This window comes from Lissotriton vulgaris, chromosome 6 (genome assembly GCF_964263255.1).
Source record: "Lissotriton vulgaris chromosome 6, aLisVul1.2, whole genome shotgun sequence".
NCBI classification, from domain to species: domain Eukaryota; kingdom Metazoa; phylum Chordata; class Amphibia; order Caudata; family Salamandridae; genus Lissotriton; species Lissotriton vulgaris.
In genome coordinates, this window is record NC_141694.1 from 1892038005 (window position 1) to 1892110093 (window position 72089).

The 72089-nt window shown below is 46.9% G+C and overlaps 1 protein-coding gene across 1 annotated transcript; it reads left to right on the forward strand.

Moving 5' to 3' along the window:
* Window positions 1-28178: 28178 nt before the first annotated feature.
* LOC147709795 (uncharacterized) lies at window positions 28179-38601 on the forward strand. Its single transcript, XM_086928234.1, has 3 exons — window positions 28179-28251; window positions 34699-34725; window positions 35270-38601. The coding sequence occupies exon 3, from the start codon at window positions 35685-35687 to the stop codon at window positions 37767-37769; it is 2085 nt and encodes a 694-aa protein (XP_086784360.1). The 5' UTR covers window positions 28179-28251; window positions 34699-34725; window positions 35270-35684; the 3' UTR covers window positions 37770-38601.
* Window positions 38602-72089: the final 33488 nt, after the last annotated feature.

Here is a 72089-nt window from a genome sequence, read left to right on the forward strand (position 1 = left end):
CTAGTCTAACTGGGATCCTGCTAATCAGGACCCCAGTTACTGTGCTTCCTCCCTAAATTTGATTATGGCAATTACTTTGGTACCTTCCCAATTGGCTACTGGTGTACCCTTGTAAGTCCCTAGTATATGGTACTAAGGTACCCAGGCCATAGGTACACCAGGGGTCTGACATGTAAATGTAAATGTGTTGTATTTGTATAGCGCGAACAGTAACCCGTAAGCATCCCGGCGCTTGTACTCCTACCACAAGTGAACCCCTCCTGGCTTTTCCTTGTGAGGTGTCCACTCCTGGGCATCCCATGGTGAAACCAGGCATCCCTTGTGTATCGGGGGCCGTTGTGGAGACTAAGCAAGCTATTGCCCAGAGTTGCAGCGTGGGGCCCATGCTTAGATTCGGCACTGAGGCGAGAAAATCCTGTCAGAGGAATTTAAGCCCGATCCCGCCGAGGCGGGAATCGAACCCTGGTCCCTGGCCAGCGCTCTGCATCAAGGTCTGCCGCTCTAACAATTGAGCCACACTTCTCCACATGGGCTGCAGCGCATATTAAGCCACCCATTTGAGACCACTTAACCTGTGACTACAGGCCTGCCATTGCAGCCTCTGAGCTGGTGCTAGCACCACTTATGACAGGTATGTTATCTTATATCAGAGGTCACTACACTTAAAACCCATATATCACCCTTATAGTAGGCTCTTCAGTTCTGAGGCCAGGCTGTTTGATTATAAGTGTGAGGGTGTCACTGCATAAGCAGGACACCCCTGCAAACCACAGAGTCGATTCTCCAGGCTTTGTAAGTGCGGTGAGCCATTTTGAAACATATAGGGGACATCAGTCATTACCAGATGTCTCACTATATAGTGGCTGCACCTGGTCATGTGGTAAATATACCCCGACACCCGATTCCGGTGTTGGAAATATGATCCCATGTACTAGAGTGCTCCCTTGGGGGTATTCTCTCCCCCCACCCCCTGTACTACCGGTTACAGCCTTTCAGAGTCTGACAATAAGCTAGTGCTGCTGCAAACCATAGACTCGATTCTGTCCTCCAGCTGTTGAGCCAAGCTTGAGCACAGGGAGGCAGGACAATAGGTTTGTGTCACTGGAGTTGTGACCACCTCCCAGACAGGACTTGGTGTATTGGGCTGTGGTGGGGGCCACCAGGCTGCTTTGAAGGGCACATTTGGGTCCCTCTTTGCATACTCCAGTTTGAGCCAGTTCAGGCAGCCCTTGGCTCCTGCTCTTATGCAAAACTGGACAAAGGATGTGGGAGTATTCTCCTCTCTGTCCAGCCCCTTCTCTGGGACGGACCCCTGAATTAGTCATGGGACAGGATTCAGATCCAAAACCACTTTAACTTCAACCGCCTGGGCACCTTCGCTGGATTTTGCCTGAAACTGAGACTGCACCTAGGAAGACTCCTGCTGCTCCTGGTCTCGCTGTTCTGCAAGCTTCTTAGTCATCTGGGCCTTTGCCTCTTCCAGAATCCTCTCCAGGCCTTTTGGCATTAAGGACACCCAAAGTAATCTCCCTTTGGAGTGAAGGAGTCCCTCCCCCGTATCTGCATTCCCCGCAACAAAGCTGACCAGTCTGCTGCTTCTGATGTCCTACGGACTCCAAAAGTCCCGCTACACAGGTGGTAGTTCTGCAACTCTTTTTAGGCCTGCCCTGTCCTCTCAGCCAGTTTGAGGCCAGCATTCCTAGTCAGAACTGCTGGAACCGAACCCCTGAGCACTGTGTCGACTTGCCCGTTGTCAAGGCTTGTTGGCATTTACTCCAGAGATCTTCGGGACACAAGAAACTTCTGCCTCCAGCATGTCTTCCTGTCAAGAACTTTGTTCTTGCTGCATCCTTTGCACCATGGCCCTAGATCTATAGTGAGTTGCTTGAGGTCCTCTTGCGACTCCAGTGCCTTCGGCCTGTAGGTCCTCTTGAGCGTCTTATTTGCCTTCAATGGACTCCCTGCTTACTCGGGGGCCTGCTCTCACTCCTGCAGTTGGTGAGTCCGTTGCACCTTGCTGGTCACAACGTTACTCCTTGTTTCCTTTCCACATAGTAGCTTTTTTCAGTCCAATGGTGTGCAGTTTTCGAATTATCTGCTGCATTTGTGCATGTTTTGCAGTGATGCAAATTTACTCGTTCACTTAACCTGAAGCCCAACCCTGGGCACTGTACCTGAGAGCAGTAAGACTCGAATAAGGAACTATGTGTAAAGCATTTCAACAGCACCAAACAATGAAATAAGAAATCAACATATGAAAGAAGGTACCAATTTATAAAAATAGATTATATTTTAATTTATTTTTAGAGACCATGATGTATGAAATGCCCCGGATGGTTCAGGAGATACAGATTTAAGATGATATCATCCATTGTAGACACACCTGCAAACAAGCGTTCGCCAACAAAAATTTTGAAGACTTCTGAACAGTTTGAAACTGTTAGTTTGGCTACTCCAGCCTGGGTTTGGTGACCAGTTCCAGCTGGGCAGAGGTGAAGGGAGCTAGAATGGACCCTCTGCACAGTTACCTGGTCCCAGGAGCATTATTTAATCAAAATCTAAACTGTACAGGACAACCATCCTAGACCTCAGTGGAGTGGTCTGAATGCTGAGGGATCCCCGAAGGATGCTCCGGTTATGGTTTGGTTGACAGGGATGTCTTTGTGGGTGCTCCTTGGTCCACTGGTGGGGTGGGACAAACTTGGTCACAGAGATCTGGGTCCCTCGAAGACCTCTATGTTGCAGACCAGCAGATGCTGGGGTACTGGTCAGTCTGCACCACAGGTGGGGTGAAATCCTTTGGGTGTTAGCGTCACTCAAGATTGCATCCTTCGTGGCAGTGTGAGACTCTGCCACCTCTTCCTCAAGTCTCAGTAATCTCACTCTCTCTCTCTCTCTCTCTCTCTCTCTCTCTCTCTCTCTCACTCTCTCACTCTCTCACTCTCTCACTCTCTCTCTCACCCACCCTCTCTCACTCTCTCTCTCTCTCTCTCTCTCTCTCTCTCTCTCTCTCTCTCTCTCTCTCTCACTCTCTCATATATATCAAGGCCAACTCCCCCCTACATATTTGGTCACAATTCTCTTAGGCTGCCTGGGGTCATAGGCACCCTCTGCAGTTTCCACCATGTCTATGTGGTTTGACCCCCAGCTTGACCCTGTTCTCCTCCAGGGCTAATCTTCTCACCTCCTGGGCCAGCTTTGTCTCCTAAATCCCCAAGAGGTTAAGCTGAACCTCTAGGTTTCTTGGCCTCCTCACCACTGTGGAGCTCCTTTCACTCCCAGGCAGAGAGTTGTTTCTTGATACTAAACACATACATTCAAGCAGGTCTCCACTGGTGGTCATTCCCTTGAACATATTAAAAAGAGATTTTGGAATAGGAGTAAGAGTGGCTCAGCCCTCCGGATCAAATTGCCAACATGTTTCACCTTCATCTAAAGTTCATTCGAGTCAGAGCCCTTCATCAGGGCTAAATGCACCCCTGCCTGTAACTGATTCATACTGTGCATGACAATGAATCCAAAGGCACTCACCTAATGCAAGTCTCTTCTTGGGTGGATCCCTATAGTGAAGTTAAGATACAGATGGAGACATCGTGAGAAAACAATATGACCACATATAATTGTTATTCAATAATATTTTATAGATTAATCAAAAAATGTCATCCACCCTTAAATAGCATCTCTATCTTAGTCTCAACATCCAACAATAAATAAAATAAAATGTTTGAATGTGGGAGACTCATTTGTGACACTGCAAACTTATACTGCATGTATGGGCATGCTTGCGTGTGAGTATTCATGCAAGATATCCATTCATATGCGTATCCATACTTAGGGATAATCCAGAAGTCATGCAAGTCAATCGGGGAGGCATACCACTGGAGTCACATACTTTACACAAGATAGAGGAATGCAGCTACCTTGAGTGACCTGTGCATACAGCTATTAGTGATGTATGGGAGAGAGCATTGAATTATATTATAGCCATTGGTATTAGGGCAAGGAAATATGGTGACATTAAGTGGAAGAGTGCACTCTGCATAGCTTCGCAATTGGCCGATATTGATGTGCTGGTTACAATATCAAGGGCCAATGTAAATTAAGAGACCGTTGCTTTAAAGTGGTGTAAGTGAGCCAGCCCTTCCCCACCACGTCTTCACGTACTTCATCAAGGCGGTCGTGCCTTCAAACCCGAATGTTCCCTCACGTACCCACAGCAATACAGTTCGTGTTCATGCGTTTAGGTTTTTTTAAATGGGGACAATGCAGCATGTGAAATCTTGTCATAACTTCATGACACAGAACAGAGTAGCCATTGCATACATTGCACACTTGGCTCATGGCAGTTGTAGTCTTCCCGGGCATGCTTCATGTAGTCCACTTATTGAATCTGGCAATTAGCTGATATTTGTAGACGTGTGTCATCATATGTTGTGTGCGCATTTCTAGAATAGTATTGTGCCTTGGAATTTGGTTCATTTGGACTCCTTGTTCAAACAGGGCCCCCAGTGATAATCATTCTTTGTCCCCACATCCTTGTGCGGATAATTAAATTTTTTTTGGGCGGCTTGTGGGGAATTGAGATTTATGGTTAGACGGGTCGCACTTGTAATGTAATGTCTCGTTGATACTACTGTGTAATTTTGAGATCCATCCCATAATGTGTCAGCACCCACTCAATTAGTGTACTATACATCAGAACGTATGGAATGATAATTTGTCAGTCAAAGTCCATGTGAAGTCATTTTCGGAGTGTCTCATTTCAACATAGCAATGCATTAGTTTCATGACTGTTTTTTTTTTACACCTGTAGGTGCTTTTGTGCTCATTGATTCGGGTACGATCTTCCTTGTTGTCATGCCAACATACCTCAACCCACAAGGCCAGAGCAGCATGTAGACTACATTCGTTGAGTCAAAATTGGTACGTTGCTTCAGTCTCCAGGGTGTTTTTAGTGTTCAATCAAAGCCTTTTGCCTGCTAAATGAGTGGGCAGATGTTGAAAAGGCCACACAAATAATGTCCCAAAACTGGGAGCAGATTCCATATATACTTTGTGTTTTTTTGGTTGGTTATGGTTGTAGTCTTGTGTGCATAAGTGAATATCTTAATGATCCACCAGGGTAAAAGAAAACATTGGTTTCTGCCAATTAAGGGGACCCCACGTGAGGATTCTCCAGTGCTTATCATTTTTTTTAATTTAGTTGGAGTGTGTGTCGTATGTGGAGATACAAATGAGGCGTTCATTTTTTGGCTTCTCAAAAGGTTTGCAGAAGAGATTGTCTGGCGTTGTTACCTGCTCTTTTAAAGACCTTCTTTATAAGGCTCACAGGATAGGTTTGTTTCCTCTAATTTGCTGGTCAATAATCATGCATGCTGGTCATAGCATTCTTCTTGGTGCAGCTCCTCCTTAATCTTAGGAACTGGCCTACTGGTAAATGATCCCTCAGTGATTATCCCAAGCGACCCTCGACCCCACCAGGTAGGTCGCTCCCCCTCCACACAGCACTGCCTGTGTGTCCCTGCCCCAGCTGCCGCTGCTGAGGAAATTCGAGGCCCTCCTCCACCTGCAGGCTACCACCTGCGCCTCATCCCTGGTAGCCAGTGGTAGGCCTTAGGTTTGTTTGTCATTTGTCATTCCGTTGTATTGCACTCTCTTGATGTACGTGACTGCTGTTGTCTGTCTCCCCTTCGTTGCCCCCATGATTGTGTGCCTTTTTTTCTCCTTCTGTCCCCTTCAATGCCCCTGTGATTCTGTGCCTTTTTTCTCCTGTCCCCTTCGCTGCCTCCGTGATTTTGTGCATTTTTTCTCTTTCTGTCCCCTTTGCTGCCCCCATGATTCTGTGCCTTTTTTCTCCTTCTGTCCCCTTTGCTCCCCTTCGCTCCCCCGTGATTCTGTGCCTTTTTTCTCCTTCTGTCCCCTTCGCTGCCCCCGTGATTCTGTGCCTTTTTTCTCTTTCTGTCTCCTTCATTGCCCCCATGATTCTGTGCATTTTTTTCTCTTGCTGTCCCCTCCGTTGCCCCCGTGATTCTGTGCCTTTTTTCTCCTTCTGTCTCCCCTTCGTTGCCCCCGTGATTCCGTGCCTTTTTTCTCTCCTGTCCCCTTTGCTGCCCCCGTGATTCTGTGCCTTTTTTCTCTTCTGTTTCTCTCACTGCCCCGTGATTCTGTGCATTTTTTTTCTCTTTCTGCCCCCTTCGCTTAACCCGTGATTCTATGCCTTTTTAGGTCTCGTCCTATTAATCGCGCAAGCGATAATAGGATGAGAGTATACAGGCTAAACCAAGGTCTGAAACCATAGCGGATTTCGTAGAGTGCATGTGCTCATGCATGCGCTTGCCATTTGCTCCCGCCTGCCTCCGAGAGCTTCACTTCAAAGGGATCCGCTCCCCGCCCCCTGCTTCTCACTTTTCACGGCCGCCAGGCCGTGTCTCGCATTTCTCCTCCCCCCCCTAATTATGTACTCGCTGCAGCGCCATAGAGCCCACCAGGATCTTTAATCTACCTGTTTTCAGTCGAGGCTGGCTAGCATTAAAGATATGTTTATTTTTTTCTTTTTAACAATGCTCTTCGGTATCAGACAAAGCACTGACAAAGCCAAACAGCGCTTGCCTGTCTCTCTTACCTAATAAGGCGTCCTAAGAAGGCGCACCTCCCCCAGTGCAGGCTTCAAAGGCCCGGAGGCGCCATGCGCCACACACTCCAGGTAGAAGGTGGGCCTCTCATTACCAGAATGTGCAGCGCTCTCGGAGTGCTCGAACATTGGAACAGCACAGTTGGTACCACTGCCACAAACTAATTGAAGCTGCTTTGAGAGAGGATAGCTTATGAATGTTTTTTCAACTACCCCTCACGCTTTTCAACTACTGCTTGTGCTATACAACTACCGCTCACGCTTTTCACAAAACCCTTGCGCTTTACAACTAACCCTCAGCTTTACAATTACCCCTCGTGCTTTTCAACTACCCCTCGTGCTCCTTTACTCTTCAACAACGCACCCCTCGTGCTTTTCAACTACCCCTCATGCTCCTTCACTCTTCAACAACACCGAGCACCCCGCGCTCTCGAATACCAAAAAACCAAACCTGTCTGTGATTGTTGAAACACCTCTGAGAGTTGGACGCCAAAGCCACTTTTAAAGGAATCCCTTTTCACAGCTGTGGTTCCACGCGTGAGGAAGGCCCGGATTGGGGGGCGCTCCTTCAGCCTCAAGGCCTCCCAGCTGTGGAACTCGCTTCCACTGGAACTTCGCAGCACTCCCAATCTGCTTCAATTCAGAAGGAATTTGAAGACTTGGCTTTTTAATCTTTCTGTTTAGGTGGATTTTCTTCTTTGTTTTCCCTTGGGCTTTTGTTTTTCTTGTTATGTTGTTATACACTGTAGCTTTATGTGGAAAGCGCCGGGACACTCTTTTAGAGTAGCCGAGCGCTATATAAACACATTTTAACATAACATAACATAACATTAAAGTGACGACGAGTATGTGTTAGGCTTAGGGCATATCTTCCAAAAGCTTTAGGGAGCGTTTAAGCAAGTTTACAAAACTGCACACAATCACAGCTTCTATATATGTCTTTAATCTGTGATGAACCGGTAAAAAGTGTCCCCCGTTGGTGTGGCTATTTGAGGTGTATCCATTTATTTGCTATCTTTTCTGCACCACTTCTTGCCTACTTTGCAGGGTGACACAGTGCCCCGCCTCGGTGGCCGCCTCTTCTGAGACGTCAGGGCAGCAGGTCCTGATAACAGATAAGGCGTCCTAAGAAGGCGCACCTCCCCCAGTGCAGGCTTCAAAGGCCCGGAAGCACCATGCGCCACACGCTCCAGGTAGAAGACTGGCCTCTCATTACCAGAATGGGCAGCGCTATCGGAGTGCTCGAACACTGGAACAGTCAGCGTGTTTTCAACATGCCTTCATCTCCAACTTTCTGTTCTAAATAATGATAGTTTTCGCAGGGTTAATGCCCATTTTTAACCTAATCCCGATAAGAGACGTTTTTGCCAGACACTTCTTTCATAAATTATCCCGGTGACAGACACTACTCTTGCCTACGAGGCAGGAGATGCCACCACACCTCCTTGCAATTTCCGGTTTGAGAAATCACAAGATGTCAGACCTTACTGGCACACCACTTACTGAGCAATGTACAGGCTTGGAGAGTTTACTCACACTCCATCCCCCACAGGCCCTCGGGGAAAAATAGTGCTCAATTTGTATACAACAGGAAGAGGCTGCGTAGAGAGCAGCGGAAAGAAATTACCAATTTTCCCATGCAAGGAATTTCTTAAAGAACTCTTGTGGAACTGCCAAGAATATTTGTGTGAAAATTGTAAACTCTTTCTCTTTTACAGACACCTCACATGACTGCTTTATTTATTGACTGCAGCCAAAATGGGTGCTGCTGCAAAGAATTCGAAGTCTCTGTTTCTTTTTCCATTTCGCTCAAGATTTTGTTTTTGTTTGGTGAACCGGACACCCTGAGCTGTGTTCTTTAAATATGGTGGCCCCACTTTGCTTTGTTCACACTGCCACTGATAGCGAGTGGAATGCCCTTAATTGGGAGGCCAGCAGTGTCCTCCCTGTGTCCGCTGCCCATGCGTTTCGGGTCATTATGAGAGGGGTAACAAGTTTCGTTCAAAGCACCATTTCGCTATTTGTCATCAAACTCAACTCATTTAGCAAACAGCGCAGTCCACCGTTGCTTTGAATCCTACTGTGCATCTCCCTGGCACGCACTTTATCTTTACCTTTATATATTGCATGGCGGCTACAGCTGCCCCTCACCCCTCTCTGACCCTTCCTCTTATTCCCTCTCTTTAAGTCCCCTTCTCACTTACTGAAAACAAACACTTTAGCTTCTCCTGCTCTGTCTCTATCAGCGCTCCCTCCCCCTCCCCCGCTCCTTGATACTCCTATTCCCTCTCCTGCCTCTGTCTTGGTCCTCCTCTGTGATCTTAAAGTACATAGATTGGTTCAAGATAGGGGTAATAAACTGCACCATTGCCGGAGGTACTATATTATAAGTGGTGCAGCCTCGGAACAGACACAAAAAAGGGTGAAAATACCAAAGGCTGCCATATTAATTGTATTCACAACCACATTCTTTCGGGCCGCTTTACAGGTTTTTCCTGTGGAGCGCTACTTTCGTTTTATCGTGTTTGTTTAAACAACAATGTGCACTTCCGCTTCCCGCTAGCAGCTGCCCCCTCACCCTCTCTCTTTCTTCCAGTTATTCCTCTCCTATTTTGGTGACTCACAACCACACACATTAGCGCCACTTTACAGAGGTTGCAAGTAAAGCGCTACTTTAGTTTTTTCCTCTTTCTTAAAACAACATTGTTTTCCACGGACGAAGAAGTGCACCATTTCTAAAGGTACTGCAATACCTGGTGCAGCTTGGGCCGAGAGAAAAAAAAATTCAAAAAGAGAGGCAGCAGCCGGGATCCTTCTCAGCTTTATTTGGCATACATATTGACAATAATGGGGGATTTGTCAAATACTGCTAATTAAGCTAGGCTAATAGGATTCTCTCCAAGCCCCCTCTCTCTTCAGTTTATCTCTCGTCCATCCAGGCACAATTCTTGTTTTATATCCCAATCTCAGCTCAAACACTACCTCTTTAATCCCCATCTGCATCCACCACTCTCCCCCTCCCTCACAAGTATTTCCTTGCTGTCCCCATATCCCTCCTTCACATCGCACACCATTTGGCTTCGAGGCTGCCCACATGCCTAATTTAGCACCCTGTGTTTTTATTGCCTTTCTTTGTAATGCGATCCGAACACATTACGCTTTGTTTCATTTGCAACATGCACTGGCAAGCCATGGGCATGCTGCAGCTCCCAATTTATGTAACTGCTGCTTTCAAGCTTGTGAACAGAAGCTGCTCGGTTGCAAATTAAATGATAATTCAACCCCCTCCCCCACACACACAACCCCACACACACACAACCCCACTCACACAACTCCACACACACAACTCCACACACACACACAACCCCAAACACACACAAACCCCCACACAGACACACCCCACACACACACCCCACACGCTCAAACCCCCCACACACACACCCCGCACACACACCACACACACACACACCCCTCACACACACACACACACACAACCCCACACACACACAGACCCCCACACACAACCCCCACCCACACACAACCCCCCACACACACAACCACACACACACACAACCACACACACACACACACAACCACACACACACAACCACATACACACACAACCCACACACACAACCCCCCACACACAACCCACACAGATACAACCCCCCACACACACAACCCCCCACACACACAACTACACACACACAACCACACACACCAACCACAACCACACACACACACAACCACACACACACACGACTACACGCACACGACCACACGCACACGACCACAAGCAGACACACAAGCACACACACCACACGCACACAACCACACACACACAACCGCAAGCACACAACCACACGCACACACACAACCACACACAACCACACACAACCACACACAACCACATTCAACCACACTGAACCACACAACCACACACAACCCCAAACACAACACACAACCACACACACAACCCCAAACACAACACACACAACCACACACACAACCCCGCACACACAACCCCGCACACACACAACCCGACACACACAACCCCACACACCCACAACCCCACACACACACAACCACACATACAACCCCACAACCACACACAACCACCTATCGCACTCACTCTATCTATATCTATCTATCTATCTATCTATCTATCTATCTATCTATCTATCTATCTATCTATCTATCTATCTATCGCACTCACTGTATCTATTGCCCTTACTCTATCTATCTATCTCTCTATCCATGTATCTATCTATCGCCCTCACGCTATCGCCCTCACTCTATCTATCTATCTATCGCCCTCTCTATATATCTCTCTACCTATCTATCTATCTATCCATCCATCCATCGCCCCTCACTCTATCAATCTATCTATCTATCACCCTCACTCTATCTATCTATCGCCCTCACTCTATCTATCTATCTATCTATCTATCTATCTATCTATCTATCTATCTATCTATCTATCTATCTATCTATCTATCTACCTATCTATCGCCTTCACTCTACCTATCTATCGCCCTCACTCTACCTATCTATCGCACTCACTCTATCTATCTATCGCACTTACTCTATCTATCGCATCACCACAGCATCACACAGGGGCACCACAACATCACTATGTGCTACCACAGCATCACTCAGCGCCACCACAACATCACTCAGCGCCACCACAGCATCAATCTGTGCAACCATTCAACAACAACTGGTTCAAATATGTTCTCTCAGTGTTTCAAGCTTTATTACAAATGTCACAAAAAGATGTTAATATTTTACTTCTGTTCTTGGATTTTCGTCACAATAAAATACACTGAATATAATCTTCACAAAAGTTATTTACAAAAGTTTAAGCTATTGCCAATACAAATTACAATAACTTTTACTTAAGTATTAATGATTAAAAAAAATTAAAAGCCATTGTTATGTGTAATAGCAATACATCTAAGTCACGTAAATACAACACATATTGCATTACAAATGCTATAGGAGTGACATTTGTGAAAGTTATAACTATTGTCATTGGTAATGACAAAGCTATTTGTTAGACGGACCGGGAGGGTCGGCCGAGATTACGGGGAGAGGTCTCCAGGGAGAGCCGTCTCCAACGACTGTACAGATAAGTAACTTCCCCCCCACAGACGGACACCACACAAGATTGAAGGTTAACGAGACTTTATATGCACTTCTTAGGTTACGTTGATATAATACAAGGAGGTCTGGACTCAGGGGTCCCCTCGGTTCTGATCTCTGGTTGAGGAAAAGGGTAGCGGGACAGTCTTAGTTACCAATGAGTTCAATAGCTCTCAATCCTCGAGCTCGGCGTGGTTGCTGATCGGGCCGTGGAGGAGCCAAGCAGGTCCCGAGATGGATGAAGGGTGGTCGGCGGGCCGTGGAGAAGCCAAGCAGGTCCCGATATGGATGAAGGATGGTCGACGGGCCGTGGAGAAGCCAAGCAGGTCCCGATGCAGATGACAGTTACAACGGTCCGCGGCCTCGCCAGCAGATCCGGACGACGGTGAAGGATGAAGGTTACGACGGCTGTGGCAGCGCCAACAGGCAGGATGATGGTGCACAGGACAGAGCTACGGCAGCGCCAGTAGTTCGTCCAGGATGAGTTCTTCTTTCGTCTCTCGACTCCAAGATACAACTGCCTTCCTGTTCTGGAGCTGCCCCAGTTATAGGGCTGGCGTGCTTTGATGTCCGGACCCTCGCACTTGGAGGTCGGGAGGTCCGGGATGAGGGAGTCCAGACACCCAGCAGGGGGGTGGAGCCAGCGCCCGGGGAGGCGATGGGCGAGCGGCACTGGCCGGGGGAGAACCATCGACACCTCTTTCTCCCATTGACTGGCCAAGTAGCTCGCTCGCCTCCTGGGTGGAGGGTGGTGCCGGAATGTCTGAGGCCGGGCTAGGCCCAGGGTTGAGGTCGATCGGGGGCCAGGCGGCCTCGTGGCGAAGTGTCCAAGATGGCGGCCCGGGCTGGGCGCGTGGGTCGGCCGTGGATCGGACCCACGAGGTTATCATGCTCGAGGGCAGGTGTCCCTGAGGGGACGTAGGACGTGCAATGGTGGTGTGTGGTGCTTGTATGACTGGCTCGGGCTTGGTCGAGCCGGGGGAGAGCGGCCCGTCATGTGGCCTGTCCAACATGCGTCCCCCCCAGCTGAAGGCGGGGAGAGTTACCCATCCTCTTGGGGACTCTCTTCGTCGAGGCGGAAAAACCGGGACAGGCCATCCGCGTTGGCGTGGTCAGACCCAGGCCGGTGTTCAACGGTAAAGTCCATACCTTGCAAGGAGATGGACCAGCGTAGCAGTTTTGGGTTTTCCCCCCGCATATGCATCAGCCACTGCAGGGGTCGGTGGTCAGTCTGCACCCGGAAGTGGGTGCCAAAAAGGTAGGGTCGGAGCTTCTTGAGGGCCCATACCACAGCGAAGGCTTCCCTCTCTATGGTGCTCCAGCGTTGCTCCCGTGGTAGGAGTCTCCGGCTGATGAAGGCCACCGGTTGATCAAGGCCTTCGGTGTTCACCTGGGACAGGACCGCCCCAATGCCCTGGTCGGAGGCATCCGTCTGGACGACGAACTCCCGGCTGTAGTCTGGGGCCTGGAGTACAGGAGCGGAACACATGGCGGCCTTTAGCTGTTCGAAGGCCGCTTGACACTCTGGGGTCCAGTTCACCTTCTTGGGCTGATTTTTCGACGTGAGTTCGGTGAGAGGCCCCACGATGGTACCATAGTCTTTCACGAACCTTCGGTAGTAGCCCGTGAGGCCCAGGAAGGCTCGCACCTCAGTTTGAGTGTTAGGGGGTTGCCAGTTCTGGATGGCGGCAATTTTCAGTTGAAGAGGGGCCACTAGACCGCTTCCCACTTGGTGTCCGAGGTAGGTCACTGACCCTTGTCCAATTTGACATTTGCTGGCCTTGATCGTGAGGCCAGCTCGCTGAAGGGCTTGCAACACTGCTTGGAGGTGGTGGAGGTGCTCGGTCCAGTGGTGGCTGTACACAGCGATGTCGTCCAGGTAGGCGGCGCTGAACTCTTCGAGCCCCGCCAGGACCTGATTGACGAGCCGTTGGAACGTCGCTGGGGCATTTTTCATGCCGAAGGGCATGACCGTGAAGTGATAGTGGCCATCGGGGGTGGAGAAGGCAGAACGTTCTTGTGCTCGGGGTGTGAGGCCGATCTGCCAATATCCTGCCGTTAGATCGAAGATGCTGAGGTAGCGGGCAGCGCCCATTCGGTCGACCAGTTCATCTGCCCGGGGGATGGGGTGTGCGTCCGTTCTGGTGACTTCATTCAGGCCCCGGTAGTCGACACAGAACCGGAGTTCGGGTGTGGTTCCGGGGGCGGCTGCTTTGGGGACCAGTACGACCGGGCTGGCCCATGGACTGTCGGAGGGCTCGATGACCCCGAGCGTGAGCATCTTAGTTACTTCCGCCTGGATGCAGGCCCGTACCCGATCAGGTACGCGGTAGGCCCGGTGGCGGATAGGAGGGCTGTCTCCGGTGTCCACATCGTGCACACACCAGGAAGTGACACCTGGGGTGAGGGAGAACAGGCTGGCAAACCGTGATAGGAGGGCTTGGCACTCTTGGCGTTGTTCTTGGGAGAGGGTCTCCGAGAGTCGGACCCCCTCCACGGAGCCGTCTTGCTCCTGGGTCCGCAAGAGGTCAGGGAGAGGCTCGGAGTCGTCCTCAACCCCGTTGTCTGTGGCCATCAAGAGGCTGAGTTCTGTTCGTGCAAAGTGGGGTTTCAGTCTGTTGGTGTGGAGGACTCGGAGCGGATTCCGGGCGGACTCCATATCGATCAGATAGGTGGCGGGTCCCTTGCGCTCGATTACTTTGAAGGGTCCCGTCCATTTGTCTTGGAGAGCGCACGGTTCTGTGGGGGACATTACCCAGACCTGTTGCCCCGGCTCGAATTCAATAGATGAGGCGTTCTGGTCATACCATCTCTTCATGTCCTCTTGACTGGCCTCTAGGTTGGCTTTCGCTAGGTCTCTGAACCGCTGGGACTGGTTGCGGAGGGTGAGGAGGTACCGGAAGACATCTGGAGGACTCTTGGCCGGAGGCAACTCCCAGCCTTCTTTGATCAGGCTGAGTGGCCCCCGTACTGGGTGCCCATAGAGCAGCTCGAATGGGCTGAAGCCTAGGGACTTCTGTGGGACCTCCCGGTAGGCGAAGAGGAGGCACGGCAGCAGCACGTCCCACTGGCGACGGAGGGGTTCTTCCAATCCCCCGATCATCCCTTTTAGAGTGCGATTGAACCGCTCAACAAGTCCGTTTCCTTGGGGGTGATAGGGGGTCGTGAAGCGGTAGGTGACCCCACACTGTTGCCAGAGGGACTTCATGTATTTGGAAATAAAGTTCGTGCCTCTGTCACTGACGACTTCTCGGGGGAACCCCACACGGGAGAAGATCCCCATCAGGGCCCTGCCGACCACTGGGGCTGTGACGGTCCGGAGAGGAATAGCCTCAGGGTAGCGGGTGGCGTGGTCCACTAGTACTAGGATGAAGCGATGGCCTTGTCTTGTACGTGGGTCTAGGGGTCCCACAATGTCTATTCCGACCCTCTCAAATGGGGTCGTGACTACGGGAAAGGGTTGCAGGGGGGCCTTTAATTTGCGGCCGCTCTTCCCACTGGCTTGGCACGTGGGGCAAGATCGGCAATGCTGGTGCACATCGTTTCTCATTTTTGGCCAGAAGAAGTGGGTCACTAGGCGGCTGTAGGTTTTATCTTGTCCCAGGTGCCCTGCCAGGGGGACATCGTGGGCCAGATTTAGCAGGAAGTCTCTAAAGCGGAGTGGCACCACTAGTACTCGGTTGGCCCCCAGCTCGGCGATTCGTTGCTCGCTGTACAGTAGGTCATTGTCCCAGTAGACCCAATGAGTTCCGGAGGTATCCCCTGCGCTTTGGGCGAGCGCTTGTTGTCGGAGTCCCTCAAGGGAGGGACAGGTCTTCTGCTCCTGACGAAATTGTTCTTGTGTGGGCCCCCCTTCTTGAGCCCACTGGTCGAGATTAGCAAGGTCGGAAGGTTGAGCAGGTTCGAGGGGGATGCCCTGGTCGGGGGTCTCGGCGGGGGCGACCGGAGGCGGAGGCGCCGGCCATTCTGGTTCTTCCGGGTGATGGTTGGCACGGGCGGCCATAGACCGGGTGGTGACGCACGCCCAGTCTGGGACGCCCAACATCCCCAAGTGTTCTTTTCGCTCCACGGCTGCCCACGGGGAGCTTTCCAGGTCATTTCCGAGGAGGCAGTCCACGGGGGCGTCGTCTCGGACCGTTACTTTCAACATGCCGGAGACCCCTCCCCACTCAAAGGGGACGCAGGCCATCCGACACAGACTCTCCGAGTTGTCGGCTGATCGTACAGGGCAGAGAATGTTCGGTAGATATTGTTCTGGGGTCACCAGATGACAGCGGACGGCTGTCACACTGGCCCCGGTGTCTCGAAGGGCTTCGGCCCGTTGTCCATTGATGCTCACCCATTGGCTGTACTTCTGGGTGTTAGCGGGTAGGGGGACCCGCGGGACCATGTCTCTTCCCCCTAAGCACGCGAGAGTCATGGCGGCTGGCTCCCACCCTTGATACTCTTGCTCGTCTGTTTCTGGTTCCTCGGAGATCTGTTCTTCCCCTAGTGCCGCGGCGGCCACCTGGCGGGGTCTTGGGCTCGGATACTGCGGGCAGCTTGGGTCATTTGCATAGTGGCCTACTCGTTGGCATCGGTGACATGTAACATTGGCTCTGTATCCCGGTCGCGCCGGGGTGCTGCCCCGGTTGGCCGGGGGGGTGGTGCTGGTAGTGGGGGCGGCCGGAGTGTTGTCTCTTCCTCGTCCTTGGCCCCCTCCTCCTCCTCTGGATCGGTGGTGACCATTGTTGTTCCTGTTCTGCTCGTAGGACCCATTCCGGCCCACTCGGGTGATCTCCCACCGGTCAGCTTCGGCTGCGAGCTGCCGGGGATCGGTTAACTTGCTGTCGAGGAGGTGTTGGCGTAGTTCAATGAAGCAGTTGTTGGACAGATGCTCCCATACCATCAGATTGAACAACTGCTCGTAGGTCGTGACGTTGTTCCCTCTGATCCAGCCTTCGAAGGCTCGGCTGAAGTACGTTACATAGTCCACCCAAGTTGTACCTGGAATGCGTGTGCAGTCTCGGAACCTCTGACGGTACATCTCGGGCGTGAGGCCATAGCGAGTGAGGAGGGCCGCTTTCATATGGTCGTAGGAGGTCATCTGGTGGTCTGGGAGCTGTAACAGAGTATCGCGGCCCTCATTGAGGAATTTGCCCCATAGGCCGGCTCCCCAGTCGGCTCTATCGATCCGGTGCGCAGTCATCGCGATTTCATATGCCTTAAACCATTGCTGGATGTCGTCTTCTCGAAAATATTCTCGGACCACATCCTTGGGGATGTGCACTTTTTTGTCCGTGGTCCCGGGGGTGGACGGTCTGTCGGGCACCCCTAATTCTTTATTCTGTTTGCGCAGGTTGATCTCGGCTAGGTTCCGCTCGTGCTCGTACGTTAGTCTTTTTTCCTCGAGCTCCCTTTGCCTCTGTTTCTCCTCTCTTTCTTCTCGGAGGCGAAGGTGCTCTAAGTTTATTTTTTGCTCGGCCAATTTGAGTTCTATGTCCATCTTGAGTCGGGCCATTTCAAGTTCGTGTAGTCGGGCTTTTTCTCTTTCTTGGATCTCGTCTTGCGAGAGACCCGTTCTTTGCTCTTCAGGGGCCGTGTTGGTCTTTTTCGCGGTGCTTTGCTCCGGGGCTTCGACATCCCCGGTCTCTGCCCAAGATTCTAGGGCATGCTTAAAATCGTCCTTGGTACTTAGTCCGGTGGTAGCGATACCTAGTTCGATGCAGAACTGCTTTAGTTCACGATGGCTGTATTCCTCTAGCTTTTCCATTTGGAACTTCTCAGTTGATCCGCTCTCTTTAGTCGACATTGTTGTTCGTTGTGGGGTGAGCTACTCTCTGTACGTTATGCGGTGATTCGGATCGCGCCGCTGGCCACCAATGTTAGACGGACCGGGAGGGTCGGCCGAGATTACGGGGAGAGGTCTCCAGGGAGAGCCGTCTCCAACGACTGTACAGATAAGTAACTTCCCCCCCACAGACGGACACCACACAAGATTGAAGGTTAACGAGACTTTATATGCACTTCTTAGGTTACGTTGATATAATACAAGGAGGTCTGGACTCAGGGGTCCCCTCGGTTCTGATCTCTGGTTGAGGAAAAGGGTAGCGGGACAGTCTTAGTTACCAATGAGTTCAATAGCTCTCAATCCTCGAGCTCGGCGTGGTTGCTGATCGGGCCGTGGAGGAGCCAAGCAGGTCCCGAGATGGATGAAGGGTGGTCGGCGGGCCGTGGAGAAGCCAAGCAGGTCCCGATATGGATGAAGGATGGTCGACGGGCCGTGGAGAAGCCAAGCAGGTCCCGATGCAGATGACAGTTACAACGGTCCGCGGCCTCGCCAGCAGATCCGGACGACGGTGAAGGATGAAGGTTACGACGGCTGTGGCAGCGCCAACAGGCAGGATGATGGTGCACAGGACAGAGCTACGGCAGCGCCAGTAGTTCGTCCAGGATGAGTTCTTCTTTCGTCTCTCGACTCCAAGATACAACTGCCTTCCTGTTCTGGAGCTGCCCCAGTTATAGGGCTGGCGTGCTTTGATGTCCGGACCCTCGCACTTGGAGGTCGGGAGGTCCGGGATGAGGGAGTCCAGACACCCAGCAGGGGGGTGGAGCCAGCGCCCGGGGAGGCGATGGGCGAGCGGCACTGGCCGGGGGAGAACCATCGACACCTCTTTCTCCCATTGACTGGCCAAGTAGCTCGCTCGCCTCCTGGGTGGAGGGTGGTGCCGGAATGTCTGAGGCCGGGCTAGGCCCAGGGTTGAGGTCGATCGGGGGCCAGGCGGCCTCGTGGCGAAGTGTCCAAGATGGCGGCCCGGGCTGGGCGCGAGGGTCGGCCGTGGATCGGACCCACGAGGTTATCATGCTCGAGGGCAGGTGTCCCTGAGGGGACGTAGGACGTGCAATGGTGGTGTGTGGTGCTTGTATGACTGGCTCGGGCTTGGTCGAGCCGGGGGAGAGCGGCCCGTCATGTGGCCTGTCCAACACTATTAATTTCGCTATTTTCAAAACCAACACATAAATAAAAAAATTGTAATTTACAATACCAATAGCTCCAACTTTCCTAATGCGAGACCTATTGCATTGCAAATGCTTGTTTCTCCTTCTGTCTCCCCTTCGCTGTCCCCGTGATTCTGTGCTTTTTAGGTTTCGCCTGTCGAAAGCTGCGCAAGCAGCGTTTCGCGCAGGTAAAATCTTTTGTTTTGCAGTATGTGGGCTTTGTCCCGCCTCGGTCTTCCATTGGCTAGCTCCATAAATGGAGGCTAGCCATTGGAAGAGAGAGGCGTCCGTCATTCTGCGAGGCGACTCGTGGGCATTCCGGAGATTTTTTCTCATCCAGCCCCTTTTAGCACGTCAGTGCGGCGGTGGGCGGGGTTTATTTTTTTGGTTGTCCATGTTTCTTTTGGTCATTCCGCGGCCGACCGCCGCCGGAGGAAGTCCAGGTCCAGGTGAGTGCTTTTGATTGTGGCCGTTCCCGCCGCCCCCCTTCTGCTGTCCGTGTGCCCGTTCCCGCACCCCCCTCCCGCTGTCCGTGCCTTTCCCGCCCCCCTTCCGCTGTCCGTGCCTTTCCCGCCCCCCTCCCGCTGTCCGTGCCTTTCCTGCCCTCCCTCCCGCTGTCCGTGCCTTTCCTTGTTCTGTTTCCAACCCACTGTGATATAGCACTTTAATCCAATTGCTTTACTTTGGATGAAGCAGGATTAGGAATACCAGAATGGAAAGAGTTGGTAAATGAAAGGCCTGGGCCGATATATAGTGTCCTAATGGCATAGAGTTGTTTGGAAAAAGTAGTTCGGCGTTATGAACACATGCGTGTATTAGTCAAAAAGCCTGTTAAGCATCAGTCGGGGCACTTAACAGGCCAAAATACCAAACATCTGTTGTACTCGTCCATTAGTATTAGGAAAGGAGCCCTCAAAAATACCGTGTGCCCGTTCCCGCACCCCCCTCCCGCTGTCCGTGCCTTTCCCACCCCCCTCCCGCTGTCCGTGCCTTTTCGGCCCTCCCTCCCGCTGTCCGTGCCTTTTTCGGCCCCCCTCCCGCTGTCCATGCCTTTCCCGCCCCCTCCCGCTGTCCTTGCCTTTCCTGCCCTCCCTCCCGCTGTCCGTGCCTTTCCTTGTTCTGTTTCCATAGCACTTTAATCCAATTACTTTACTTTAGATGAAGCAGGACTAGGAATACCAGAATGGAAAGAGTTGGTAAATGAAAGGCCTAGGCCGATATATAGTGTCCTAATGGCATGGAGTTGTTTGGAAAAAGTAGTTCGGCGTTATGAACACATGCATGTATTAGTCAAAAAGCCTGTTAAGCATCAGTCGGGGCACTTAAGACGCCAAAATACCAAACATCTGTTGTACTCGTCCATTAGTATTAGGAAAGGGGCCCTCAAAAATACTGTGTGCCCGTTCCCGCACCCCCCTCCCGCTGTCCGTGCCTTTCCCGCCCCCCTCCCGCTGTCCATGCCTTTCCTGCCCCCCTCCCGCTGTTGTGCCTTTCCTGCCCTCCCTCCCGCTGTCCGTGCCTTTCCTTGTTCTGTTTCCAGCCCACTGTGATATAGCACTTTAATCCAATTGCTTTACTTTAGATGAAGCAGGACTTGGAATACCAGAATGAAAAGAGTTGGTAAATGAAAGGCCTGGGCCGAAATATAGTGTCCTAATGACATGGAGTTGTTTGGAAAAAGTAGTTCGGCGTTATGAACACATGCGTGTATTAGTCAAAAAGCCTGTTAAGCATCAGTCGGGGCACTTAACAGGCCAAAATACCAAACATCTGTTGTACTCGTCCATTAGTATTAGGAAGGGGGCCCTCAAAAATATGGAAATCATTTCCGCCCCAATATCGCTATGCTTGAGAACAGGACAATCAAGATGCAACAAGCTGTTTTCCCTACTTACTCAAGTCTGGCTTACTTAACTAGACATTTACCCATTTCAGCCAAATGAGCCACACAGAGTTTTGATGTTTGTTTAAAGGGATGGGGTGAGGGGGTACTTTCTTTCTATGCTGATGCAAATTTAAAGATTGCGGATGGTCTACGCCAAACCAGAAAATCACATCTTTAATCTAATATCTCTACCTTTAAAGGAGTAAGGAGCATATCTATGCAAGACCATCACCTTACAGAAGTGAGGGAATGCCTGTTGTGAGGAAGAAGGTTGCTTGTAATAAATTCTGGATTCCACGCCCGTGGCATGCGTTTGGGTGGGAGTTCTTTAAACCTCAACTGTGGCTGCATGGGAACCATCAAGAAAAGGAATACCATGCCATGTAATGTAAATGGAGACACAGGCTACTTGGGTCGGGGTAAATGAGGGTGTGAGGACGTTTTTCGTATCTTTTAAGATGAACAACGGCCCAAAAGTTTTCCAAATAATAATTTGTAAAACCCATGATAAAAACAAAAGAAGCACTGTCAAAGCCTAAGGTGACCCTGCTCAAATGGTAACAGTCCAACCCGAAATGCTAGGCCTGAATTGGAATATAATCAACCCATGACCAGTTTAGCACCAATTAGGGCTCCTCCGCCAGGTATAGCTTGATTCCAGTGAGACACAAGGCACGGAACTAATGTCTGGGCACACCCATCAACTTACGGCGACACAGCGATGAATACTTGAAATAATCTCAGCCACTGTAAATTACTCAGGCCGAATCCATTATTTTTGCACACTATGCCACCTCCGTTTTGACTCAGCCATATGTAAATTAGTCTTGGTCATGCTCCAATGGGAGCAGTCCAGCCCGAACTGCCAGGCAAGGTCCTCCCTGAACCAGTTACAAGCAAGCTAGGGATTTTTTTTAATACTTTAAAGCCTAAAGGTTGTCCGCCAACACCAGACTTTTTGGCTTGTCCAATGTTTATTAAAAGTGGTATGCAGTATGTTTTTATTTTTATATAAACATTGCAGACTAGACTCATGGATGAAGCCTGGTGTGATTATCCGATGGAAATATCTGCAGCCAAATATTTTAAAGAACCGGATACTGACAATTCAAGGATTCGAATGGTCAAGTCTTCTGCAGCAGCTTTTCAGAATCAGTTTGAGGAAGTGAAGGATTTTTTCTTGGATTGTGCCTGGTGCTATCTGGTCAACAACATGACTTGGCATACCTAATTTTCCTATTAGTCTGGTTGATCTTTCCGTACTTAATTTTAATTCAGCTTTCATTGCAGCTGCATGAAGCTGTGGTACTACTTTGTTTGTTCAATTTCTGGAATACCGATGTGTTGTATTCTATTTTTCCTGTTAGTACATTATAGAGGGCAGATATTACTTCCTTATACCTAACAGGAATACCAACCAAGGTCACCTCTAAATTGCATAGTTTGAAATGATGTTTGATCTTACTAGTATACCGAAGTTCTTGGAGCAATAGAACTAGAAGGGGCTGGTCTAGTTGTTGCTTTGTTTGTCAGTTTTTGCTTTCTTTGACCCTCTTCTGTCCCTGCTTGCCACAGGTTCATTGCCAAGTCTCCAATTGGTTGCCTTGTCCTTGTTTGCTTTCTCTGACCTTCCCCTGACGTTGCTTGTTACTCTTTACGTTCCCATTTTACTCTCCCATATCCTCAGTGCACCTTCTGTGTCTGTTCTCTAAACCCCCTCCACCGCTTCATCCGTGTCCCTCGCACTATCATTCACCTATTTCCAATACCGCTTTCACTGCCTTCTGTTCCCCCCCCACTGCTTTACTACTACTCCTGTTCTTTCAACTTCCTCTGAGCTCTGCCTTTCACTTCTTTCTTAGCTCGTTTCATCTCCTCTTCCCTTCTTTTCTACTTCCCCTGCTCCTCCTATTTTCTTGCCATCGCTGTTTGCACTCTCTCCTCTGTGCTGCTAGTAATACTCGATGCCTGCTGTCCCTGCCCCGTCCCTTTACCTCCCACCTTGACTGCTGTGGTTCATGCTCCCAGTTCCATCTGCCCATGCTACGTCACCACTTCCCCCATTGCTGCAGGCGATGCACCCCGCTTGCATTTTGCTCTAGTTAATGGCCCAGGGCACCCAGTTGTGCCCCCTCCTCCATTGCTACAGGTAATATCTCCCGCCTCTTTGCTCCATTTGCCCCTCCCCATTGCTGTCTGCGCTCTGATGCTAGGATGCATGCAATTTAGTCTCTCCAGTGATGGGTGCATTAGTGCGCAGAGTATGTAAATTTGTGGGCTGGAAATCTTGCTGTTTCTGTCTGGTTGTCCAGTGTGAGGTCACATGGAGTGCTAATGCTGCTCCTTGCCTTCTGTGTTGCTTGCTATTCTTCCCTTCATCCTGAACCCCAGCCTGGGCTCCTTTCTTCCACCCCTGACAACTTTCATTCCCACTCTGCAGATCCCACCCATTCCTTAAAACCCACTCAGCCTTTTTACCTCATAGCCTGTTGCCAGACCTCTTCATGTGCCACACAACTTTTCAATCTCCACTACTCATATTCCTGTACCTCCTTTATATTACCCAGTTACTTTTTATCTTCTTTGCAGCCTTGGCTGGCTCTGTGTGTGTGTGTGCGGCTGGCTCTGTGTGTGTGTGTGTGTGTGTGTGTGTGCGGCTGGCTCTGTGTGTGTGTGTGCGGCTGGCTCTGTGTGTGTGTGTGCGGCTGGCTCTGTGTGTGTGTGTGTGTGTGTGTGCGGATGGCTCTGTGTGTGTGTGGCTGGCTCTGTGTGTGTGTGGCTGGCTCTGTGTGTGTGTGTGTGCGGCTGGCTCTGTGTGTGCGGCTGGCTCTGTGTGTGTGCCTTTGTGTGTGTGTGTGGCTCTGTGTGTATGTGTGGGTACAAATGCAATAGGTCTCACATTTGCGAGAGATTTAGCTAATGGCAATGTAAATGACAATGCCATTTATTTATCTGTTTTCAAAACCAACACATAAATACAAATTTTGTCATTTACAATGCCAATAGCTCTAACTTTTCCAAAGGCGAAACCATTGCATTGTAAATGCTTGTTTCTCTTTTTGTCCCCTTCGTTGCCCTGTGATTCTGTGCATTTTTTCCCTTTCTGTCCCCTTTGCTGCCCCCGTGATTCTGCACCTTTCTCCTTCTGTCTCCTTTGCTGCCCCGATGATTCTGTTAGTTTCTCCTTCTGTCCCCTTCGCTGCCCTCGTGACTCCACTTCCGACACTGTTACGGACGGGTAGGTCTTACGGCAGCAGGAGCACTGGACACTCTTTCCAGCCTCCTCTGAACAGCTGTCGCGCGAGGCCCTCATTGAATATTAAGGGGTTGGGGATGAGTACCAAGAACAAAGGTACCCATCAACGCTCAGCCGCGCCACACCTTGAAGAATAAGGTATTGAAGGTCCATGGGCCTCTTGCCCAGTACCTACTATTCTATTTATTTATTAATCACCCCTTTAGTAATACTCACCCTTATTTCTGGTCCTGATGAAGCGCCTATGGATCCGTTAGGGACCACCAGGGAGCGCGAAACATGTTGACCGAAGAGAATTATTTACACTTTTTCACCAGATCAATTGTCCTGTGAATAGTGGCTAGTTGTACAGCCACTCCTCTTATTTGTTTATAAAGGATTTATCAAGGACCCACCCCTTTTTAATTGATCATACGGACCCAAGAATAAACTGATTCCGGGTACTGTAAGACCATTTTAACTCGCCACATTTTTCCCAGGACCCCACACCCACAAGCACAACTGCGGCATCTCCTTTAAAAAAACTCCATCAAAGAGCCCCCTCATGGGGACCGTGAGGGACTGCAGTGCCACCCACACGAGGAGCAACGCCCTATGATGATATTTGACCCTCGCAAGGGTTTCTGAGGGCACTCGAGACAACAGGAGAAATTCTCTCACTACACCATATCCCAACCACCCATAAGAACGACAAACAAACCATTCTTTGTATCTATCTATCTATTTACATTATTCTTTTCTATGGTATACCATAAATTCTGGGTTTACCTATCTTTGCTCAAGAGGAACTTTAGCCACCTTAGTGCAGACACATCCCCTTCATTGCCCCCGTGATTCTGTGCCTTTTTTCTCTTCTGTCCCCTTCGCTGCCCCCGTGATTCTGTGCCTTTTTTCTCTTCTGTCCCTCTCACTGCCCCCGTGATTCTGTGCATTTTTTTGTTTCTGTCCCCTTCGTTTCCCTGTGATTCTTTGCCTTTTTTCTCCTTCCGTCTCTCCTTCGCTGCCCCCGTGATTCTGTGCTTTTTTTCTCTTTTTGTCCACTTCGTTGCCCCCGTGATTCTGTGCATTTTTTCCCTTTCTGTCCGCATCGGTGCCCCCGGGATTCTGCACCTTTCTCCTTCTGTCCCCTTCGCTGCCCCGTGATTCTGTGCGTTTCTCCTTCTGTCCCCTTCGCTGCCCTACTGTCTCTGTGCCTTTTTCTCCATCTGTCCCCTTCATTACCACCGTGATTCTGTGCCTTTTTTCTCCTTCTGTCCCCTTTGCTGCCCCCGTGATTCTGTGCCCTTGTCTCCTTCTGTCCCCTCCGTTGCCCCCGGGATTCTGTGCCCTTGCTTCTGTCCTGCCGATGCATCCCCCACGGCCCCACCCCCCTGACAGCCCATTCGCTGCCTCCACGTCCCGCCTCCCAGCTTTTCCTCCCTCCCACCTACCCATGTATGGGGGCTGCTGCGAGCCTGTCCGTGCCTGGACCACGCCTAGCACCAGAACCCCTGGACCCAGCGCCCGCCAAGACGACCGCTGCCGCTGCGATGCCAGCACACTGCACGCCCCCAACCCCAGACGGACCCACACCTGCAACAAGGCTGCACCGAAACGCACACATGGTCCCTTCACCTGTCGGAACTGCAGCTACACAAGCCTCAGAGCCGCTGAACCACCCGCCAAGAAAGACCTCAACCCCCTCCGATGCTTCCTACTGAACACCCGCTCCGCACGCAAGCACGCCGTTGAGCTCTGGGACCTGCTAGACACATCATCCCCGGACTTCGCCTTCCTGACAGAGACCTGGATGAACGACTCCTCCGCACCTGACATCTCCATAGCCATCCCAGACAGCTACAAGATCACCCTCAGAGACCGCACCAACGGCGTCGGAGGAGGAACGACAGCAACTTCACCACCCTAATCGCCAACCTCGCCAACCTCTGACTGAGGCATCTCGTCACAACGCCTACTCATTCCGCCGGCCACACGCTCGACCCAGTCTTCTCCTCAAGCTCCCACGTCTCCTTCAACCACACCACCGAACTCATCTGGACCGACCACCGCTGCATCCACTTCACCTTCCAGAAACCCACCACACACCACCGCACCCAACAGATTCCCCGCCGCTGCTGGAGCAAAATCACGGAAGACCAACTACACGCAAACCTCGCTCTCAGCCCACCCACCGACACCTCCAACATAGACGATGCCAGCTGCAACCTCAGATGCTGGATCAACGACTGCGCCAACACCCTCACCCCGCTGAAGAAACCCACCCACAGAGACACCAGCAAGAGAGCTAGCTGGTTCACCCCAGAACTTCTAGCCTCCAAGCGAACCTGCCGGAAACTAGAGAAGAAACAGCACAATGAAAAGACACCAGACAGCCTCGCAGCCCACAAAGACGCCATCCGCAAACACCATCACCTCATCAGCTCTGCTAAGAGGACCTCCTTCAAAGACCGCCTCAACAACAACACACACAACAGCAAGGAGCTCTTCAACATCATAAAGGAACTCCGCAACCCCAACACTAACGACATCCTGCTGTCGCAAGCCCTGTGCGACTCCCTCGCCTCCTTCCTCCATCGCAAGATCGCTGACATCCACGACAGCTTCAACGCCCAGATTTCCCCAACAGACATCGACACTCCAGACACCCCGCACACCACCGACTATGACCCCCTGCCAGCCTGGGCCAACGTGAACATAGATGGCACCATCAAGACCATGAGCACAATCCACTCCGGCTCCCCGCCAGACCCACTCCCGCACCACATCTTCAACAAAGCCAACAGCTCCATCGCACCCCAACTGCACAACGTCATCAATCTCTCCTTCGAGACCACGACCTTCCCAGAGAACTGGAAACACACAGAGATCAACGCCCTACTCAAAAAACCCAAGGCGGACCCGAGAGACCTCAAGAACTTCCGGCCCATCTCCCTGCTTCCGTTCCCAGCCAAGGTCATTGAGAAGATCGTCAACAGACAGTTAACCCGATACCTCGAAGGGAACAGCATCCTAGACCCACCCCAGTCAGGGTTCCACAGCAACCACAGTACCTTTACCACTGAACAGCAATGGGCAGAAGCGCAGAGACACTAAAGCAGCAAAAACAGCATCAAACCCTGGAGGCCAGAAAGCAAAAAGACTGGGGAAACACGCCAAAAGATGCCAGGCCTAACAACCCCCCCCTATCCCAAACACCAAGGGTTTCTCTTCCAGGGCATGGGGTTCCATATATGTGTGTGTATGTGTATTGTTTTTTTCTATTTTCTTTTTCATTGTCACTCCCAACCAGGCTACACAGGGAGGCCATATTTTTGTTGTTAATATAAATGCTGCAGTTCAAGCCAGCAGATCTGGTGTTGGGTGCCAGCTTTTTGACTTTGGCAATTCTTGATTTGTTCTGTCTTAATTTTGCAAAACATTATAGTTGTGGGGCTGCCAGTCCTTTTCCAATCTACAAAAGGTTGAGTAAAGGAAAAAATACTAAAATGTGAATGACGCAACAGACTTATGGATGACGTCTGACTGAAAACCATTAGACTGAAAACCATTAGAAGTGTTTTACACAAATTTGGTAAGCTCAAACTAATACCCAACCTAAAAAACACAATAGATCAGGTAGTGGCTGCCAACCTTTTGCCTTTGCTAATGCTTTTTTGTAATGTTTTTGTCGGTCTTTATTACAAACGGTACAGATGGCTGAAAGGTTAGCGAAATAGAGAGGCTTGCAAAACAAATAATCTTACATACATTGATAGAATGATAATTTACAAAGATAGATAGAATTCAAAAAGATTGTTTAATTTGCAAAGCTAAGTCGCATGGATAGAATGACAGTAAATAGGTTGATCGACCAGTAGCTAGATACATAGGACAGGAAGATAGACGAGTTGATGGACACACAGAGATAGATAGGGTTGCAAAGACAGACCACACAGCACAGATTCAACTAGTAAAGTAATAAATAAATACCTATAAAAGCACAGCAAACAAGAGCACTGAAAATAGATGTAAAAGATCTACGAGCAGGACATACATGCTAAGTTGCTTTACAAGCATAGCTGTAGACCTCAATTAAAATACATTCAGGAGTTCAACTATAAATGCATTTTATTGCATGCTGTTACTTAACGGGCAAATAACCACAGATACTAAGGAAGTTAAGTGAGGGGTTTTATTTATGAGTTCACTATATAAGCCAGTTGACTACTTAGTCTGGATGACTTAAGTTCAGTTTGATTATACAAAGTCAAAAAAGCAAAAACGGTCTTTAACGGATTGTCTATTTTTCTTTTCTAGTTTCTGGCAGAGTCCTCGGCCTGTTTTCTTGAAGCCCTAACAAAAGAAAAGATTGCCAGGGTAAGTCTCCCTTCTTCCTAATGCTAGGTATAAGAGAGGATAGGCTGGTTCCCAGAGAGCAAAACACCCATGCTCCTGATTAAGCCAACAAAAAAGGTGGACGAGAAGTCTTTGTCTTTAGTTTGTGCAACTTAAGAAAAGGAATGGAAGATTGAAAGAAACAAATTTCACGTATTGCGTCAATTGACTATTTATACAAGGTTTATAGACATTTAGTATTTTAAGCCCCAAGAATGAACAAGCATTTACAATGCAATGGTCTCGGCATTATCAAAGGTAGAGCTATTGGCATTGTTCATGACATTTTTTATTTTTAAATTGTCATTTACATTGCCAATAGCTTAATCGTTAAATACATGGCATTGTCATGTACAATGCCAATAGGTTAATTGCTCGCAAATGCATGACCTATTGCATTTACACCCACACAGAGCCACACACACACACAAAGCCACCCACACACACAAAGTCACCCACACACACAGAGCCCCCCCCACACACGCACAGAGCCCCCCCACACACACAGAGCCCCCCCACACACAGAGCCCCCCCACACACACAGAGCCCCCCCACACACACACAGAGCCCCCCCCACACACACAGAGCCACACACACACACACACACAGAGCCCCCCCACACAAACAGAGCCCCCACACACGCACAGAGCCCCCCCACACACAGAGCCCCCCCACACACACAGAGCCCCCCCCACACACACAGAGCCACACACACACACACACACAGAGCCCCCCCCACACACACAGAGCCCCCCCCCACACACTCACAGAGCCCCCCCACACACTCACAGAGCCCCCCCACACACACACAGAGTCCCCCACACACACACAAACAGAGCCCCACACACACACAGAGCCCCACACACATGCACAGAGTCCCCACACACAGAGGCCCCCCCACACACACAGAGCCACACACACAGAGCCCCCCCCCCCCCCACACACACACACACAGCCCCCCCCCCCCACACACACACACAGCCCCCCCCCCCCACACACACACAGCCCCACACACTCACAGAGCCCCACACACACAGAGCCCCACACATCCCAGTCTTGGTAAACCCAATAGGCCTGGCTTTAATGTGCCAAATATGTGTTCTTGCAATTCGTGAAAAGCTCAATTCCACATTCTTGTATTTGCATAGATTAGCACATTAACACCAGATTACCGTTGGCAATGCTTTTTTTTTATATATCTCACAGCACTGTATGTTGAGATTTTAGAACACATACTTGAAATAATGAAAAATAAACTAGAACTCCGGAATACAACATGCAATTGTCTAAAACTCCAGGACTGGCTCAAGTAGTCACTACGCCACTCTGCAGCTTAGCTCGCATGCTCACCACACAAACATTTGTTGTTCCTATGCATAGCACAAGCTCTCTCCTCACACATGCAATACACTCCTAATCTACATAACAAACAGATTCACACCTTTGGTTACGCCCCCCTCTTGCAGCGCGCAGTTCTTCGCACGCTATTGCCACAGGCACATTTGCTCCCACATAGACAGCACATGGTGCTCCCGACATTGCACACAGAGCACACGCATGAAAACACACACAGATCACAGGGGGCCCATTGCCATGTGATGTGAGACACTTCCAAGTGCTGATGGTATAATCCACTTTATATGCTGGCGCTCCTTTTATGCTCGTCCTAAACATAAAACTGCAAGTCCCGGCATGTAACCCACCGCTCGCTGCAAATCCTATAAAGAGAAAGATGGAGCACGTGACAAGAGGTCACATGGCGGGTATGCACACAAAAACAATGTCCCTCAAAAACAGACTCTCATACCCCAACCCCCCGCCCCCCACACACAAAGGACGCAACTACCTGGCAACACAGTAAACATCTGGTCGCTGCTGCCGAGGCAGTATGTCTGAACGTAGTTACTGTAGATGTAACTTGCTGTACCCTTGTAGTATGCTACTGTTCGAAAGCGCCCCGATGCCTTCGAGCCATGTCCGCTCTATATAAAATAACAAGAAATAAACGAAACGCCCAATGCACGCATTACAACACCGCATGCGGGACACTCACCCAGAAGATGATGTTGAAAGCGAAGAGGGAGTACTTGACGCAGCAGCTCACTCCGGCCCCCCTGTATGGCTGCTGCTTGCTTGACATAGTACAGGGTGAGATGCGGGTGGCAGGGGGAGGTGGGAGGGCACAGGGGGCAACCAGAGGGCACATACAATGACCAGTGAAGAGATCGGGGCACACGGTAATGTGGGCAGCAGCAAAGCTCCGCGGAGACTGCAGGGCCCTGGGTGGAGTGCCAGGCTCTGAGGGAAATAGCTGGGCTACAGGAGGAGTGAGAGTGTGCCAAACTATTGAAGCTAAGAGTGTTAAACTGCAGGAGGGGAGATTGCCGGGCAATAGAGGAGGAGGGTGTCAGGCATAGAATTTTAGATTGCGAGAGACGTCAGTGTCAGGCTTCAGGGGTGAGTGTCATTTTCTTGCTGGGATGTGAGGCTTGAGGCGAGAGAGTCGGCCTCTAGAATAGAGCCTTCTTCCAAACGGGGAATGCATCAGGGAGTAAGAGAAGGCTTGCCTATAGTAGAGTGGTCCAGGCTTGGAGAGAAGTAATGTGAAACTCAAGAGGAGTTGGAGAGGGGAGGACTAATGCGAAAAGAGCACCGGATGCGAGGGAGAGAGTGTTGGGTTCGAGGAGTATGGGATGTCAGTCTCTGTGAGCACCTCGTGACAGACTATAAAGGCAGGGGTTGGCAGTTCTTAAATAAAAGTGCATTGTCGTCTCTCCGATGCGCCACATGCTCAGTCTCGAGTAAGGGGCAGTTTTATGTTGCGTTTTTTTGTGGAGAGAGCACTGGCCTCAGCAGTCACAGATGTTCATGAGAGCAATAGTGTGAGCTTGGGCAAGTGCAAAACACAGGGCGTGGAGGGGAGAGGGCTCCGCAGGCAGCAAGCCGTTTCTGGGAGTGAGGGTCCTGCAGGCAGCAGGCTCTGAGCGTGAAGGCTTCTCAGGTTCCGGGCTTGGGGGTCCCGCAGGCAGCAGGCTCTAGAAGAGGGACAGATGCAGGAGGTTTGTTCAGACGAGAACAGTCACAATCCGAGCTAAGCAGGCGACAGTCACCGTGGGGTTGTCAGAGCCAGGAAACACTTACACAGGGAGCACGCTATGAGAGGGAAGAGGAGCACACACAAGCAGGGAATGGGCACAGGCGTTCAGGGAACAATCATAAGAAACAGCCACTGCCTGATAAGGAACAGTCACTAACAGCCTGGGAGTACTTAGGGGCACAGGGAGGGTTCGCAGTCAGAGCAGTAACAGGGTAGGAGCGTTACAGACAAACAGCGGCTAGGGGGCAGACTCTCGCAAGTAGGGAGGCAGTCACAACTAGGGAGCAGTTTCTAGCAGGATGTCACCGCGGGAAGGTAGCAGGCACATGGAAGAACCACAGATAAGATGCAGTCGCATGTATGGCCCTGGCACACTCATGTAGGATCCCATTAAGGGCACTCTCTTGGGTGGGGACCAGGCCCAGACAAGAAACAGTCGGACAGGAAGCAATCGCAGGAGCAGGCTCATATGTGCAGCAGTTACAGAGCGCACACACACAGCTGGAGACCAGTTACAGTCAACGAACAATCGCAGGCAGGAGCAGTCACAGACTGGAAGCAGTCACAGGCGGAGACAAACAGAGAAACGATGCAGTCACAGACATGGAGCAGGGCATGGCACAGGGCACCCCAACGGGCACCAACAAGGGCTGCGGGGAGCAGAGGAAGCTGATGGAAGTGGTGTCCTGCCTGAAGGGGCACACGCGCTTCTGCCGCTGGCGGGACTGTGAGTGTGCTAACTGCCTGCTGGTGGTGGAGCGGCAGTGGGTCAAGGCGGCGCAGGTTGCGATCCGGGTACAGCAGGAGGGGGGCGGGATACAAAGACACGGACAGCGGGAGGGGGGCGGGATGCAATGGGAACAAAGACACGGACAGCGGGAGGGGCGGGAAAAAAGACGGCGGGAACGAGGAAAGTGATTCAAAGGAGTGGGTAACCCAATAAACCCTTGCGGGATCGGGCAGACAATGTATTTAGGGAAAGGTTCCAGCAAGGGATTTTTAAAAAAAAATTATTTTAAAAAAACAATATGGTATAGTCTATATTATTTAAGACTATTGGACCGAAGCAAACAGCCACTGTTATGACAATTTTGACTTAAGACCTTGCACAAGGCTACCACACTAGCCTAGACAATTTCACCGACTGTATTGGTAGGTCTATTCAACAAATGAGGTTAAAGAAAAAGAAGAAGAAAAAGCAACACAATTAATTATTTGTAAGAAACTTATTTATCTATTCAAATCAGATTCAAATTATAAAAGGGTACATATTTGAGGAAAAATGCACATAACTCTTAGGTATAGGGAACAGTAAAATCAATCCATCAATACATAAGAGAAAGTCTAGTCTATAAATGAACAAACAAAAAACTCCTTTTAGAGATAAACAGAAAGTTTGATGTAGATGTAGACATAGACTTTTGGTGTCGACGTTTCGGTCTCACACGTTAGATCCAGAAACCATCATCAGGACGGTAAACTTTTAAATGCAGTATGAATGACCCTCAGAAAATAAATGGAGAAAGCGCAGAGAATATTTTTGGAAGTACAGAATCACTTGTATCCTTGGGGATTCCACAGATTATCCCTTCGTTTATGCTCCACGTGCTAGTCCAAATATGCAAGTCGATTTTTGGTTAAAGGTCCAATTGTGAGAGTAATGCTCCGGCTCGTCGGAAATCGGGTCAAAAGGCGAACGCAGTGTGCAGTGGTGGAGCGGCAGTGGGTCAAGGCGGCGCAGGTGGCGATCCGGGTACAGCAGGAGGGGGGCGGGATACAAAAACACGGACAGCGGGAGGGGGGCGGGATGCAATGGGAACAAAGACACGGACAGCGGGAGGGGGCGGGAAAAAAGACGACGGGAACGAGGAAAGCGAGAGCAGCCTACCTCAACCTTACCAGCAGCAAAATGGCGGCCTCAAGCTTCCGTAATTTTTTGGATTCGGGGGCATGTTTTGCTGTCCTGAGTGACGGACGACGTCACGAGCTAAAGAACAGCAAAACCTACACCCCCAAATCCGAAAACGACGGGCCTAAATCGGAGTGACGCATCTCTCCTCCAATGGCTGGCCTCCGTTTAGGAAGCCAGCCAATGGAGGAGAGACGGGGCAGGGAGGCGGGTTCCAAAGCGCTACTAAGGAACATTAATTCTGCGACCCCAGACTGCGCAAGCGCAGCCTTTAGGTCAGAGACCTAAAAAGGGAACAAAGAAAGAGGGAAATACAAAACATAAGAACACAACCCGATAGATTGCCGCTCTGCTTTTTACACCTACGGTTTCAGCCGTCTCCCCAAGAACCTGACCCTTACGTGGCTTAGCCACGTTTCTCCTGATACGTGGTGGGTGTTGTGCCGAGTCCGGGACTCAGCCGTGCTCTGCAATTGCGAGTTTGTTGCCAGTAATGAAAGAATTCTGGAATGTGGCAGCAGGGAATTCGGTTACTGCTTCTCCTCCGGTCCTTTCACCAGGAAGAGTGGAGGTCCAAGCAGCTGGGATGATGGGGTTATTAAACCCTCACTGGTTTTCTCGTTTCCAGCCTCTGGCGAAGAAGCAGCTTGGGTTTGGCTCTAAAAAATCGTCACAGGTGTAGCTCTTACTGGCATCTGCACCAGTGCTGTTTTTCCCTTCGGTGTTTTCTGGTAAGCCACCTTCTTCCGTATTCTGGGGTTTAAAAGGTCCTCCCCACTCTCTGATTTGTTCTGTGGTGACCTCGTGCTCGGCAACATCCGGTACCTCTGAGGTTGTGGTTTCCTTTTCTGTCTGATCCTCGTGATGACTATCGGGCTGCAGAGGAAGAGAAGAGTGTTCAGGTAAGCAGAGAACATACCAGGGAATGGTATGCTCTTCTGATTCATGTTCCTTTTCCATTTTACAAATGCATTCTAAAAAGTGAATTACTTTATAAAGAAACTATTCAAATGGACACAATCTGCTATACTCTAATAAAGCAGAAATCGTGTAAACAAAGGCAGCTCCAGATGGAATTTACAACATGATTAGCAGGAGGCAGGAACTGATAAACTGCAGTCACTGAGGTTAGCCAGTAGCAGAAGTAGGCAGGCCCACTGCCCCATGCTATATTCTGTAGTGGTCGGAATCAAAACGTGAACGGCACAGCAAACGGCCAATGGATGGAGAGCTAAAACCCTTAGGTTTATCATATATGTAATTTTTGTAAAATACACGTTTTTGGCTAACACTAGACTAAACGAAAAATGGTGCATGTGTAATTCTGTAGGTGTGCATGTTTGTGGAGGAAAAATGTGCATGCCTACAGAGTGATGCAACAGACTGCAACCTCATTGCACTTTTTTTTTCTGATGTTTTGCAGCTTTGGGAATGCCTTTACGTCTAAAAGGTGAGACATATTGATGTTGTCATTATGTGTTTAAAATGTTTGTAAACCCCTTTTCCTTGTGTAGATCTGGTTAGAAACTATGATCTCTGGAGTTACACTATGTGGAAGAAGCTCATAGTACCAGTCTGGATCCTGTCCCAGGGTCTGATAGTATAAATGACTTCCTTGCAGCAATTGCTTATGTTTCTTGCTGTTATTGGAATGCTTTGTGTTGCATGTTTCATCTTGTATTATTTGTTAGGTTGTGTGATAATTGGAGCATTCCCTGGATATGAATAGGGGCATCTTGTCACTATGGATTTAACATTGTATTCTGTCATGGGGAGATGGTCTGTCTCATTAAATAAGGAACCTTCACTGGTGTCTTGGTTACTCCTTCAGTCCACACTCCTTTATAGAAGGGGATCATGGAAGGATTGTATGCCCTTTAACTACCTACGGTATCTTTACATTGAAAGTGTAATCTAGAATTTTTTTCAGCGCACTTCTCTGTATGGGCTCTGTATTTAAGGTTATTCAGTGTTTCTTTTTCTTAATCTAACAGGTGAAACAAATGCAGTAATACATTAACATGGTAAAGGCATTAACTATGGCTGGAGTGGGCAGTGATGCAAAAACAGTATACTACTAAATCTCTTCCATTGGGGGCTAATGCCTTGCCAAATCTTCCTACAGCAAAAAACCCAAACTGCTCAACAAGGTCTGTACTCGGCTCTTAGGCATCAGCTGATATACATAGAAGACATAACACACTGACATTCTAAAGCAAGTCCGATGATATACTCATTACGAAGAAAGAGCTACCATGGTATCAGAAAGAACACGCAGAAGAGAAACCGTATGAATATCTAGAATGTGGCAAACATTTATTGGGCAGAGAAAGAGCAAGTGCAACATCATAAATTCCTACTGGAGAAAAACCATATTGATGCATTGAGTGTGGTAAAGTGTTATTTGCAATGAAAGACCTAATGCAGCGTCAGAGTGACCACGTAGAGGAGAACCCATATAAATGTACAGAATGTAATAAAGTGTTCCATAGGAATCAAAATCTAAGGCGGCATTACAAAATTCACAATGGTGAGCAACCTTATAAATGTGCAGAATGTAACAAGGGATTTATTGGAAAGGCACAACTAATGTTACATCAGAAGGTCCACACTGGTAAGAAACAGTATGAATGTACAGACTGTGACAAGGCATTTAGAAGAAATGATGAGCTAAAGGAACATCAGAAAATCCATAATGGGGAAAGACCATATAAATGTACTGAATGTGATAAAGTATTCAGATGGAAGAATACTCTAAAGCGACATCAGAAAGACCACAATGGAGAGAAACCATATCAATGTACAGATGGGGAAATACCATATAAATGTACTGAATGTGATAAAGTATTCAGATGGAAGAATACTCTAAAGCGACATCAGAAAGACCACACTGGGGAGAAAACGTATGAATGTGCAGAATGTTCCAAAGCATTTAGAACAAAGGGAGAGCTAACGCACCATCAGAAAATCCACACTGGGGAGAAACCATATCAATGTGCAGAATGTAACAAGGCATATATTATACAGCAAAGTTTAAAAAGACATCAGCAAGTTCACACAGGAGAGAAACCATATCAATGTACGCAATGTGACAAGGCATTTAGAACAAATGGAGAGCTAAAGCAACATCGAAAGGTCCACACTGGGGAGAAACGATATCGATGTACAGAATGTGACAAGGCATTTAGAACAAATGGAGATCTAAAACGACATCAGAACATCCACAATGGGGAAAGACCATATAAATGTACTGAATGTGATAAAGCATTCAGATGGAAGAATAATCTAAAGCGACATCAGAAAGACCACACTGGGGAAAAAACGTATGAATGTTCAGAATGTTCCAAGGCATTTAGAACAAATGGGGAGCTAAAGCACCACCAGCAACTCCACGCTGGGGAGAAGCCATATCAATGTGCAGAATGTAACATGGGATTTATTGCAAAGCGAAGTTTAAAAATACATCTGCAAGTTCACAGAGGAGAGAAACCATATCAATGTACGGAATGTGACAAAGCATTTAGAAAAAATAGAGAGCTTAAGCATCATCAAAAGGTCCACACTGGGGAGAAACCATATCAATGTACAGAATGTGACAAGGCATTTATAACAAATGGAGAGCTAAAGCAACATCTGAAAATCCACACTGGGGAGAAACCATATCAATGTACAGAATGTCAAAAAGTGTTCAGAAGGGGGACGCTTCTAAAGCAGCATCTAAAAGTCCACACTGGGGAGAAACCATATGAATGTACAGAATGTGACAAAGCATTTATAACAAATGGAGTGCTAAAAGAACATCAGAAAATCCACACTGGAGAGAGACCATATCAATGTACAGAATGTGACAAAGCATTTATAACAAATGGAGACCTGAAGGAACATCTAAATGTCCACATTGGAGTGAGATCATTCAACTGCACTGAATGTGAGAAGGCATTTTTTACTAAGCGCATCCTAAAGCGGCATCAACAGATCCACTGTGGGGAGAAACCGCATGAATGTACAGAATGTGACAAGGCATTTATTAATAAGTCAAAACTAATGCGACATCAGAAGGTCCACACCGGGGAGAAACCCTATGAATGCACTGAATGTGATAAGGCATTTATTAGTAAGTCCCATCTAATTCGACATCAGAAAGTCCACACCGGGGAGAGACCCTATAAATGCACTGAATGTGATAAGGCATTTATTAGAAAGTCACATCTAATGCAACATCAGAAAGTCCACACCGGGGAGAGACCCTATGAATGCACTGAATGTGACAAAGCATTTATAACAATTACAGAGCTAAAGCAACATCAGAAAATCCACACTGGGGAGAAACCATTTCAATGCACAGAATGTGACAAAGCATTTATAACAAATAGACAGCTAAAGCAACATCAGAAAGTCCACACTGGGGAGAGACCCTATGAATGTACTGAATGTGATGAAGTATTCAGATGGAAGAATACTCTAAAGCAACATCAGAAAATCCACACTGGGTAGGAACCATCTAAATGTCCTGAATGTAATAAAGTGTTCAAATGGAAGAAGAATCTAAGGCAACATCAGATATTCCACACTGCAGAGAAAACCATATGAATGTACAGGATGTAATAAATTGTTCAAAGCAAGACAAACCTAAATCAGCATCAACAAGTCCTCACTGAGGAGAAACCATATGAATGTGACCAGGGATTTATTTGTAAGCAAAAATTAATTCAACATTGGAAAGTTCCCACATGATAGAAATCATATCAATGTATTGAATGTCACAATGCATTTATAACAAATTAAAAACTGAAGCAACATCAGAAACTCCTCATGGGGAGAAATCCTACGTATGTACAAATTGTAATAAATTCTTCCACAGGAAGAATAACTAAAGGCAGCATCAATAAATCCACACTAGGGAGAAATAATATTAATGGACAGAAAAGCGCTTAATAAGAAACCATATTTAATATGATATCAGAATGTTCAAACAGGAGATAAACCATATAAATGTATTGAATGTGACAATGCATTCATAAGAAATGGAGAGCTTATGCAACATCAAAAGCCCACACTGAAGACTACACTGAATGTGGCAAGGCTATTATTAGAAAGGGAGAGTTAAAACATCAGAATCTCGGCTGTGAAACATCTGTATGAATGTACAGAATGTGACAATGTGTTCTTAACGAAACAACCACATGTGTACAGTAAGTAAAAAGGCATTTATTAGGATGGTACAGCACAGTCAATGTACCATCAGAAAGTTCACACATGGGAGATACCATATCAGTGCACTTATTGTACCAAGGCATTTGTAAAAAAATAAAATTAAATAAAAAAACTTCATCAGAAAGTTCACACAGGAGAGAAATGATATGATTGCAACAAAGCATTTATTAGAAAGGCATAGCTAATGTGCCATCAAAGTTTACATAAAGAAGAATGCATGTGTCAGGCGTAGGATTGGATTAAAAAGGCCCCTCTCAGGATCGGTTTGTATATTAATATGGTCGACCTCTCGACACCCTCAGTCTCTGAAGACTTTTATAGTACAGAGCTTGGAGATGATCAAGTGGGGGAAGGAAGGGAACAGCGAGGAAGGAGGCCTGTAACATAGAACCATGAGTGAGATCCAATAATTAATCAAACTTTATTGCAATATACCTTAGTCTAGTGTGTATATATATGTATGTGTATACATATGTGTGTACATAGACCTTGAAATACCTGTAACAAAAGATAACTTCCGCATACTGAATGTTCAATTATCATCTCATCTTGGTTATTCCTCAAGCTTAATGAGATTCATCACACTAAAAGAAAATCTGGATGTAATAATTAATATGTAAGCAATACGTTATCATAGCACTGTGAAAACACCTAGCTAGGCCATTTATTATTCACACATCACAGGGGGGGAAATTCCTCCCACAAAACTCTAGTAGCCCCTGTTAGAAGTGCCCAGAAAACATCATCAGAAAACATACATTGACCCGCATTCTTTTTTTTAAATCATAGTTCTAATTTCATTACCAGTTCATTCAGTGTTTCCTTAACATTTTATTCTACATCAGAAGAAAAGACTTAATAACTCTTTGATATGTTAGTAGAACGATTCCTTCTCTGTAACGAGAAGTGTAAATTAAGCAACTTATCCACATAGTGGCATTTTTTTCGGAACTGTATCAAAAGATATTCAGAGTAACTTTCCAACAATTAAAAGTGTTCGATAGAGAAGTTATACCATATTGGTTTGAAGACTACATATAACAAGAAATAATGGTGGATCCTACGAGGAATCGGTTCCTTAAATAAACATACAAGGGCTATAACAAAAGGAGGGAACTTCCCTCTTATCACACCGGAACATGCAACATACTGCATTCAGGACTCTGGAACTCCGTCTGTAGGTGACGAATAATCTGCCCAAAAATTCTCATGAGAACCACCCAAACAAGTGACAACATTCCTTTATCTTCTGGAAGAGTGTCTCAATCGAGTAGTAACAGCATGACAAGAAGAACACATATCACAACAAATGTGTACTGGCATTCGGAAAAAAAGAAAGACCGAACACAACATCAAAAAGTCAACCCTGGTGAGAAACTATATAAATGTCCTGAATGTGACAATTAATGTTTGGCAGCACAAAGCTACTACAATAACAACACAGAGGAGAAAGTCATGATAGTGGAGAATACATATCACTGCACTCAAAGCAGCAAGACATCCTTTACAACGGAGGTTCCTTAACTTATTTGGCTTACCGCAATTACCTTTTTATTTTGTCTTCTTTCTTAATGCTTTTACTGCCCCTTTTTGGTTTTCAAAGACCCCCAGTTGCCCCAGAGGCTAGTACCTCTCCCTGGATCATTCCGGTCCCCCTTAGGGGGTGGGGGGGAGGCAGTATGCCCACTTTGGGAATTACTGCTTTACAAGGACAAAGCTAATGCAACATCAGAAAGTCATTACTTGAGGTACACCAGTCCTGCACAGAGGAGCGACACCATTGGAATATACAGAATGTGACAAAGCCATCATTACAAAGGGACTATTTATGCAACGTCTGAAAATCCACAGTGGGAAGTGATTGAAGCAATAAATGTGACCAGGTGCTGAGCAGATAGTGCATATTGGCAGAAACTACTTTTTATTGCAAACCGTTTTTTCACAGGATGAACCTCATGTGTCAACATGCATTCCAGGGAGAAGTGTCATGTCTTCATTGTGACAAGACATTCATTACAAAAAAATAGCTAAAGCTTGATCAGAAGTTATACACCAGGGAGAAGCAATTTGAATATTATAAATATGAAAGCGCATTCCCTTCAAGCTCTCTCTGATGGGGCATCAAAAAGGCCACCTGGGTGTAAGATGTACTGATTGTGTAGTCTTCAATTTGAATCACCTATCAGTTTCTACATCAAAAAATCCACACCTGCTCACAGATATAGGGGATGAAATGCCTGAACAAAATGTGGAAAAAAGGAAGAGAAATAGTGTCAGTCATCGTAGGTGCCGAAGAATTGGTCAAGAAAAAACTCTTTCCATGGAGGTGACTATGTACAAACTCCAGAGAGCATCAAACTTTCTCAGAATGCAAATTTTACAGAGAGCAACAGCTAGATTTCTTTCAAAGCTCCTAGCCTACTGTGGTATAAGGGCTTTTTTGCCCACCTAGTGATAAGTCCTGGCTCTCCTATTTACCCAGTTGTAAGAGATTTGTTCTGCAGGGCCTTCTATGGTTTGTATCCACAGTTTTGTTTGACATTTATGATAATAAGATCCTAGCTAACAAACTCAGAATTGTATTTTCATGCTGTTTCCCGTTTACATTTTGTTTCTTTCATTAACACTACAACCCGGTCGAGCACAAGTGGAGTTTTGGGGACGGGTGAAAGTCAGATGCCACTGGCCTTAGAGGTTTGCAGCCCCCAAAGTACGTCTACATCAGGTTTATGGTCTCATGTGGGACAGGAGCTGCCACCATCTGTACAGACATTGCAGGACAGTTTGCTGGACAAGCAGTGAATAAGAGACCGCTGCGTATAGCAGTGATTACCATCTCCTATATCCTGTGTTGACAAAAATTGTATTCCTTTTACTTATGTACAGTGTATTTTTTTATGCTGATCGGTAATAAAATGAGCATCTGCTGAAAGGTCTGACTGCAATTTTAAATTTGATCACTGTAATATTTCTTATTTTGTACAGTGTATGTAGTTATTTACTTTTCTAAAGTGCCCTTTTGTCCATTCAGGCTATGTCTGTGCAACAGAAAAGAAAAATAAATCAGTTTGCCTGAATAGGGAAAGATCAAGCAATGGACATATCTCTCCATGAACCTTGCTCCAAAAGGATAAACTCTGTGGCCACCATAGGAGAAAAATAGGAGGGGGTTAATGAGGAGACTAAAACAGAGGATTTATGTTTAGAGACCATGGAGACTGACTCGAAATTTCACCAATGGTCATAAGTATGTTTTAAATTCCTTCTCAAATCAACTCGCATACATTCCAGACTTATAGACAACATTACTACTCTATAATCACTGAGTGAAACGGCAGATAACTTAAAATAAAAGTAAAAATGAAAACGGGGTTCGTTAAATAGAGTCACTGTTGTTTCCAGCTTATGGCTACACTATAGTGGGAACAAATAGATTGTGCCAAAATCTTATCCAGATGGCAGCAACAACAGCAAAAAAACAATAAAAAACAATCAAAAGTACTGAACTGCCATTGACAATCAGCACTCAGAGCTTTCAAGTTATAGAAATGCCCATTTGTGTGATGCTCTCTTAGAAACTATCAGGGTATTTAGCTTCAACAAAGGGAGTGAAAATGTGTGCTAAACAACCTCAATCAGCTGGAGTCTGTGATGTAGCTCACCTCTCCGTCTGTACCCCGGACCGTCTTTTGGCCCTTCCAAGCGGTACCCGACCGGAGAGCGAGCGCGCTTTTTATACCTAGCTTGACGTAATTACTCACACTTGACTTCACTTCAAGTGTCGCTGATCTCACTACGTTACTGCTGCTTGATGGCAGTGGGAACTGTAGTTTTGCCGTATTCAAAAACCTACGTGATAATGAACACTGATGGGAAATGTAGTTTTCTAAATCTCAGTGCTCGGCGCCCGGCTCTGCTATTTGTGAGTCAGAAACACAGCCCCACGCATAAAATTCGATCTCACATGTCCAGACATTGTATAGTCAAAATATCAGGGCCCCAGGCTTTGGAAACTTGTGTTTTTACCGTTCTGAAAAGATCTACCTAATCGTAGTCGCTCATGGGAAATGTAGTTTATCAAATAGCTAGGACCGAAACCCGGCTATGCTGCTTATTGATCTATACTGAGCCCCGCACCTACAGTGTGACTATCCCATATATTAAAGTCAATTCTCACCTGGCCAGATGTTATATACTCTTAAATCTGCAACCCAGCCTATCTAGATATGTACTATTCCATTGTACTCGATACCCGAGTTGTATGTTAATACATGTCTACGTCAGTTCTACAAATGCATATATGAGCGACCTCTCGTCAGAATTTGTTTAAAGCTGTTTATGTCGCCTGGTATACCGTGCATTTAAGCTGCACTGGATGTTAGCCATCCCTTCTTGAATCGTATGCGCAATAACTCCGCACCTGGAAACAGCGCTGATTCATGGGAAGCGTTGTTTCTGTTCTATCATATTTCAGGCGTGCAAATCTGAATCCAGTGAAATGCTTAAACTGTGCTAGCTAATGTACCTCCATGCAAATTAGGACAGTGTACTTAGATATTGGTTCTGCCCTAGCCCATATGGAACCTCATAGATCCACATGTTCATATCTTACAGTCATCATACCAGACCTAGTAAACATAATCGGGATTCATAGACACTAAAGATCCCAATGTGTCATTAGTTGCATCAACCCCAAGTGTCTGCTGTAGGGAATGAAGGAGGGCTAATGCTCTTACTAGGGCTTTAACTCGAATGGACATAATTAGTCCAGATGAATCTTAAATAATGATGATATTAAAGCTGTATCCACGGAATTTCTTCATTTAACCCTAGGCTATAACTCTGCAGTTTGAAAACCCACCGCTGCTCCTTCGTAAATAGAAACCTAGATATGTCAGTGGTGTACGGAGGAATGAAAGGTTGTTCCAAGACTGTCCAAGTCAGTTCATCTGCTTTGTGCTGTTTCTCTAGAAAGTGATTTGTCAATCTTGTTGAGTGTTTCCTGCACCTGATCGTACTCTGATGTTCTTGGATACGCTGTTTCACCTTACGGGTCGTCATACCAACGTATCGCAATCGGCATGGGCAGCTGATCAGGTAAATTACCTTCTCACTGTTGCAATTGGTATGTTTGACTTGCCGCCATGGTCTGTTGGTGCCTATGTCCACTTTAGTTTTGTGCTTTGTTTGTGAACAAACAGAACAGGTACCGCAAGGATGATGTCCTTGCACAGTTGGTAAATTCCATAGCGTTGATTGCAGCTTGGGATGCCCATCTCTGGGTCTAGTATGTACTAGGCGGTCACACAGATTTGTACTTCTCTTAAAATAGAACAAAGGCAAAGGTACAGTAGTTTCATCAACATTAAGAATACGCCAATGTTTGCGTATGCTTCTCTGGATCTGTGTTGATAAGGTACTGTTGGTATTGACGCAGGTAAGCCTTGTCAAGGGAGGTTTGTTCACTGGAGGCTCTAACAGTGCTTCTCCGTTGTTATTAAGAGCACGTTTCTTGGATTGTCGTATTAGTTTTCTGGGATAGTGACTCTCCTTTAGCTTCGCAGTCAGAGTATTAGAATGATGTTCATAACTTTCTTGGGAAAAACAATGTCTACGAATCCCGAGAAATTGGCCAAATGGCAAGTTCATACGTAATGATTTTGGGTAAAAACTACTGAATGTCAAGAGAGAATTTCTTGGCTTCGGTTTGGTGTAAAGTTCACTGCCTAAACTGGTTGCTGTGGCAAAGATTCGGAGATCCAAAAAGGGGCGGTTGTTTTTGCTATATTCCACAGTGAACCTGAGAAATTCATTTCTGGTGTTGAGCCAGGTGTGAAATAGGTTGATAGTGTCCACATCACCCCTCCACACTACAAAAATATCATCAATATATCGCTTCCATGTGACAGTACGTACATGGAAGGGATTCTCTGCTGTCAATATGTGCTGTTGTTCAAAGAGATGAACATACAGGCTAGCTAGACTAGGGGCAAAAGCACTCCCCATAGATGTACCCGATGTTTGTAGGTAGATCTTGTCCTCAAACTTAAAAAAGTTCTCCGTCATAGCTAACCTAGCACAATCCGTGATGAAATGGACCGGTGTAATGGTCTCCATTCATCTCTTATCTAGTAGTGATCTGATGGCATCCAAAGTCTCATGTTGTTGTTGTATATGTATTTAGGACCCTAGTGTAATTTTCCCGATTCATGCCCATATTTAGGTATAAATCACCCTATCCTTATATAGGCATAGAAATCATAACCATATTTAGACTTAGGCTATGTAGTCCAAATACGGCATGGCTACTTCCACTAGTTCCGAGAATCCACAACGATTTCTTGGAAAAACCCGTCTTCAGCAGTCAGGGACTTCCACTTGCTTGATTATTGATTTATCCAAGAACTCATTGAGTTTTCAAAGAACTGAATCTTTGATGACGTTATTATGTCCAACCTTACGTCAAACTCGGCACCTTCAAGGTATAAATATGCCCACATTTGCCCAGGCAAAGACACAGTGGTTTGGAGCAGTTCGACTATCTACTTTCCCGACGCATCTCGCCGCAGCAAGTTCCGAAGGAAGCTGACCCTCCAGCAGACGCACTGAGAGAGACGATGTCTTTTCTCCTGCTGAGAAATCCAGCTCCAGTGTTTCCAGGCTACCCTTGCGGGTTGCTGGGAAATCGAGTCCAGAGAGAGAGATACAAGATCTCCTTCATTCTGAAACCAAGGTACGGAGCTGATTAGACCCGTAGAGAATTCTTGGATAGATTCTTGGCAAAGAATACTAACCTTACAGCTACACCTTACTTACTTCTTCCCTTGTACTAGACCTAGGTTAAGTACACCGAGGTAGGCGTATTTTAGAAGCACCAGTTGAGTACTTTTAGTCATTATTTATTCATGCATGTATTTTATGTTATTTTATATTGTTTAGAAACCATACCATGCTTTTACAGTATTATTTTATAATCCTCTTCGTACTGTACGTATTGCACTTTGCAACCAATATTACGATTCTAGCAGTTAATTTCCTATGCATGAGAAAGAAGACTGTTCAATAAAAACTTCTATTGAAAACGCCCGTCTCTCTATTTCTCTGCACCTCTGGTGAAACGAAGCATGCACGATTGACTGAGTGAAATAGCTATCTATTGTTTCCGCGACTCTAGAGATACTTTTCTTATTCTTGGGAAACAAAGTTGTCATGTTTATGCGGTTGCCAGAAACTAATCCCTTCTTGTGAATTTGAGAAAGTTTCTAGTGACCTCTGAGCTAGCTGGCACTCACAAACAAGTCTAACATATTCGATAGAGACTTAGTCGACCTCAGTCCTACATCTAAACTATAGTATATGTTATTCCAATGCGCAGAGCCTATTGGGAATATAGGAACTACACTACATTGTGGTATGCAGGTGTATAATGATTCGACATCAACCGATACTATCAAATCAGTAAACGCATCAAATTCAATCTCAGAAAGTAATCTTAAGATGTCCTTAGTGTCCTGAAGATATGTAGGCATTTCTTTGACCACTGGTCTTAAGAAATGGTCCACAAAAGTGGATAATGTTTCCAGTAGTGAGTTAAAACCTGAAATATTCGGTCTCCCTGGTGGTGGCCTCTGGGCCTTATGGATCTTCGGTAGAGCATAAAAATAAGGCATCACCAGATGTGGTGTGGCAAGGAAGCTAGCTTCTTTTGTAGTCACCCATCCTTCTGTCTTTGCTTCTTCAATCAATTGCTCAATCTCTTTGCTCAGTCTTTCTGTTGGATCAGTAGTCAGTTGTCGATAGAACCGAACATGTGTAAGTTGTCTAAGGCATTTGTTATGATAGTCAGTGGTGTTGATGATGACTATCGCACCACCCTTGTCGGCTGGTTTATTGGTTATAGATGCATTCTTTGTGAGCATTTCAAATGCTTGCTTCTCCTTCTTTGGAAGGTTCTGGTACTGACGATTAGATGTTGTGTTGAGCATAGAGATATCATGTTTCACTGCTTTCTTGAAAGTCAGTACTTGGTCGGGGACCAGATGGCCTGGTGTAGGGAAAGTCAATTTCAATTTAAGACCACTGTTCGAATCATCTGTGTTAAACGTGACCACCTCTCTATCCTTCTCTTTGAAAAAGAAATGAAGATACATTTTCCTGAAAAATTGTGCTAACTCATATTGGCTCAAAAAAGGATCTCCAATGTTAGTAGACACAAATCCTAATCCTCTGTTGTGGACAGTCTGTTCTTCACAGGTCCATAAATACTAACTTAATTTCACCACTAGGTTATCCTCTCCGTGCTGGTCCCTGGTTTTTGCTGTTGGCCTTTCTTCCCACTGTGCATGCTCTGCGGTGATGGAGGTGGACTCCAATGTACCTGCGCCTGCTGTCCTCTCCTTCATCCGCAAGAGCGTCCTTGACCTTGGTCTAAAAAAAGCTGATTCGGATAAAATTGAGGCTGTGGATTGTATGATAACCTCTCTGGATGAAAAGACATGCTCTGGAAATTCCATGGGGCCGGTAGCCACTATTGGGGCTATTGTTGACCTCTTGGGTTTTGTCTCCATTGTCGTCTGTTATTACAACCCTGGTTTCTATTGTGTGGCCCTATCTGGTCTGCTGAATCTGAGTCGCTGGACCACCCCTCTGATCCAGAGGAAGAATTAGAACCATATTGTTTGCCCTTTCTGCTATATTCAGGTGGCACATAGTTTTCATTTGTGTAAGGATATACCTTCTCTAGAGAAAAACGTTCCAGATCTTTCTTACATTTTTCGACCTATGTCGTCAAAATGCTGTCCTTAAATTCCTTATTCATCTTATTGTTTTCCTCAAGGTTATTCTTATATATACTGGTAGATTATGTTGTTTTTATCTGCCCCTCTAGAGTCTGGATCTCAATTAAGATGGTGTCAGCTACGCGTTTGGCAGTGCTAATGATTAAGATTAGCCAGTCACGAGTCCACCGCCAGGCTATCAATGACCAATCCTTCAAGAAAATGTTACCTTGTAAAAAGAGTCTAGAGGCATTTGTGACAATCCTGTAGGAGCACAATTGCCTCGAAGATATTCGGTCATGATAGCTCCATGAATTGAAGTACATGTATGGGATTTTTTTTAAACCAACAGTCTGGAGCAATCATCCCCATTGTTCATATTAGGGTTGTCTGCTGTATCAATGATGCTGTTGAGTGTTAGTTAGTATAGCACGAGCTAAGTCGTCATCAAATGCTAAACCCCCAAGCTCAGCCATTATCACTTACTAAATGTTCAAGTTAATCTATTACTTGGAAAGTTGTGAGTTGATCGAGCTTAATAAACATATAAAAATAACGTGCTAAATATTAAACGACCCGCAGCTGCTCAAAAGCGAACAACACAACAATAGTAGAGGGTCATAGGGAAATTACCTGTTGCCAGGAGTGGTGAGGACTTCACCCGCACAGATACGGGTAAGATTATGATGCTAATATTTTTGAACATTGAATATAAGAAACGTACATGATCGAGTAGTTTCTTTAATGACATAAGCATTGACCGATATTGATAAGTGATAGAATGTTATCATATTTGTTTGTTTAGGTGACACGAAAAATCCTGTAGATCATTCGCTTGAAGACCACAGAGGATTGTTGGCGGTATCGTTCTACCTACATTTTTGGCACTTCTTTTCACAGTGTGTACACATCTATTTTGCAGTAACATTTCTATTCTGGTCCTGAGGAAGGCCGAGAACGGAGCAAGATCATGATGGCCAAAACATGTAGACCCTCTACTTAGACCTACGCGATCGCATATTTAATCATATCGCTTTTGCACTGGTTTTAATGTTTGACACCCAGCGATAACCATTAAATAATTTTTTCGCTTGGTAGCCAATTTAAAATCACTACTTTTGAGCACTGCAGTTATTTTGTTTTACTCATGCTTCAGAGATTCTAGAAGATCAGACTCACTTTCCCTCTTTTTCAAAACATATGTGAGCTCCTCCCTCATAGTGAGAGGGTTGCAGCCCTTGGTTGCACTAGGATATGCAACTAAGAGGAGGTCCCAGATGATGAAGCATGCCACCTTGGTGGGTGTTGGGATTACGTTCTATTAAATAGGACTTTTTTTTTCATTTTTTCATCAGATGCAGGTCAACACTGTCTATGCTTCTTTGGAACCACACAGACCCGAAGACTTCATTTGTTATTCCTGACTGGCACATTTAACTTGCCTGTACGTCGCTAGTGTATGGTGTAGAAAATAGAACCCAAGGCCTGGAAGTTAAAAGGCATATGTGGACTGCAGCGCCCAAGGAGAAGTGTGGCTCACTGGTTAGAGGAGGCATACCCTGAAGTAGAGGTCAGACCCGGGACCAGGGTTCAATTCCCGACGCAGCAGGGTCTGAGCCCAAGTGTCCACGGACTCGATAATTCTCACTTCAGTGCCTACTCGAATCACGGGTTCACACTCTGCAACTCTGGGCAATAGCTTGCTTAATCTCCACTACGCCCCCCCCCCGCCCCCGCCCCCCCTGCGGCGGGATGCCTGGCTTTCACCTTGGGGATGCCCAGTATGGGTTATCTCACAGGGAAAAGCCAGGTCGGGTTCCCAATGCAAGCGCCGAGATGCCCAAGGGTAAGTCGAGCGCTATATAAGAACACACATACATTGTGCCATCTACTAAAGTGGCAGTAAACATGCCTGCAGGTCTACCCCATGTAGCTTGACTGCTGCAGTGTAAACCTGCAATGCCACCTGTTGTTTTAACAGCACAGTGTCAAAAATCCTGCTCGACAGGTCTGTGATGCCATGTGTAACACCTGGAGTGCACTTTAGCGTGTAAGAACTGGATTCTAAGATCATTTTTTTGGAGCCCCTGATTGGTTGCTGAAGAACCCTGCTTTTGTCCTACCAGACCCCTTTCTCTATGTTTATTGTGGGTGCAGTGTCTGCTTCAAACTGAATTTTAGTATTAGATGTGGGACGACACTAGAATTACCACAGTATATTTCCTATTTACACCCCCAGCCTCCGGGCCCGGGTTTAGGGGTACTGAAGAGTTTCACCATCTCGGAAATGCCTTGACACATGGCATTTTGGCCCTGTTTACAGTGATGCCGACATGAACTAGTGAGAGTGTATTGTAATGATTTCAAGACAAATAAAAATAACACATTTTTGTTTACTTGTTCCTTGTTGTGAATCTCAAAAACACCCCAGCACATTGTGTACACTGCAATTGACTTTAAGGTTGTCCCATCCCATGGAAAGTGGACTCTGTTTCACTACAACACTGGAAATGTGGGCTTGCAAGTGTAAAACACTCTTCATTCCTCTCCTTCTTACCCTCACTTTAAGAGTAATTAAGTATTCCGGTCATGACAAGGGGACTTCCCTGTAGTTTCGCACTTACGTTAGCAAAGTAATAATAATGGTATTTATGTATCTCAATCGGGTACTGTAATATTGGACACGACACAACAGAAGCATAATGATATGTTCCATGGTTGACAACACATAGTGATGATAAACATTACCTACAGGTTGTTTTTCAGCATCAAATCCTGCTGATGGAACCAGAGGTTCCATCGGCAATGACCTACTGTATCTAAAATAATGCACTTACTGTTCATTGGCATCTTTATCGCTCTTCTTGGCTGACTCCTACATTGGTAGCACTTGTGAGGCGTCACTTACTGCGTGACTTCCTTGCGTTTGTGTTGTTCATGGTCGAACTACAGAGTTAACTTAATTAGTGTCTATACACTGTTTCGGCTTCAAATTACGCAAGTTCACATTTATTTTTGTTTATACCGGGAGAATACGTGATTTGCTTAGAATCACAGTTTGTAGATGCGACACCGCGTTTTTTTTCTCTTCAGTTGAGTTCCTCGAATGTTGCAATTGTTGAGCCATTAATGCACCACTGTGGGTGGGCTTCAGGCAGTGCTGTTTTCAGTCAGGCTCAGAAAAGGGGGTGGTGATGGACAGAGTATCTGAATAAAGCAGAACACTCCTACCCAGTCAACAGATCAGGGCTTGATCCATCACCGTTTTTTAGCTCACCACACCCGGAAGCTTGTTTCCTTCCCAGCAAAAGAATTGGCTTGGTAGTTTGGTTTGCCCTGTTCCCATGATGCACTGGGACAGGGACAGACTAATTTGCATGTAGCCAGGTTCTGAGCTGGGATGGTGCAGTGAGCTAAAAAACGGTGAAGGATCAAGCCCTGATCTGTTGACTGGGTAGTAGTATTCTGCTTAATTCAGAAACTCTGTCCATCACCACCCCCTTTTCTGAATCGTTTTGTCCACCACAAGCGTGGAAGGGTATGCTCAGATGTGAGTCCCTTGCTCATTGCACCATCAGGATTCAAGCAAGCCGGGCCGATGACGGCTGTAATGCGAGAAACTGGTCCCCGGAAGCTTGTTTCCTTCCCAGTAAAAGAATTGGCTTGGTTGTTTGGTTTGCCCTGTTCCCATGATGCACTGGGACAGGGACAGACTAATTTGCATGTAGCCAGGTTCTGAGCTGGGATGGTGCAGTGAGCTAAAAAACGGTGATGGATCAAGCCCTGATCTGTTGACTGGGTAGTAGTATTCTGCTTAATTCAGAAACTCTGTCCATCACCACCCCCTTTTCTGAATCGTTTTCAGTCGGCAGCAGTAAACAAGCAGCACGTGTACTTTCACTGTTCACATTACCAGGGTTGGACTGGGACTAAAAATAGGTCTGGAACCAGCAAATAAAAGTGGCCCTGATTAGTGATTCAAGTAGCTACAAAAGTGGCCCACATTTGCAAGTTAGAACAATTTTGAACTTGTAAAAACGCCCTGTATGGGTATTTCACAAGGTATGAGAGACTGAATGCATTTGTGTATGTTGCAGGCAAAGCTTTTATAAATATCAGGGAAGTCATCAGTGAAAACTGGCCCACCTGACATTAAAACGGACTCATAAACAGTGAATAAAGCAGCCACCATAGTTTCCTGCCAGAATAGCTTATCAGACACTGCCTGATTACCCACCAGGCCATTCTGACCCTCCCCATTACAAATCCTGTAATTGAAACACTGTTTTACTCGCTGGAAAACAACATAGTTGTTGAAAGTCACCCCTGTTGAAAGTCACCCCTGGTCACAGCTGCATCCATGTGACCAGGTAAAAACTATTCTCAAGAATACCCCCCATTTGCTTGTTCCTCAGTGACCTCTGCTGCTCTGTAATATACTCCTATCCACCCCACTCCACTACTATATACCTCCATCTACTCCACTAAAGTCTACCCCAATGTACCCCACTCCACCATGCTTCAATCTACAGCACTCCATTTTGCCACACTGTACCCTAGTCTACTGCATCCCACCATACCCCAGTCTACTGCACCTAACTCACTCCACCCTACCATAATCTACCCCACTCCACTCTCCACCGTTCCAATCCACCCTATTCCATTCTATCCCACTCCCACCCATTTTCTACCAATCTACCCAACTCCATTCTACCACACTCTAATCCATCCCACACCAATTTATTCCACTTTACCCCAATCTATTCCACTCTACCCCAATGTATCCCACTTCAATCTATCCCACTCTACCACACTGTATACTAGTCTGTCCCACTTCACCAACGTTTACCCATGCTGAACAGCATCCACACTAGTTTACAACATGTCTAAAATACTATCCCAAAACCAATAGCTCTCGCATTGGTGGGACCTATTGGCTTTGCCAATGCTTGTTTTAAATTATGTCACCTACTTCAGGGATCGACTAATTGTATGGAGATTCATTGTAATAGACTATGCTCTTAAGTATTCTTTGCATGTCTTCTTTGTAGCTTTTCTTGCCAACTTTTGATTGGCACCATCAGAGCTACCCCTTACACAGCATAGCTCCACCATACAGCCATAGCTCCTCCTAGCACAGCATAGCTCCTCCTAGCACATCATAGCTCCTCCTAGCACAGCATAGCTCCACCATACAGTGCATAGCGCCTCCTAGCACAGCATAGCTCCACCATACAGTGCATAGCTCCTCCTAGCACAGCATAGCTCCTCCTAGCACGGCATAGCTCCTCCTAGCACAGCATAGCTCCACCATACAGTGCATAGCTCCTCCTAGCACAGCATAGCTCCACCATACAGTGCATAGCTCCTCCTAGCACAGCATAGCTCCTCCTAGCACGGCATAGCTCCTCCTAGCACAGCATAGCTCCACCATACAGTGCATAGCTCCTCCTAGCACAGCATAGCTCCTCCTAGCACGGCATAGCTCCTCCTAGCACAGCATAGCTCCACCATACAGTGCATAGCTCCTCCTAGCACAGCATAGCTCCTCCTAGCACAGCATAGCTCCACCATACAGTGCATAGCTCCTCCTAGCACAGCACAGCTCCTCCATCCAACCATGGAGCTCCCTCCCTCCCACCTGGGTCTGTGAGTTGTACAAAAGAGCTCGAGAAGCTGTCCATAAAGAGGTGAGTTGAGCACATGCCATAAACTGTCACCTGCAGGTTACACAGTCCAGTCCCACTGAGAGAGGTCAGGAAGCCCAGTGCCTACTGGGGTGGTCTGTGGACAACAAGCAGGTCACCTGCTCTAAAGCTGGTAAGACAGCTTGGTTGGTTTATGCACCTGCTGAACATGTGTATGGGGGAGTCTGGTTGAAATCACATTACGCAAATTGCTTTACCTTTAAAAAATTGATAATTTGAAGTACATGGAAATGCAACATCTCACCCACAATCACATGATGACGTGAGGATACCTCCACTATCACAGCATCAGTGGGTTACACATCCATCGGGTCTCAATAAGTGCTGGGTCTTCAGCTCTTACGATGGGGGTCATACCTGATGGTGCAAACATACTGCACGCCTGGTTGTTCTCAGCGACTCTTGAATCACTGCGACAGAACAGTGAACAAGCCGTCATTGACAGCCCCTTCTCTTTCATTATTCTAAACATTAGTGTGAAATAAATCACTTTAAAAAACGTATTTTCCCAAATGCAGGACTTTAAACCTGAGCAGGACAATGTGGCTGAAATTTAAGGGATACTGTGAGGATTTGGGTGTACTGTATGAAATGGCTGTGGGGCTTTATCGTGCAGTCCACTCACAAATACCATTGTGGGTCCAGTCAGGCTCGTTTACTTAACCTCAAGCCCACCCTGGGCAGCTGTGGCTGAGAGCAGTAAGACTCAGGAAAGGAACTATGTGTAAAGCATTGAACGGCACCGAACAAAGAAATAAGGGGATGACACACGAAAGAAAGAAGACACCAATTTATAAAAATAATGATCTTTTTTTATGAATTTCCAAAGAACTTGTTGAATGAAATCCACTGGAGGGTTCTGGAGATTCAGATTTTAGAAGATAGTATCGCGTTTAGATGAAATGGCAAACAAGCACTGGTCAACAACAACTTTGAAGACTTTTGAAAACTTTGAAACAGTTAGTTTGGCTACTCCGGCTTGGGGTGAGCAACCAATATCAGCAGGACACAGGTCTAAGGGACAACAGTGGATATATTAGACAGTTTCCAGTCTTTTTTTTACCAGTTGTTGTTTTTTTTGTAAAATCGGAACTTTACCGGACAACCACCATAGACCTCAATAGAGTGGTCCTCACACTGAGGGACGCAAGAAAAAAGAATCTCAAAGGATGATCCAGCTGTGGTGCAGTTGACAGGAGGGGGGTCTTTGTGGGCCCTCCTCGGTCCACTGGTGGCGTGGGACAATCTTGGCCACAGAGATTGGGATCCCTCAACGACCTCTATGGTGCCGTAGCAGGCCAGCCAATGCCGGGGTACTGGTTGATCTGCACCATGGTTGGATCGAAATCCTTAGGTGGGGGCTAGTGCCGTGTGAGTGTGACAAATCCAGACTCGGATGTCACTCCCGGGTCAAGCAGACGCCGGTGCAACGTTTGGCCATCTTAGATTTGTCCTCTTGGGTGTCTGACGATTGGTAGTAGCAAACCTTTTGCGGTGGCTACCAACTTGTCGGTTTGGGCTACTCCAGCTCTTGATTCCCTGGAGCGCTTTCCAGGAGATTAGCTGACTCATGTTTGGAGTCACTGCTGTAGGTTAGGGCTCGGAATAAACATTTCCCCCAGCCCAGTGCCCACAGCACACTTAAATCAATGGTCAGGTGAACGAGGTAGGGCTGCCCCAAATTCGAATTACTTTTCGTCATAGCTATGCACCTTCTTGTTTGCCACATGCAGGCCAGACATCTTCATCAAGGACTCCAACTCAAGCAGGGCCCACTGCTTCTTTCCCTATATACATATGACATACTCTTCATTAGCCATCCTACAGGCAATCTCCCCCCCCCCCTTTAGTGGAAGAGATAACACATGTTGGGGGTCTCTCAGGGTTGCAGATTAATTGGGCCAAGTCTGACCTATTTCCGCATACAGATGCTACTCATCCAGCACCGATTAGAGACTCCCTCCAATGGACTGAGGGCCACACTTGATACCTTGGCATTCAAATAAACAAAGACGAGCACCAAGTACTGCAATTAAATGATGGCCCGGCAATGGCAAATCTTGGCGTGTCATAATCCCGGCTAAAGTGGGATGCCCTTACATTACAATGCGATCGAGGAGGCCTGGGAATGCCCGACCCACAACTAATCTAGTTGGCAGCCAAATGCCAATTTGCACATAGATGGTACTATCCCGATGCTCACATTCCCTATCTGAAACCGGAACTAGACCAACAGCAGGACATCCCGCATTCAGCCCTACTGCCTAAGGGTGTGCCACTAGATGCCACTGATATCAATACGGTATCCACAACATGCTGGGCATGGCAAACACTGCGCCGTAAACTTGGCGGTGGCATTCTTTATTTACCAAAGCTTCCTCTGAAGAACAATCCCTGGCTAATGTTGACTAGCGGACCCCTCACACAGCGCATATTATGCCACTGTAACCTTTACACTATTGGAGACCTGTTCCCAGAAGGCCATGTGTTGCAGATTGCAGTAGATCCCCAATGTCAGAACATAAATTACAAGCACCGCTTCATATTTCAGCGTCTCTTCGCAAACCTGCGCTCTCAGCTGAATAGCTATCCTCTTGCCTCTAAGGCATTCACACCACTCACACTGGTAGTGTCCAGCCTGGATATTATGCATCTGACATCCAAACTATACCGTGCATATTTCGCACTAAAACCGGGCACAACCACCAAGGTACGCGAGGCATGGGCGCAGAACATTGTCACGCCGATTCCACATAAAATGAGGGCTTATTGCTGTACACAAATTAAGAAAATATCTCTTAATCATACACAAACTACTTCATGTCAAGTTTACCTCACCCCACTGGACATTGCCAAGTACGACATAACCAGACCAGATGACTGTCCCAAATGTCGCACCCCTGCGGCAGATTTTGCACACCTCACATGGACCTGCCCTACCATATCCACATACTGACTACTATATTTCACTCATCCCTACAATACTAGGAGCCGATATGCAGCCTGACCCAGCGGTGGCACTCCTCGATGCCTCCATCTGAAGATGCCTGGATAAAATGCATGCCTTATTGTGACAGCGTCAGTGCAGACTATGCCCCTCTTCAGCCCCCGTTGTCGCGCCACATTGATTTTTGGCAACCCTTGTGTGATTACCTATAAACCCTTGTTAATTCTACATAATTTGGTTGCTCAACCATGTGCATGGTCAGATCATTATATCATTAGTTTTTACCTGAATAACTTGTCACTATTGAAACAACCATCTCACTTAAGAAGCACCTTTAGAAATTGGAACCGAGTCGACCTGAAAGCTCTCTTGGATACTCTCTCCTGTGAGCAGGGCGTCGCTGAAGGAGATCTAGACAACAAGGAAATCACCGATTGGCATTTATTATTCATGCCCCCCTCCAGACTAAAAACTCTTGTTTTACGCAACACAAAGCATCTAAATGGTTTACAAATAGGGCTCCCGGTTTTATGGTATTTATTTTTTTAACATTTCCGTCTGTATTTATCCATATTTATTTTTTTGTCATTTTATCTGTATATATCTGTATTTATTTTTGTCGCAAGCAAAAACAAACGTTTCTGCTAGTATTTTTCCACATTTATTTAAATAGACTGCACACGGTTGTTATAGGTTTAGCTATATCTATATAGGTGCCAAATTAAGTAAACACAATACATTCAGCTGAAAACTTTGCCACAGAAATTAGTTGCAGAATTAGTGAGCTACTGCTGTGTTACAATATTGAAAAACTGTCATTAGCCATGATTATTAAATGTAAACACATTTAAAATTTAGACAAGTGCACATGTGCACTTTCAGTGACCTGAAATTAGCCCCCGCCCCCTGAAATCTGGCTCTAGTTGCGCCTCTGCCAACTACGGTGGCCTGCAGAGGACATGACATGACTGCAGTTTCGCCTCTGAATTTCTTTGCTAATTGCACACGAGCGTAGAAAGCACCTGCCCTCTGGGGCACGGAGCACTCACAAAACATGTGTTCCCATTTTGGCCCGGATTAGATGTGCTGAAAGGTGCTTTCAATTCATCGCCTTCACATTTGACACCGTTGGTTGTCTGCATTCAGAAAACAAAGGCTGAACATTCACAAAGTGAGGGGGCTGTCACTAGTTCAAGGGCTCCTTGAGCCAAGCAGAGGGGGCCCCTCATATCAGCAGCTTCGACCTCTGCACCCATGAACCCAAGAGGGCACATTTAGGTAACTTTAATGGCATTTAAACAGTGAATTAGGAGAGAACACATAATTGTGTGCACCACTGCTCACTACTGGTATCAGTGAAAGTGTGCAATGCTGGGAGCAAGCACGCGTGCCTGTCAGCACTGCACTTCCAGAGCAATGCTGCTGTAAGGCACTACGAGGCAGCTACCCAAGAAGTTACTAGGTGGGTAGCAGCAGATTGACCCTGGAGCCACCAGCCACGATCGTAGGGCGCACAGGCTTTGCCTTCAGGTGTGCAAATGAATGTCCTGGTGAAATAGTTGTTCCTCTTCAAGGCTGCTGGGCACAGACCTGGGCACCTCGTTTTTGGGTGAGTGGCTGCAAAAGGTGCACCTGTCCGTGGGAGGCATATTTGAGTACTCTCAATAAAATACACGGCAGCTTGTGTGTGTGCAAGATCAGGTGTGAATCACTCGTTCTTGCAGTGCGCACACACCTGGCTGCCTCTCTTTTGGGTGCAGTGCTAGATGTAGGGGCCTGTTATCTCTGTGGGGGCAATGTAAATAAGGGACACTGACACAATTACTGGGATGGTTGGACAGGAAGTCCCGAGCGACTTCCTCCCGTTTATTTATAGCCTTCAGGCCATGCCTGACCTGAAGGTGATACAGTGTGTGCAAGTGGTTCCGGGGCTCAGCCGAGACCCTCGGACCACTAGAACGCTACATCCCTTCCTAAGTTAGTTCTTTGTTTAATTTCTTGTTGTATTCATATGTTGCTCATGAGTAGCACATATATTCTGCTAGTCTCTGACTGGGCTTAGGGTTAGGCCGGAGATGGTACATCTGCCTTCCCCTCGCTGGTGTTGCTGTTCGCACAGGTGATTGCACTGGTGATATTGGTGCCGGTGGAGTCGGTTCCTTTTCATGTGTGGTTTCCCTGGGTTCTTCTTCACGTTGACTCGCTGGTTGTTCGATATTGTAGTTTTCAAGGTTTTCATCAGCTTCTGTTATTCCCGCTGGGATGCGTTTAAACCAGGATACATTGCGGGTCACCTCTTCTCCATCCCTGTGCGCAGTGACTGCCGTGCCTTTGGTGTCTTTGATGATCCATGGTTCAGGCTCATATGGTGTTCTGAACTTGCCTCCTGGTCTTCGCGTCCGCAGTAGCACCGTATCTCCCGGCGCCAGTTCTCTACTCTGTACTCTCCTCTTTATGTTGATCCGTTCATTGTTCATTTTTCTCCTCTGCTGGGTCTCGCTGGGCATGTAAGGTTCTGGTGTCCAGCCTTCGGTCATCGGGAGACTGTCTTGCCGAGTTCCTGCGAACATTAACGACCACGGTGTTCTCTGTGTTGTGCTGTGTGGCGTGCTCCGATACTCTCCCAGGAATTGTTGCAATGCTGACTCAGGGTCAACTTCCTCAATACTTGCTATCCTTAGTGCTTTGTTGATGGTTCGCATAAATCTTTCGGCCTCACCGTTGGCTTGCGGCCACTGTGGTGTGATTCGGTGATGTTTGATCCCTAGTGTACTCATAAAATCACGGAAATCACTCCCCTGAAAAGGAGGCCCATTGTCCGTCTTGATGATTTGGGGGCGACCAAACATGGCGAATATTTTGCTCAATATCGGCTGAACATTTCTAAAACTGGTGGATTCAGCTAACTCCACGATGGGATATTTGGAAAATGAGTCTATGAGAACAACCGTTGTTCTCCCATCTGGGAAACTCCCAAAGTCCATGCTTACCCAAGACCAGGGTGTAGGGGCATGTTCTGCTGTGATGACAGGCGCTGGGTTTTCAGGAGTGCTGGTGAGTTGGCACAATCTGCAATTCTTTACTAGGGTGTCGATGCTGCTCTCCATCTCTGGGAACCACACCTTCTCTCTCATTCGGCTCTTCATCCGCCGCGTTCCTTGGTGTCCTGCATGCGCCAACATGGTGGCTTGTTCTTGCAAGCTGAGGGGCAGTACTATACGACGTCCTCTGAGGATCAGTCCATTCTCTGCCATGCTTAGTTCGTTGTGAACTTTCCAGATTTGGCCTATCCTAGAACGGTCATCCTCTGACCAGTCATTATTGTCCTTTAGGAATCCATTCCATGTTCCTGTTCGGATGGTGTTCGCCACTTTTTGTAACACCTTGTCTTGTAGGTAATGTTCGATTATCGCTTTAATGGACATAGCCTGCGGGCATGCGCTCTGAGCCAGAAGATTGATTTCTTCTTCAAATAGGGTTTCTTCTTCCTCAGGTACTATTCCATCTGTGCCCGGATGACGGGACAGAAAATCAGCTGGGTTCTTTTCACCAGGTCTATAAATGAGATCCATTTGGTACTGTTGTATTTGAATTGCCCACCTCTCTATCCTCGGGGGTGGATGTGGAGCGGTTCCTCTGAACAGAGGTATCAGTGGCTGGTGGTCAGTGACCATTCGAAATGGGCATCCTGCTACGTATAAATGGAAATGGTTACAGGCCCATTTTACTGCCAGTGCTTCTCTTTCAACTTGTGAGTACCGGGACTCTGTGGCTGTTAGTGCTTTGCTGGCGAACGCCAATGGGGCCCATACACCTGGTTCTGCTTCCTGCGTTAATAATGCTCCGAGCCCTACCGGGCTAGCATCGACTAGGATCTCTGTTTTCCTGGAGGTGTCAAAGTATGCAAGCGTTGTCGTGTCTAACAGAGCTGCTTTGATCTTTGTAAATGCTTTCTCCTCTCCCTTACTCCATTTCCACGGTGCATCTTTCTTTGTCAGGTTGCGAAGCGGCTCAGCTATGGTGGCTAGGCCCGGGATAAATCGTGCACAATATTGCGCCATACCGAGAAAACTCCTCACCTCCGATGCTGTAGATGGGGCTGGTGCATTTTTTATGGCGTGTGATTTGCGGGGATCCACTTTTACTCCGTTGCTGTCGAATATGTATCCAAAGAACTCCACTGATTTCTGGAAAAACTTGCATTTTTCTTGATGGAGTGTGACTCCATGTTCCGATAGTCGTTTGAGTGTTGCACGTAGTCGCTGGTGGTGTTCCCCACTTGTTTTTGAGTGGATGAGGATATCATCGCTCACGTTCATTACGCCTTGCAACCCTGATAGGATCTCTTTAACAGTGTTTTGGAAAATCTCGGCAGCTGACGAGATGCCGAAATTCAGGCGTTTGTACCGCCGCAGGCCCAAGTGCGTGGAAAATGTTGTGATATAGCGGCTTTCCTCCGCTAGTCGGAGTTGATGATATCCGGCATTAAGATCGAGCTTAGAAAACCATTTAGCTCTGTTGAGGTCAGCTAAAATGTCATCGACTGTCGGTGTAATATGTCTCTCTCGTTTTATTGCCTTGTTTGGCATGCGCATGTCTATGCAGATGCGTATTTTCCCAGGCTGACGGGGTTTTTCGGCGATCACCATTGGTGAAACCCATGGAGTTGGGCCAGTGACCTTTTCTATCACATCTTGTTTTTCTAGGTTTTCTAGCTCCTTTTCTACTGCTGCTCTGAGATGGAAGGGTATTCTTCTGTGTCTGAGAGCGATGGGTTGTATCGTTTTGTCCATATGCAACTTAATTGGTGGTCTTTTGATCATGCCCAATCCTTCGAACAGCGATGGAAACTGCTGCAGTAACTCCTCCACTTGGATACTTTTGACGGCATTTGCGAATGCAATTAGGTGTAGGTCTTCAGCCGTGTGGCTTCCAACAAGAAGGTCGGCTTCTTTATCCACCACGTGGAAAGTTGCAGTGACTTCATGCTCTTCCGCTTTTAATTGGACTACCATCTTGCCTCGCAGCGGGAGTGGCTCTTTCCCGCCATATGTGAATATTCGAACCTTGGATGGAATTAGTTTTGGTTTAGGATTCAAAGCTTTATAATGCTGGATGCCCATGACATTCACTGTGGCGCCTGTGTCAATCACCCCGGTTGTCGGGGATCCATCTATTAGTATGTTGCACTTGGGTTGTGGTCGTCGTCTTTGCTTCAGCTCATTGGTGAACGAGACAAAGTAGCACTCACCATCTTCATCTTCCGATGAGTCACACCTTTGGTATGTCGATTTCCCACTTCGTGGTAATTGTTCTCCTTCAATTTCTAGCTGGCGGATCGCTCCAGATATTGACTTTTTCCTGAACGATCCCCTTCCTCTGCCTCTTCCTCGGCATACACTGGAGAAATGATTCGGGATTCCGCAGTTCGAGCAGGTCTTCCCACGTGCTGGGCAACTCCCTGCCTCATGTGCTTCACGCCCACAGTAGCCACATTGTGGTTGTCTCGGTGTTCTGGTTGGCCATCTACCTCTTCCACCTCGGCTGGGTTTGCTGATTGCATCAACCCTCTCTGCTTTAATTGTCACTCCGTTGTTCGCGCTGGCGTTCAGGACTGCTTCCATTGCTGATGAGCGTACATCCGACAACTCATACGACCTTGCCAGTAGGAGGATTTCTTCTAGAGTAATTTTTGGTTGGCGGAGAATCAGCGTCCTTAGGGGTTTGTTTCTGCACCCTTGTATAAGCTGGGCTGTGACTTCCTTGTTTGAATCATCCTCTGTGCACGTGCTGACAAGTTCACGCAGGCGTGCGTGGAAAGCATCCATGCTTTCACCTTCCCTTTGCCTTGACTGCCTAAATTTGAATCTCTCATAGTGTGGATTAAGTTGAGGATCAAAGTGCGCATTGAGTGCCTGCACTGCGGCATCGTAGTTGTTTGATTCTCCTGTGTTCGGGAGGTGTGCGAATACTTTGTATATCTCTTCTCCACCAAAGTGAAGCAGTAGTGAACGTTTTACTTCTTCATCCTTTTCCCTGGTGGCTATGAAATAATTATTTAGCCTCCCGAGCCAGGTAGCCCACCTAGGTGCCGCCGTCGACGGGTCTGCCAGTCCACTGAATGGCGGTAATGCTTGCACCTGCGCGTGTGATGAATGTTGGATTGGTACGGGTTGTTGTGGTGGAGGCTGTACTGCTGCAGTACCTGAAGGGCCTTCTCCCCCGATTGCCTCTGGTAACTCAGACATTATTGGGTGCTGATGGTCTTCTTAGGTGATCTGGCGAGGTTTTGCCTGTTGTTTTGTTCGTTGTTTTTTTTTTTTTTTGCCAATGCTTGTTTGCACTAAGTTGTCCCCGTAGTGTCTCTCTGTTGTGTAATCGTGTCACGATTTAGCTGCTAACTTCGATTGTTTTTTTTTTTTTCTTTTTCTGCGTTGGTTTTGCCAATGCTTGTTTGTTACATCTCTTTGTTAATCTTTCCTTTCCGTTGTGTGCCCTCGGCAGCTGGGCCTTCTTCGCACTTAAAATCGGCTTCGCCGATGCCTTCCCCTACTTGTTGTCGAAAGCGCTGCTCTGCGCTCGTGTTTCTGTCAGTTTCTGTCAGCTTCAGCGTGTGAGGCCTAATCGGGCGCCTGATCCCGCTTCTGCGCATGCGCGTGTTCTGCGCGGCTCCTGAGGCGTTTCTGGGCCTCAATCTCACTTTTCTTTCTCCGCCCGGTGCCTGACGCAGCCCTCGCTCACGCTGCTTACCGGGGTGTCTTTTCCGGGTGTCTTCTTCCTATCGTGGGCTGAGGAGCGCCACCTTGCCTGGGGTGGGGAACAGCTTCGACGCCCTCAGGGATAACGTCACGGGCCACGCGTCACTCCGGATCCGGACTTGCCACAGATAGGCGTCGCCTGCAGGTAGGGATATGTGCGATCCCACCCTCGTCGTCCAAAAATGTAGGGGCCTGTTATCTCTGTGGGGGCAATGTAAATAAGGGACACTGAAACAATTACTGGGATGGTTGGACAGGAAGTCCCGAGCGACTTCCTCCCGTTTATTTATAGCCTTCAGGCCATGCCTGACCTGAAGGTGATACAATGTGTGCAAGTGGTTCCGGGGCTCAGCCGAGACCCTCGGACCACTAGAACGCTACACTAGAGACTGGCGCGCAAAGCCCATTGTGCTCAAAGGGCTTCAGCCCCCCCCCCGCACCCCCAGCCCCCTTTGTGTGTCATCCCGGGCTGAGACAGCTTCCAGGGACACTCAAACATGAGCTTATCTCAGCCGCACCGAGTACTTCGAAGGTCTTTAAAAGACCATTTAAGTGTTAACTAGGCCCCTGCCAGAGATTAATGGCCCAGCAGGTGTTAATGTGGACAGGCATACCCCGCAGTCAGGAAGAGGGGCATGTCAGCTAACCCTGGGCTCAGGGCTAGAGCACAGGTTGCCAAACAATTCTCGGAATCTGATTTGGTCGTATTTTTCCGCTTTAATTTTATAAATACAGACAGAAGGAAAATATTTTTCCGTCTGTATTTACATGTAAAAATCAGTTTAAACGGAAAACTGGGAGCCTTATTTACAAAGGAGCTGAAAATCTTAAAGCTTCATGTACCCCAAGCTGAACAGAAATGGCGGAAATTGTACTTGGTGAAGGCTAAAAACAAATATATAGCAAAACTACATGAGTACAAAATAGCCATTGTGGAGGCTAAAAGAGTTTTCATTACTAATGAAGTACTCAACTCTGATGACAGCTCGAAGGAAATGTTCAGGATCATGACAGAACTTTCCAATCCGAGCCGCGTGACCACACCTGTTAAGGCATCCCAGGAACTATGTAACAACCTGAATTCCTTTTTCATGGACAAAATAAAAAAAACTTCAAAACTCTATTGTTTGCAACAATAATAATTTGGAAGACAGTATGGTTATTTCCAATTTCTTCTCCTTTGATACCTTTCCTATGTTAGACAGGAAATGTTTTATGGATTTGATAGAGAAGCTCAAATCTGGTTCTCCTAAGGAGGAATGCCCCATTAATATAAAGAAAGCCATTTATCAAGCCGTCCCCGATGCTATCCTTGAGCTCCTTAATCTCTCCCTGTCCCATGGAATCGTACCATCGGCTTTCAAGGAAGCAGTAGTTATTCCATAAAAAAAAAACAGGGCCTAGAACCCAAAAAGTTGGAAAATTATAGACCTATAGCTCTACTGCAGTTTCCAACAAAATTACTGGAAACCCATGTAGCAACCTGTCTTAGCTCCTTTCTTGAAGCGCCCAAGTTTCTGGACACCCACCAGGCAGGCTTTCATTCTGCGCATTCCACTGAATCTGTGATCTTATCAGTCTTGGATGGCCTCAATGGACAGGCTGATATTGATCACACCGCAGGCCCTGATCCTCCTTGACCTGTCTGCGGCATTTTACACCGTGAACCACAACATTTTGTTGGATCGCATCGCCGCCGCGGGTCTCGGGGGCTCGGCACTGGACTGGTTTGGGTCCCTTTTAGAGGTCCGAAAACAATCGGTTTGGCTCTCGCCCTACAAATCCAACACTGTTGAGATAAATGTGGTGTTCCACAGGGTTCATCCCTTTCGCAGATCCTTTTTAACATTTACATACGCCCCCTAATCGCGAGTCTTCAGCAGATGGGGGTAAAGAGCTTTAATTATGCTGACGATATGCAGCTGATCTTCACTCTGGAGGACTCCACTGAATGTAAAGATTTTATTAGGAGCTCCATGATGCATGTAAAACCCTGGATGAATAAGAACCAACTAAAACTGAATTCAGAAAAAACTGAGATAATCATTCCGAGCAATAAATGTATTCATTGGACACCCTCCTACTGGCTCCAATTCCCAAACCAGCAATAGAGAGTTTGGGTCTTCACATTGACTCTGATCTTTCCATGAGTCCCAAATTGGTGCAGTTACTCCTGTCTGTTTTGTTCAACTCCGTACACTGTGTAAGATCAGACGTTTCTTTCGTAAAGAGGCCAGTATTCAAATCGGGATTGCCCTTATTTTATCTAAAATTGATTATGGAAATTCCCTCTATCTTGGCATTCCATTGTATCTGAGACACCGCCTTCAGTTGATCCCGAACCAAGCAGCTAGAATCATCCATCTTAAGGACCGAAGGTGTCACATCGCCCGCTGCTTAAGGATCTCCACTGGCTTCCAGTGGAGCAGCATGTGATGTTTAAAATGGGCTGTATTGTCTTTAAAGCCATTCAAGAAACTGGCCCAATTTTCATTTTCTTGTGCATTAATAAGCACCTGCCTCAGCGTGATCTGAGATCGAAGCATCTGAATCTTTTGACGATGTCCAGAATTAGACGGAAACGTATTGGAGGGACTCGGTTCTCCTATCTGGTCCCGAAGTTTTGGAATTTACTGCCTATTTCCATTCGGCTTGAGGCTGACTACATGCGGTTCAGGAAACTTTAAAAAACCTGGCTGTTTACCCTGGCCTACAACTAGTTGCTCTTCTACCTGTCTGTCTCTGTTCTTTTTCTGTTCATACTCCTCAGTGCCAAGAGAGCTGTAGGCGAACGTGTGCTCATATAAATTCCCATGTAACATAATATAACATAACAAGTCGCTGCTATGCACTGAACGCCCCCCCCCCCCTCACAAACCTCTATACAGCCACCCCCGATACGCTTCTAGATTTTCCAACCCAGTCCGTTGGGTCATTGACGTCCACAGCCATCCTTCTCAGGATATCTCCCCTTCTACTGCCTTAATTTGTTTCTATTCCTCCTATATCTGTTACCTATCGTACCTTATAGGTGCGTGATTGGAAAAGATACTGCTGCAATATAAAATGTGGAAATGTATAATATACTGTGTTGGCACCTATGACATCTTGTTGTCATGACAAAATCAATAAAATGATTGTTTTTTAAATTAAAAAAAGATCAAAGATAGTAGTATGATTAAAAATGTGAGATGTGAAAAGAGGTATTAGGTGTCTTTCACATCTATCGCTTGAAGAACCAGGTCAACATGTTTCATAAAACGTTGCGCCCTATGGGTCCGAAAGGTTGTTTTATAGTATCCCTTCATGAAGTCAAATTTAATTAATGGGATACTTTCCCTCCAACTTTTGTTTTCTTCTTTTTTGGTCTTATGGGACTCTCTGTCTAGCCCTTAGTTACTGTTTTAGAAGGTCTTCATAGGTCTGGGCAGAGGCGCGGTATTTCTATTCCTTTCATTAGAGAAGAGAAGCTTAGTCCTTCAGTGTGCCCTCCTCGACACATCCTATCCAGCCTGCAGAAGTATGTTACACATTTACATTTTGTAAAATAAAAGTTCTTGGCTAAAACCAGACGAATAACGGAAAACGGTGCATGTGGCATTCTGTATTTGTGCCCATATGTGCATGAGTGTACAGAAAGTGACAAGGCATTTATTAGACAGGCAGAGCCAATGAACCATCAAAGTCCACTCCTGTGACTAAATCTAATACGAGTTAAAGTTCCCCTGGTAGAGAAATGATATGAATGTACTGAAGGCAACAGGGAAGAAACCATGACACAAAGAACGCATTTGTCAAAAACAAAAGACCTAACATGACATCATAGTCCATGTTGTCAGAAACAACTTCTTTACAGGAGGAACACAATTTGTCAACATGCATTCCAGGGAAAACTGTATCAGTCTTCAGTGTGACAAGACATTCATTGCAAAGGAATTTCTAAGGCCATTTGAATATTATAAACATGAAAGAGCACTTCCTACCAACGCTCTCTGATGAGGCATCAAAAAGGCATCCCGGGTTTAAGATGTACTTAATGTGAAGCCTTTTATTTGAAACAGTCATCATCAGTTGCCGCGTCAAAAAACCCACACCTGTACACTGATATCGGGAATGAAATGCCTGAACAAAAGGTGGAACAAAGGAACAGGAATGGTGGCAGACATCTCAGGTGCCGAAGGATTAGTCAAGAAAAGGTTCCAGGACAACTTACCCGTTTCCCACAGAGGTGACGTTATGTGAGATTTGTTCGTCAAGGCCTTCTAGGGCTCGTATCCACAGTTTTAGAGACATTTGTGATCATAAAGGTCAGAGTGTGTTATCTACAATGTTTATTGTTAACATTTTGTTCCTTTCGTTAGCAATACTGCCCGGGAGAGGACAAGTGAAGTTTTGGGGTCGGTTGGAAGTCAGATGCCACTGGCCTTATAGGATTTCAGCCCCCGAAGTGTGTGTGCATGAGGTGTATGGTTTCATGTTTAACGGGAGCTTCCACCATTCGTACAGACAATGCCGGACAGTTTGCTGGAAAACCTGTGAATAAGAGGCCATTACTTGGATCAGTGATCACAATCTCCTATATCACTTGTAGGAAACCATTGTATTCTTTCTACTTCTGTACAATGTATTTTTTAACATCTGGAATAAAATTAACATCTGCTGAAAGGACCGACGACAACCCTAGATGTTTGAACGCTGTAAACTTTCATATACTGTACAGTGTATATAGTTATTTACTCTCTTAAAGAACGCTAATGTCCATTCAGGGTATGCCCTTGCAATATAAACAATCATTTGCAATGCAATAGGTCTCACATTTCCAATTGTTTAAGCTGGTGGCATTGTAAATATCAATTTCTTTTTATATTTTGATAATTGAAACATACATAAAAGACATTGTCATGTGCAATATCAATAGCTCAAACTCTTGTAAATGCGAGACCTATTTCAAAGACGCGGCAGTCATTGTCCTAGGCTGCTTGGAAAGTGAAAGCACGCATGGCGCGCTGAATACTGCAGTAAAGCATGTCGCGCCTGCAGTAGAAGAAACTCATGAAAGAAAATAGTGCTCACAGACTAAATAGTAGTTCGGACTGGACTGTTCCCATGGGGCACAGGGTCAGAGCTGATTTGCATATCGCCATTGTCTAACCCAGGGTGGTGTGGAGTGCATGGATTTGGGCCCAGATCTTTGGACTGGGGTGAGTGTGTGACATTGATCCACATTCGGTCCATCACCTGTTGTGTTTGCATATTCCGCCCTAAGTGCGCTGGGGATGCCCAGACGTGGGTCCCAGGCACTCCACACCACTGGAGTCAAGCTAGCCGGGCTGATGAGAGGTGTTACCTCGAAACCGGTCCGGTCCTCGGATGCTTGATTCCGTTCTGGGAAGGACATGGCTTTTGTAGTTCGGACTGGACTGTTCCCATGGGGCACAGGGTCAGAGCTGATTTGCATATCGCCATTGTCTAACCCAGGGTGGTGTGGAGTGCAAAAAAACGATGGATTTGGGCCCAGATCTTTGGACTGGGGTGAGTGTGTGACATTGATCCACATTCGGTCCATCACCTGTTGTGTTTGCAAAGACTAAATAAGACATACAGTGTAACAGAAGTAAAAGGGCCAGTCCTCATGAGAGGTTATAAATGAAGATAAGGCAGCACTAAGGAGTGACTAACAAACCTGTTAACAAATCAAAAGCCAGCATTTACAAAGGACAATGACACAGGCTATGAATATGGGCGGAGAGTGGGCGGGGCTTCAAGTCCATACTGGAATACAGCATGCCTCGCAGAGCAGCGCATGCGCTGCCCAGGCTCGACCTAAAAGGTAGCGAGGGTACAACACACACAGCACTGGCATGCCTCCTAGTCCACTACCACAATTCCCACAGTAACACCCAACATTAGCAAATACCAGGCACTGACTTAACTATACACAAAGGGCAGTCCTTTTGAAACACATCAAACACAATTTGGATATCTCATATAGGCTATTGTCCTTAAACACGTGACCGCATCGACCTAACAATCTTTTTTTTAAACTCTATCCAGATACACTTACAATTGCCTCTAACTCAACAGAGAACGTTAAAATAGCCTTCTGGCAAACATAAATTCATAGCTCCAAAGCTATTCAGTTTATTTATTTATTATAGTTTATTTTATCTTGTACTGTTTATTCCCAACAGGAGTCACAGCACTTTAAATGTGCATTTTAGAGTCAGGAGACAATATTACAACGAAAGGGTGGTATTTACAGCCAAACATTTGGAAGATAACAGGCATGTGACATAAGGAGCAGTCATTCGAAGGCTGGGGTAGTGCAGACAAATGATGGGGCACGGGCAAAAAACCAGCATCCCGCGACAGGACCAGGTGAGACTGAGGACTAGGACTTGAGGTCAGACTCGGTGCACTGAGTGCCCAGTTTAGTTTTGAAGATCTGGAGGGAGGGTGCAGTGAGGGCATCCTATCTTCTCCGTGCAGGGCTCGAAAAGATGCGTTTTATGGAGACTTGTTCTTGGAACCTGTGCAGTGATGAGAAGCTTTGGGGTTTGCCTCTAAGTGTTCTGTTCCAGCAGTCTCCCTGCAAGAGGTCAGCGAGTTTACTTGAGTGGCTGTAGGTGAGACAAGCTTGTAACGGCGAGGATCTAAGGGAGCTGAGTCTAGCGCCTAGATCGGAGCAATGGAGAGAATGTGTGAATGATTTTTGCATGTACTGTAGAGAAACGAAACTGCCGAAGGTGATTAAATAATAAACACATGCATTAACATGCAGAAGTTAAATCTCTCACCACTCTAGTAGTTGGTCCACTTGTGCAGCTCTGCCTCCATGGTGGGACTTGGGGCTCTAGCCAAGCCAGGGTTCAGAGCCACGCTTGACCCCTCCCGGTCAGAATAGAGCGCAGTGTCTCTAAACCGGGTGCCGCGCTCAGCATGCAAGTTTATTTATTAAAGGTAAAAGAAAGCCCGGTGTTGCCATTGTACTGTGGAGGTAGGGGGTAGGCACTTTTAAAGTTAGAGCATCAAAGCGCTCAATAAGAAAGCGGCCACCATTGTCCTGTGTGGGTGCGCTGCAAATTCAACAAAAAGCAGCCGCCATTTTTCCCTCACTCTCTGGGTGAACAGATGGCTCACCTTATGATGAACCATGCAAACATATTGCTGATTCGCGATTTTAATTATTTAGCCAATGATGCTCTGGGCGGCGCTCATGCTGAAGAGCTAACTGACCTCCTTAATGGGTTAAATTTCACTCAGTGGGTAACTCTGGCCACAGACATTACGGGACACACCCTAGACCATGATTAGACGGTTAACACAAGTGTTGGCTTTGACAGTTTCTCCCTGTACATGGTCTGACCACCACCTAATACAGTTTACTATCAACAGTATAGCCAACATCATTCAATCAGTATCTAAAGGGACTATGGCCAGGAACTGGAAGAGTATGGACAAAACTTCCTTCTTGGATACGCTGACAAACACAGTCCCTACCACTCAGCCCTCCATCACGGCCAGTGTGGAAAGCCTCACTGCATGGATATTAGTGGCCAGCAACATTCACACACCAGCTTAGGAGTGAGAAATATGTTAGGCGCCAAAAAGCCCAGAAATGGTTTTTGGCGGAGTTAGAAATGTTGAAATTAGCCCTCCGTCAAACTGAAAGCAGATGGAGATGTAGCTACTCTCCTGACAAGAGAGAGGTCTATTTAGCTTAACTTAAGCTATATAAAAAGTCAATTTCCACAGCCAAGGCCACATATTGTTCCGCAAAAATCATGTGCTCTTCTAACAAGTCGAAAGAAATATTCTCCATTATTAATGAACCCTCGAATCCCGATCGAGTCACAGTAAAATCTACACCATCTCAAGCATTGTGTATCTCTCAACATCTTCTTCATAGATAAAATCCTTTCAATCAAGGACAGTATCTTAAAGTACAACACCCCCAAGGCACCTTCAACTATACCGGAAATATCCATTTTCTTGAGCAGTTTCCAGTGATCGAAAACCTGGACTTTCTGGACCTTTGGTATAAAGTAAAATCAGGGTCCCCGACGGACATTTGTCCACCCCATGTTTTAAAAGAGGTTTTTTCCTTATTTCCTAAACCTGCCCTCTCTCTTTTAAATGAGTCACTGGCTCAGGGTATTGTCCCAAGAGCTTTTAAAGTAGCTGTTGTTGTCCCCCTCCTAAAGAAACCAGGGGCTGACCCTGAGATATTGACTAACGATCGCCCAATCTTGCTGCTCACTTACCTGGCCAAGGCACTTGAATCCCATGTAGCAAAATGTTTATGTTCCTTCATTGAACAATCGGAATTTCTCAACCCCCGCCAACCAGGATTTCAGCCAGCTCACTCTACAGAGGCAGTCATACTGACCGTCCTGGATGCACTCCGGAATGAAATAGACATAGGATCCCCGCAGGCTTTGGTGCTGTTGGACCGGTCTGCGGCATTTGACACGGTCGATCACAGTATTCTGATCGATCGTGTCCGACCCGCTGGGCTTCAGGGATCAGCTCTCCGATCGATAGGGTCGTTCTTGGAGGACCGTTCCCATTCAGTTCGCCTATCCCAGTTCACAGCATCCAAAAGGAGTGTAACTTGCGGAGAACCCCAGGACTCTTCACTATCTCCTCATCTATTCAATCTTTATTTCCTACCACGGATTTAGTCTTTAAAGAAAGGAAGGTGTGTACATTCAACTACGTGGATGATTTACAGCTAATATTCACCATTAATAACTCTCCTGAAATGGCATTAGAATTCCAAACCACCTTCCTGCATATCCGGGACTGGATGAAGAGTAGCCAGCTGAAACTCAACTTGGATAAGACTGAACTTATCCTGATAGGAGGCACTCCGAATCCTTGTAGTGCGCAGTTTTGGCCAAACGAGTTGGGTGCTCCTCCCACCCCATCTTGCTCAGCTAAAAGCCATGGGGCGATATCAACAACGACCTCTCGATGAAGACCCAAATTGCATCGTTTACTTCAACCTGCCTTCACCAATTATGAAAAATATGGAAGATCAGCAGACTCCTCACGAGAGAAGCACTAATACAGGCTATTTTAGCCATGGTGATCTCTCATTTAGATTATGCCAATTCTCTATACTTAGGCATACCATTGTATCTCATCAGGAGACTGCAACTAGTACAGAACCAGGCCTCTAGACTGATCTTTCCGCAACCCAGATGACAACATGTTTCCCCCCTTATGAGGAAGCTGCATTGGCTCCCCATCCCACAACGATCTGCTTTTAAAGTGGGCTCTTTGACTTTTAAGTCCCTGTATGACCCAAGCCCAAAATTCATCTTCAACCGTAATCAAAGGCATATACCTGTGCGCAGACTGCGCTCATCTCATATGAACGTCCTAACCACACCTTCTTACAAACT

Bases quoted from the DNA above. Each gene is read 5' to 3' on its own strand.
- LOC147709795 (XM_086928234.1), top strand. From the start codon at position 35,685: ATGAAAGACCTAATGCAGCGTCAGAGTGACCACGTAGAGGAGAACCCA.